The sequence below is a fragment of the Amphibalanus amphitrite genome, unplaced genomic scaffold (genome assembly GCF_019059575.1).
Source record: "Amphibalanus amphitrite isolate SeventyFive unplaced genomic scaffold, NRLGWU_Aamphi_draft 000184F_arrow, whole genome shotgun sequence".
In the NCBI taxonomy this organism is placed as follows: Eukaryota; Metazoa; Arthropoda; class Thecostraca; order Balanomorpha; family Balanidae; genus Amphibalanus; species Amphibalanus amphitrite.
In genome coordinates this window covers 743674-804649 of record NW_024881679.1, presented here as the reverse complement: position 1 = coordinate 804649, position 60976 = coordinate 743674, and the positions used below count along the sequence as shown (strand labels likewise).

The window sequence follows — 60976 nt, the reverse complement described above, 5'->3', positions numbered from 1 at the left end:
GAGAGAGAGGAGAGAGAGAGAGAGAGAGAGAGAATCAGCTACGTCGTGACGACGGCACCGACAGCAGTGATGTCGACAGCGACGACTGCCATAGCAGCAGTGACTGTTCAGCAGCAGTGACAGCAGTGACTGGCAGAGTCGAACCAGCGCGGCGTGTCGTGAGAGTGTTCAAAGTGTATGTATGTAACATGTGATGCAATACATATGTATCGTGTGTTTATGCTTTTTCGATTATCGAATATATCGAAAGCATCAGGGATGACCCAAAATGCCTAAATATACCCATTCAAACCATTTGAAAAACATATTGAGAAATATTAACAACGCTACGAATAAATTCGCCCTAAACTGGTCAACGGCCCCACTGTGCATTGGTAACGCGCAGGGCTGTGTCAGGTGCATGGCCGCCACATGGCGCCAGTCACCTCTGGGATCAGTTAAAGGGACCCTCCCACCTTAACATTAGTTTTGAGTTGAGATAGCCAAATTGGTGGCCATGGCCTGAAAATACCGGTTTGGGCATTCACAACATCGAAAAATGCTTTAATTCGGAGATATGGAATTTCAAACTTGCAGTTTTCGGATTCTAAGGGGCTAATGCATTGGTATGCCCCCTTAGAATTTGTGACGTCAGCGGAGATCTAACGATTTTTAAATCTTTTACTAAAACGTTTGGCAGCACGCGGTGGTATATGCTGCTTTGCGCGCAACAAATGCCGGACTTTCAAATAAAGTCGCTAGGAACAGCGGAGATCCCAAAAAGTAAACAAAAGTAAAAGTCTAATATCTTGAAAACCGGTGAATATTTTTCGATGAAATTTGGTAGATATTCATTTTTGCTCTTTCTGAACCGAGCGACATCACTTTCATGCCAATTCATTAACTTTTTTGAAGGTGGGAGGGTCCCTTTAACATCCATCACAGTGAGGTGATTCAGAGTCTCGCCGGTACCCCCTTCTCCACTGGCCACCCCACCGACATGGACACTGGACTTTTTTCCCTATCTTCTTTCCACTACCGAGACATATATGCGGCCCTTTCCTATTCCAGTAACCATCGCCCGTAAAGGGGGAAGGGGTTGAACGATCCTTCCCTCGTTTTTTTTTTGCGAATAAGTAGCGTAAAAAGCGGCCGATCGTTACACAACTTTCAGAATCCTCGAGTCATTCTATTTTACCCCTACCCTGAAAATTTCATGACCCTGACCCAAATGACCTTTGACCTCTGACCTATTTCTCGAGACCATGTTTGGCCGGAATTGGAATAGCGATTCGGCGTATGTCGGCTCGCATTAGCCGCGCGTTTGCAGTCTTTTTGTGGTTTCAAACGTTCAAACATGTGATATGATGTTGGTCCCATGCATTATGGTAGGTGTGAAGGTCACCTGAAGGTCAGGTCAGGTCACTGACTTTTTTGGAGCAGATTTTGGAGCAGATTTCGAATTTGGCAACCATTTGAACATTTACGAAACGGTTTTGATGTACTCATAACATGTTACGAAGCTGTCAGGGACGGCTGACACCTACTAGAATACCCGACAGGTCGCCTACTGGTTGACCTGACCTGACCTGACCCGACCTGGTCTAAATGCATGAAGACATTATCTGTGATCAAAACTGACATAAAGTTCGTGATCAGCACCCACCAAAAAAAAAAAAAAAAAAAAAAACATGGCAAGTAGCAACCTTACTTTACGATGTTCTAACAGGTCCCGATTTTCCCCGACTTTTGGGTCATTGACCTGGCCTGGAAGGCCAACCAATGACCTAGGACCTTAACATTGGGTATCATCGGCTTCCTTTCGTCAGGGGCAACACGCTCATTTTTTCGCGAAGCTCTAGCTCGATCAGGGGCCAAACGGCAGGGGGGCGACGGACCCCCCCCCCTTATACGTTCGCGGCTGGCAAAACACGAATACGGGCGAGGGTTAAATCGCCACTCCCGTGTCCACTTTTCACTACAGACGCGGACAGGCAACCCTGTCTTCTGTTCATCCTTCCATTTCACTGATCTGGACGGAGACGTAATCAATGACCCATGTCCACCACACCGATCGGCCCTGTCATGCTTGTCACAGTCCTTCCAGTGAACCTACCAACTGTACAGTGAGTTTGCAAACCTTAGAGTGAGCTCACGAACTAATACGTTAGCCCAAAAACAAATTCAGCGAGCGCTCATAAATTAACTCCGATAAGCTGACACAGACGATCACGCAAGCTCACCCGGTGATCCAGAGTTTACGATGTTCCCTCAGGGAGAAGGCAGCGATGCCGGTGGACAAGGTTGGCATGCTGTCGTTCACTACCTTCTCGTGGATGACGAGCATCATGTGGAAGGCCTACAGGAAGGGCCTCAAGGTGGACGACCTGCCGCGCATCTCGCCACTCGAGAGCTGCGAGTATAACGCCAGACGGTGAGCGCTGAGCGGTGACGGCGGTTTCGTGTCTCGGGGCGCTGATGCGGTGTTCCCATTATACTAGTGGCCTACTGGGTGTGTTGAGTGTTAAAGGTGATTGACTGTTGTTATTACCGGGGATTTTTGACGGTGTTAATTATTTGTCGAAGCTATAGTTGGATTGAAAAGAGTTGCTATGCTGACCAGCACATATCTAGCTCGTTCGGTTGGCATAGTGTGCTTTGGAGTAAGGCGAGTGAGCGCTCCGCTCCTCCCCCTTCACAATCACCCGTGTCTGACCACGCTGTCCCCGGCCAGGCTGGAGTTTATGTGGACCGACGAGGTGAAGCGGCACGGCCTGAAGCACGCCTCGTTCCGCCGTGCCGTCTGGAGGTTCATCCGGACACGCATCTTTGTCGGCATGTCGGTGTTCGTCATGTGTCTCATCATGGGTCTGCTAGGACCGGTGAGTGATGGGGATGACACTGCAGTGGCGGGTGAGGTGCTTTAGTGTCATCTCTGGTGTTTATACTTTTTCGGGAGAGGTTCCAGAATAAGTTGTTTGATAAGAATATCGGATTTTTTTTTTTTTTTTTTAGAAGGCAATCATTTGAAATGTTTTGTCAGTTTATTCAGACACTTCATAGTTGAGTGAAATGTTGAATCTGTTGAGTGTTGGATGTGTTTAAATCTGTTGTATCAGTGATATTGCTGACAGCCACTCGGACCGCACTCGGTAGTGTTATATTGACCATCCCGTACAGTTAGACTTTCTGGTCGCGTTCAGTAGACGGTGTTTTATCAGCTGACCGGCGCTCTGACTGTATTCCTGGTTCGTTCGACAGACGGTGTTTATGCGCCGTCTACTGGAGTTTGCCCAGGACGAGGACGCCCCGCTCGAGGAGGGTATCTGGTGGACGGTGGGCCTGATCGCCTGCGAGGTGTTACGCGTCCTCTTCTTCACGGCGCTGTGGGGCATCAACTACCGCACGGGCATCCGCCTGCGGTCCGCCTGCCTCACGGTGCTCTACAGGAAGCTGATGAAGCTGCCCAGTCTGGGCGACAAGTCGGTGGGCCAGGTGGGTCACCCCGCTGTCTGCCTTCACTGCGTGCCCATTTCCCAACTTAGATAAATAATGGAGAGCAAGCTCTTCGCCCGATGCATAGACCTCTGTATACAGAGGTCCCAGAGGACGTGTACAGAGGTGACGAGGTGTATGCCCGGTGATATGGATAGAGTAAAGCTCGGCTGGTATGAGTAGTAAGCCACCTCTTTCATGCCGCACGCATTCACCCGTCGGTGTGGCACCCCTTATAGCGGTTTCGCTGCTGTGACCGCGCGGTTGGTAGGTAGGCCGCCCGCCTGATAACGTCAGTGACGCGGTGCCACGGTGTATTGTTTGCACGAGCCGACCGGTCGGCGAGACAATGAGCTCATTTTTGGCCGTTCCACTGATACGGTGCATACAGTTGTAGAATACGCTGTTAATTTATACGGCGTTGAAACCAACACCGTTATAGTAGGCGGTTAGTGTGCGTTTTATCGTATCGGTGGCAGTTAACTTCGATTTGAAATGGTGCTTTTTCGGCGCTACCTTCACCCCACATGACACAAACTAGGATAACATCCCGAAAAAAACTGTGGAGTTTGACCGAACCGAGATCGCTCCACCGTACCAGATACACTTCTGCAATACATGTGCAGTCGTGCACCCCAGCTGTATGTGTGACCCCTCCGATGGCTGTTGGTGGCGGGTGCTCTGCCCTGCCTGCGGGCCTCCACCCCACCCTGTGACCCTGACCTGAACGTCCCTTCCCCTCCATTTCAGGTGGTGAATCTGTTCGCCAACGACGCGCAGCGCATATTCGACCTGTGCGTGTTCGGTCCGCTCATCATTGGCGGGCCGGTGATCGCGCTCGGCGGCGTCATCTACATCGGCCTGGTGCTCGGACCGTACGCCCTGTTTGGAATGATCGCCTTCATACTGTTCTACCCCCTGCAGGTCAGTCAGGTCGCGTACTACCCTATCAGGAGGTCACAGAGGTAGTTCTACCCCCTGCAGGTCAGTCGGGGGGCGTGCTACCCCCCTCAGGCATTCTCCGATGTGCCAACCGAGGTAGTTCTATCCGCTGCAGGTCAGATTGCCCCCTCAGTGGTAGCCAGGTTGGGCTGGTCGGTCGGTTAGCTTCCCTCTGACTCCTCTGCGGTCGTCACGGGTGACGTGATTGCTAGACTTCCTCTGTATTTATTTGACCTACCTCTTTGCAAATGACCTGCCAGTTAACGCCCCCATCAAACAGCCTAACATGCATCCAAGGCTGTATTAGGGTGAGAGATTATTGATGGGCTGGAGGGCACTGTTTGCTGGAGACAATGTCATCGGCGTGTCTTACACCGGTTACTGAGAGTGCATGGGCGGGATTTCCCCTTATGAAGTCATAACTCACTGTATTTATTTGCGCTGTCGCAACTGCACTGTGACATATAAGAGGGGAGGGTTGAAGACAGTCTGCAGCGTGGGCGCGCCGCTCTGTGCCCGACTGTGATCAAGGCCGCCGTGCAGGGCCGTGTTCGCGGCACGCTGCAGGCTATCTGTGCACGTGTGTGCTCATGTGCTGATAGTGGTACGACGGCAGGCAGGTGGCATGGGGTGAACACGTGGTCTGGAGTTACCGCGTGACTGAATACTGGAGAGGAGCATTGTGCATGGGTAGACACAAAATGGCTGTCAGTTGTGGGGGTAGGTGGGTACTGGGTACTCCTTTTCAAGAGCGTGGGTCAGTTATCTGGGAGACAGGGCTGCTCGTCGTGTGAGGGCGGTGGTCCTTGCTGAGGGGCGTTGTAGCTGTCCTTACTACAGTGCGGTGTTCGGTTGGCGGGGGGGGGGGAGGGGAGAGCAGGCTTGTACTACTGTCTGTGATATGAGGACGTTGGTCCATGTTTAACTGTTGATGGGACTACAGCTGTCCTCACGGGCGGTATACGATCTCCGACTCTATGTGCAGAACGTCACCATCCGTCTGGCCGTCTGATGCTGACGATCTAATATCCATGGCTAGCCAGCGCCCCCCCCCCCCTCACCCCCATCTGTCGGGTCGAAGTGTGTACCGTGTCAACACTGACAACCACCTACCCGGGCCCGGGTGAGGGGGTGTGTCAGTGGCGCCGGTCGTTCCGCCGTCGGCGCGCGCTCACGTGCCCACGTCCCGACACTACTGACATCTAGGGACGAGTCGAGGAAGCCTTAGTTGACGCGTCATCCTCACGATGCATTATCCTGTTTCAGACTACTTGCTGATCCAGCATTAAAGGGACTATCCCACCTTCTAAAATGTTGTTAAAACCAGTTAAATTGTGCCCGACTTTATAGATTGGATGATCAGGAACACGGTTCTGGCATTTATTTTTCATTTAACATCTTAGGCTTCCCATATTCCAAACACAAACTTTCAAATATGTGACGTCACAGCCCAAAATTACCTCCTTCCCCAGGCCACATTACTGTCATAAAGCTGATTCTTTTTACTCTGTAGGCACCACAACAAAGTTCAGACCAAGTTTTAAGCGATTTTTCAACGAACAAACCCATTTAAATCAGAATGACTAAACGAGGTGACGTCACACTAACGGTCGCTCCATGTTGAAGATAGGGCCTTGTACAAGGCCCATTTTCAAATGAAGGGAACGAATTTCTTCAACACCAAGAGGCCGCGGGGGTTGCAACCTAGATAGATAGTGGTTTCTGAACCTTGCCGCAAACTTGGCTATCTCAACTCAAACCCCATGTTAAAGGTGGGATAGTCCCTTTAACCGCTAGCTGATGTTATACGGCTGACAATGACCACTGAAAATCACTTGACCACCATCACTTACCATCACAATTGCCCATCATTATTGACCGCCATCATTTACCGTCACCATTGACAGTCACCATTAGCCATCAGCACTGTCACCACTGGCACCACTGACTCGTCACCACTGACCGCTGCCGTTTATGTATCCGGCAGTTTATGTTGTCGCGGATCACCGGTTACCTGCGCCGACGTACCATCGTGGTGACGGACCGTCGTGTGCAGCTGATGCACGAGATTCTGGCCGCCATCAAACTCATCAAGCAGTACGCCTGGGAGGCGACATTCGTTAAACGCATCACCGGTGAGTGTGGCTTTGCGACGGCTCGTGGAAAGCGAGACTGTTGCAGTTGCAGTCATTCGGCTGTGCTTCTGTCTCATTGTTGTGCTGTTCACGGCTGCGCAGGTGCCTATTATGTGGCGAGGTTGACTATGATAGTCAACCTCGCGCTCTGTGAGTAAGGCTTATTGGTGCCTGCTTATTAGTATTGAAGAAAGTGGCCCGAACTGGCAAGTTTTGTATTTTTGTCAGGGTGGAGAATGGACACTAGACAGTTCGATTCGTAAATTGTTTCGTTAACATCCGGAGTGCTGGATGAATTGCCGGAAAATGTTTCTGATTCTGTTACGACCTTTGTCGCGCTGGTACCAGTTGACTAAAAATTAGATTGAGGTCTTACGTTGAACCATCCCCACCCAAAAACAGTGGGAGCACAACCAATTTTATTTGCAGTCTTAGCGGTCGTATGTGTGTCAATTTACATTGTTACCCTTCCCGCAGCGGCTCGGTCGTCGGAGCGTTCGCTGCTGCAGCGCGCCGCCTACGTGCAGAGCGTCAGTATCGCCCTGGCGCCCACTGTACCCGTCATTTCTGCCATCATCACATTCCTGTGTCACGTCGGAGCTGGCTACAACCTGACTGCTGCGCAGGTCAGCGCATCGGGGGTGTCACGGGGGGGGGGGCGTGCAGCTACACAGGTCAGGGAAGGGTGTCACAGTGTGTGTGTGTGTGGGGGGGGGGGGATACAACTTGACTGCCGCGCAGGTCAGCGCATCGGGGGTGTCACGGGGGGGGGGGGGGTACGGCCGCGCAGCTTAGGGAAGGGTGTCACAGTGTGTGTGTGGGAGAGGGGGATAGGGCACGACCCTGTCAATACAGGGGGCTGGCTACAACCTGACCGTCGCACAGGTCAGGGAAGAGTCACAGTGTGTGTGTGGGGGGGGGGAGGGGGCGTATAACTTGCCCGATAGTCAAGCTGCACCAGCCTGGGGCGACGGGCCAGACCATCATCAGATTAGATAACTGAGGGACAGATATCTTGTTGGAAGTGTATGTGTATAACCAGTAAAACGCCTTTTGGGCGACCAACGGAGCGAGCGAGAGGACGGGCCTTGCACGTGCGAAATTGCGAGGGGGTACCTCCAAATAACTTGTGCACTGCACCCTACTAGCCGGTCTTTAGCGATGTGCCAAATTTCAGCGCAATCGGCCTAGCCGTTCTCGAGATCTGGAAGCGGCACACTGCACGTGCGCACGTGCAAGCGGGGTCCAAACTGACTTTTGCACGGCACCCTACTAACTGGTCCCCAACCGTGTACCAAATTTGAGCGCAATCGGCCCAGCCGTTCTCGAGATCTGGGAGCGCCCCCTGCACGTGCGCACGTGCTGTAGCACCCCAACCTGAACACATGCAGATGAATTATCTGATGGAGACCTAACTGTGTACTGAGTTTCAATTGAATCGGCCCAACCGTTGTGCCGTTATTGAGGTTGCAATTTTGGGGGTTCTTAAAAAATGTCCAACTTTACCACGCGCCACGTGCGGTGGTTGGCAAGAACGCATGGTGGCCATCACACCACAGAACTTTTACGTCCAAGTGACATTCAGTAAAGAAGACCGCTTGTCAATCGGATGTCCCGTTCCTAAGATATTAGCTTTTGAAGAGCGTCCCCACGGCCGGCCGGCCGGCCGGCCGCTCATACTCAGGATTTTCCCTTAATTCAGTATGAGACTCCGCTCGCTTCGCTCGCTCCGTAATAATGTGTTTGTAAACTGTTTTTAGGTCGCCACTCGCCATGTTGCAGTTCTACGTCGGGATTGGGACGACGGACTCAGGGAAGGGTGGGCAGATACAGCAATGCACAAACAATCCCCAGGATATCCCCAGTCCCACTATGGTGCCTCAAGAGAAGAGGACAGGTCGAGAAAGGAGGCGTTATAGAGTTTTGTTACGTTAAGAGTTCTACGCCCACCTCAGTTCACGAATCACGATGCACAGGATCTGTCACATGCGCAGGACCATGGTGATAGCGAGAACTGAGTGACTAGGCTGACACTGCGCAGTAGCCAGCTCACAGACGCTCCGGCCCAACTCAGCCGTGCCCGTGTGTTTTAGGCGTTCGCCTACCTGGCTCTGATGCCTATAATTGAGATCAGCCAGCACTGTATAGCGTATGGCGCGCCGGTGCTAGCCGAGGGACTGGTCGTCCTCTCCCCTATGAAGGTACACCGGGCCGGTGTCGGCTCACTGGCGCTGCTGGTGTCGGGACTGGTGGCGGGGCTGTGGGTAGCTCACGGAGGGAGGCGCAGAGATGGTAGCAGCGGCTGCGACTGCATTGCCTTCACCCGCCCTGCATGGCAGCTGCTGCTACTGCCGCCCCTGGCCCGGCTGACGGAGCGACTCAGCTCGCACCGCGTGCTGCTGTACTCGGTTGCGCATTGCCACCTTCCTCTCTACCTCTTCGACTTGGTTAATTTGTTCACTCATCTTTTACTATTTTTCATTTTTTAATTTTGATTTGATCTAATAGCCTTCTATTTTCATATCTAGACCATAAACGCATGGATTCTTTTTAAGTGGCAGTCAAGCAATAGTGTGAAACAGCACGCGATGACTTAACTGCTGAAGCGTTCGTCTGTTTTAGGTGTTTGTTTACGTGGCTCTGATGCCATGGTTTAACATCGCCCAGTTCTATATAGCGGATTGCACATTGGAAGTAGCTCAGGTGGCGGGCTCTTGCCGCCGTATACAGGTAGCTATATCCCGGTCGGGTTACAGAGTATGACATCTGGGTGCAGAGACTGGCGAGTGTAGGTGGGTGCAGAGACTGGTGGGGTGTTGGTGGGTGCAGAGACTGTAGACGCTGCTGACACCTGCGCTGTGATAATGGATCGCCGGCCCTGCACGGCTGTCACTACATACTACTACTCACAGGACTGACTCGCGCTCTGGACTGTAGGCATCGCACAGCATTCCTTTTCGCTCCCTTCCTTCTTACTAACTGCTTATTTAATTATTTTTCAAGTCTCTGTTGCGGCGCGCCCCTAACCCCCAACAAACAAACAAACAAGTCTCTGTTGATTATTGTAGAAATAAAAACAGAACGAGCAGAAAACCGAAGAGGGTTGTATTTTAGCCTTTATTTCGACATTGGCATCGTCTTCAGAATGAAGAGACGCCAACTTCTGTAAAACTACTGCTGGACTGAACCGCTTATCGAACGGTATAGAAGTGGTGCATTGTTCTAAATTGTTCTAAACATTATTCTATATACATACAGATAACATGAACTAGGTATATAATATGATGGTAGTAGCTACTTCCACTGTGTTTTATTATTTAGATAACCAGCTTTGTAAATAACTACAAACAAGTCCTACTCCTATCCGCATAATCCTGTGTTTGTGCGACTCTACCCACGGTGTCTGTATATATGTGCTGTGCTGGTATTTTGTGCACCATCAGCCCCGCAGTCCAGTCCTAGTAACCCCGCGACCTGGCGATTGTGCGGTGTCTGTGCTAATCTGTAGTATTTCACCACCAGCCCCGCTCCTGTCCTTATAACCCCGTGTTTGTCAGACTATTCGGCGTCTCTATTTGTACTGTGTTGTTATTTTGTGCACCATTATCCCTATCCTCATGACCCCATGTTTGCAGGCCTTCTCCGTAATTGCCTTCATGGACAAGTTGTTTCGCTCCACGCTTGGTATTCTGCGTGAGGCCACGCGGATATTCTTGGAGGTGGCAGTGGCCTTCGACCGGGCGCAGGTTGGCCGCGGCGATATATCGTCCTCTTCCCAACCTTCCCGACCCTTTTCTGTAGCGCTCGGTATTTGATGCGTGGCTCACTGTATTTTGGAGTGGCTCAGCCGGGCCAGAGGTTCGATAGCTAGCAGCGAGGCACGCGAGCACCATTATGCTAGCTGTTTTGTTTAGTTGTTTGAGAATTGGAAACTCTTGAATCAAAGCTAACCCCTGACAACATTATCCGCGACCGTTTGAAGGTGGCCGCATCTCTGCCGCTGTCCCTGGCTATTGGGCCCTGATCTGATTGGCCTCTGATCTGATTCTCTTTGTTTGGGTGGCATGACCAGAAGGTATAACTGGTATCAGTCTTCAACCTCTGGCGTGCATGATTTGTATGTTTGCAGTGAAAGTGTCTTCAACTAACTGAAATTGGATCCAGTAGGGTTCCCTGAAGGTTATTAACTATGCCGTGAATCATAGGCATCTCCTCGAGTGCGTTAGGGACCGTAAACTAAGCGCAGGGCCAGGTCAGGTTTCTTGTATCGCGTAGGCTGCTGCGTAAAGCTAGTTAGATTGAGTCGACGCACATGTCCAGAGAGTGAGGAAGATGGTGGTGACACTAGTACCGTCCAGACCTTTGTCGGTATGTGATGGTGTGAGCTGTAACACAAATACCAAGGTGGAAACTGGAGGGCATATGATCTTACGCATACACGGGCGTAAGCTCACCAGCGCGCGGAAAACAGAATGCACGTAAAGCGTCCATAGCAGCACACTTCAACCGAAGGACGATAGCGACTGTTCCCCATGTGTGGCAGTCTGACCCACTGACAATTGTCATTTGGGGCGTTCCACGACAAATCGACAAGTGCCCTGCACCCTCATATTTTATTTTTTGCTTAAAATTGGTCTAATGGGTTGTGATGGGCGGGGAAGCCAGCTGTGGCAAGGATTTTTTTCTTCGAACAACGGTTTCCGAGATATAGCCTCGGGCAATTCTTGGAGTTCGCGCTGCTGCCCTATGTTTGGCGGCCTATAACTCAGAAACTATTAGTTTTTTTAGGATAAAACTTCATATGGTTCAACTCACAATCCACCAACAAACATTTTGGCCATCTCGGATTTTCAATTTTTGAAAATTTTTATCACGTGACCTTTTGTCCTATTTTTCGAAGAGTGACCTTGATATTTTCCCCACTGAAAGTTGCAATTTTGTCTGATGACCTTAGATCACGTGACCTAAGGTCAACTTTTGACCTTTCGACCTTTCGAGGTCAACATACATATGTTTCGATGCGGATCGACGAGAGGATCACGATGGTGCTATTAGTTTGTTCCTAGCTGGGATACCTTGAAGGTTATTCGAGAAAAACTTCATATATATGTATAGTGCCGCTATTTTGACTTCCTTTTAGCTCCTGTGACGTCATCTTTGACCTGACCTGAAAATGACCTCAGTAAAAATTATAGACCTTATCCGTGTGTACCCTTTACCGTTTACCGCTTGTCGCTATCTTGCTTTATTCTCGAGATCTCGCTGTCGCTCCCGCTCGTAATAATGGACAGGTCATAAAAATGACCTGACCTGAGGTCAACGCAGGGCGATAACCACTTTTTTATTATCGCATATGAATGACAATCGATAAGGCTTTAATCGTCATCAGAAAAAATTGCAACTTTCAGTGGGGAAAATATCAAGGTCACTCTTCGAAAAATAGGACAAAAGGTCACGTGATCAAAATTTTCAAAAATTGAAAATCCGAGATAGCCAAAATGTTTGTTGGTTGATTGTGAGTTGAACCATATAAAGTTTTATCGTAAAAAACCAATAGTTTCTGAGTTATAGGCCGCCATACATAGGGCTGCAGCGCGAACTCCAGGAATTGCCCGAGGCTATATCTCGGAAACCGTTGTTTGAAGAAAAAAATCCTTGCCACAGCTGGCTTCCCCGCCCATCACAACCCCTTACACCAGTTTTCAACGAAGAATAGAATATGAGGGTGCAAATTTAATTTTTTATTTGTCGATTTGTCGTGGAACGCCCCATTTGGTAGCTTCCAGCACTGTATAGCGTATGGCGCGCCGGTGCTAGCTGAGGGACTGGTCGTCCTCTCCCGTATGAAGGTACACTGTATCAGTGCCTGCGTCTGACTCGCTGACCCGGGCCCTATGGCCGCAGGCGTTTCCAGTTCTGCTGAACCTGGCCGTTACCAAGCCCATGCTCTCCACTATATCTTTGGCTGTTCGGGTCTATTACGAGATGGAGGCGTCCGTTGATCGTCTTCAGGCATGTGAAGAGTCGAGCCGAATTCCCTGCCGCTACGCACCCCGTCCGTTCAGCTGGTTTTCGTGACGCTTACTGAGGCACTCCGCGCTGTCGCGAGAGCCAACAGCTCGTCCAGTTTGCTCTGAAGTCGGTTAGTTTCGCGCTAAGTGATATTGTACAGTCGGGCTTTTTCTCACCTGTTTTTGTCTGTCTTTAATCGTCCTACCGAATTAATTCCATCTATCCTAACCCTTCCTGTTCCAAGCCAAGCCTCTTATCCCTCGTCGTTCCAACGCTGTCCTTTTTCGTTCATCTTCGTTCTTTCTGTATTCTTTTTCTCATTCTCTCCGTCCCAATTCAGCAGCCTTCTGGCCCTTGTTCCAACTCTGTTATTCCCCGTCCCCTTCGTCCCAAACCTGTCCATTCCCGTTCTTTTCCGCCACTAACCAGCTCCCATCACTCTTAATTGACCAATTTATCCTTTTCCTTCCCCTACCTGACCCCAACCCGATACTTGCTACCGATCTTTGCCTTTTCCCTCAGCAGTTCTGACTCACCCCGCAAAACAAACTCAGTGCTGCCTTCCGAAACGAAGACACCGAGATTTCCTCCATGTGGTATTCTGGGCTTTCCACGGGATAACCATGTGATAGCAATGTAAATAACCCCGGATCTCTTTTATATGTGGCCTCGCACGGGGACGCTGTGTCACGCTTTATCATCGCTTGCTTCTGAATAAATGATACGAGGGTGTGATTGATCCAGGGAAACGATTAGGAAAAAAAAATATCGTTTTGACAGACTATAAGCGGACTGAAGCGGACTGATTGTTGAGAACGGAACACGGCAAGACGGTGTATGGACTATAGCTCTATCTCTACGGTGTTTCGAGGAAGTTATGTGGATTGTCAGCCGATTCTTAGAGGACGGTCCCGCGCCCCTGTTTCGCCCAGTCCTCTGCCGGCCTACATGAGGCGTTCGTGCGCTCTATCTGCGTGAAGCGAGGGTACGGCTGCGGTGACCGGCCTGGCAGCTCACTCGAGTCCAGAAAACTGACTGCAAACGAAGACGTGAAACCAGCCGGCGCTCTCTTCTCTCTCCCTCTCTCTCCTCTCTCTCTCTCTCTCTCTCTCTCTCTCTCTCTCTCTCTCTCTTTCTTTCTTTCTTTCTTTCTTTCTTTCTTTCTTTCTTTTTTTCTTTCTTTCTTTCTTTCTTTCTTTCTCTCTTACTTTCTTTCTTTTTTTCTTTTTTTCCCTTTTTATCTTTTGCTCTTTTTCTCTTTTCCTCCTTTTCTCTTATTATCTTTTTTCTCTTTTTCTCTTTTTCACTTTTTTTCTTTTTCTTTCTTTCTCTTTTTCTATTTCCTTTTTCCTATTTTCTCTTTCTCTCGTTCTCTTTTTTCTTTTTCCTTTCTTTCATCTTCTATTTGTGTGGTTGTAGGCGTGTGTGACTGTGTGTCACTGTCATGTCTGTATGTATCATTATTTGTCTGTCAGTTTGCGTGCCTATCTGTGTGAATGTGTGTGTTCTCTTGGTCTCTCTCTCTCTCTCTCTCTCTCTCTCTCTCTCTCTCTCTCTCTCTCTCTCTCTCTCTCTCTCTCTCTCTCTCCCTCCCTCTCTCCCTCTCTCTCTCTCTCTCTCTCTCTTTATCTCGCTCTCTCCTCATTCTTTCTTTTGTTTCTTCTTTCCTCTTTCCTCCTGCTACTTTTCCACCGCTACTACTTTGGGTTTCGGCGTCATTGACTGCCGCTTATGGTAAAATCGGACGTTATCCCGCCCACTTTTCTAAAAGGCCACTGTAGAGAACCTTTGATCGAATCCAGCCAAGGCAAATACTTTTAGCGTGACTCGAGACTCCTTCGGCAGGTGTTCTCAGTGATGGCCATATCGGGTCTCATGAACAACACTGTGCGCTGGTCGGCCTACCTAAAGGAGTGTGTCGAGGCCGTACAGGGCCTGCTCCGGGTCCAGGTTAGATCCGACCCCCTCTGCCGCTCAGGGCGGCGCCCGCCACCGCTGCCCCTCGTGGGCGTCTTAGTTCAGTGTTTGGTGTTTGGGCCAGTCGGCACCCCACGCGGCTCAGAAATGTGTGCGGTAGCTCGATTCGGCACGCATGGCCGTGTGATTCGGTGGCGGACTTCGGTGCTCCTGGACCCCGTCCTTTGTTTTGTCCTCGGTTACGGGTGCCGTGTATAATTTTTAATGTAACGCGTGGCTCGGTACGGGTGGACTGGTGTGGAGCGAGGGTTTTATTCTACTCCAGCGCGGCTTTACATGCGTAACCATTAGGTACATACATACCAACCAGTAAAACGCCTTTTGGGCGAAGAACGAGCGAGCGAGATAGTGAGCCCTGCACGTGCGGAAGGGCGAGAGGGTGCTTCCAACGGGCTTGCGCAAAGCACCCTTCTAACCGATCGCTAGCGGTGTGCCAAATTTGAACGCAATCGGCCCAGCCGTTCCTGAGATCTGGAAGCGGCATTCTGCACGTGTGCACGTGCAAACGGGGTCCAAAATGACTTTTGCACGGCACCCTACTAACTGGTCCCCAACCGTGTACCAAATTTGAGCGCAATCGGCCCAGCCGTTCTCGAGATCTGGAAACGCCCCCTGCACGTGCGCACGTGCAGTAGCACCCTAACCGCAACACATGGAAATGCATTGCCTGGTGGGTGCCTACCTGTATGCCAAGTTTCAGCGAAATCGCCCCAGTAATTACCGAGTTACTGAAATGGGAACAAATTTGGCACCTCTTATTGTTGTATTTTGCACGTGCACTGGGGGTGACCCACATGCATCGAGAGTATCCTATTTTGGGTAGAAGGGATGCGGCTACCCTACAAAAATTACCGCAAGTCAATCGCCCAAGCGGCTGCTGAGATATGAGCCTCTCAAAATCACTACTTTTGCAAAACAGCTTGAACATCCTTGACTTTTCACGTGGCACGTGCCACGACGGTCACTGAGATGTATCAAAAGTAGTCAATTACGGGGTAGAAGGGATGGGGCTACCCAGCAAAAAAAGACCGCAGGCCAATCGGTCCAGCGGTTGCTGAGATATAAGCCTCTCAAAAGCGTTACAGGTCGGGCTGGGCCGGACCGGGCCGCTCATACTGAGATTTTTCCGTTATAGAAAAGACTCACTTCGCTCGCTGCGCTCGCTCGCTCGTAATAACCAGCGCCGTCCGGGTGCCCCTAAAACCAATTCATCATCATTAGCATCCTCAGCATCATTGGTTCATTCTTGATCTGTCGTTGAAGAAGGAAAGTTGACCTATGACTACTGACTATATTGCACCTCCGTAACTGTTCGACTCCATACTGTCGGTGTTCTGGTCAGTTGAGCCTGCTGTCGAGCAACTGCAGGCAATGTTTGCACCATATTTCTGGTCAAGGTGTTTTTCAAACCACCGATGGGTTAGCACAATGCTCTTTTTACTTCCCCGTGGCGTCGGCTTTATTATTTTCAAGGGTCATAGTTTCACTGAGCCCACTGTTTTAACAAAGTTGCTGTTCGGACTCGTTAAAAGTTTACAATATTATGATACAAGTATCGCTATTGATAAATGCGAACCATCAAGCAATCAGACAGACTACACGCATTTGATAGAACAAGCGAAATGATAGTCAATTTGCTTTTGAAAATCGCTGCCGATGTAGAATGCATGCTTTGCTTGCCTGCTAGTTTAACAGTTTCACTGTGCATGACATCCCAGCTTACTTTGGCTGCGCACGTTCTGGGGTTCAAACTTTATTATCTTTGTGCTCGCTTGTCGTTCAGCTGACTGCATGCTTACCAACGTATGCTTGGGCATTTGCTGTGCTTTGCTGAATGTTTCTCTCAGTGTCTGAAGTTCGAATGTTCAGTTTGGTTTCTCAGATACTTTTGTATCGTTATGATGTTTTTGGTAAATCATCATTTTGTGTGGTTGATTAATTTTTCAGCTCAAACGTAAACATAACTCATCTTTGCTTAAGCTAGTTTTCTACGTAAGTGCCCTCGTTTCGTGTTTGCCGTCACGCGTATCACGGCTTCAGTAAGATCCCCCGCTCTCTTGCGGAGGGCGGGGCGGGAGGCCTCAGACTATTTAACCGGTGTGAGCGGCGTTGCCCCGATGCCCGGCCCGTGTACCCCGTCTAACCCGTGCTCCGTCCCACCCGGCGCGGCAGTCGATCCTGCTCATGGAGGAGCAGCAGCCGTACGTGGAGGTGCCCAGTGACGTGAACCAGGCGGTGGTTCTGCAGAGCGCCACACTCGCCTGGGACGCCGTCGGCGGCGACAACGACTCGGCCGGCGCGGCGGCAAAGAACAAGTGAGACCGCGACAGACAGGCTACGGGAGTGACGCGGATACAGACCATGTGCGGCGACCACAATGGGGCGGCACATTGCCTAGACAGAATATTATGAAGACAATAGGCGTGAACACTGCGTATTGCGTAGACCTCGCCCACAAATAACTCAAACAGCCTAAGTGTGGACCCATCCTGTCAGTACTTGACATACCAGCAAATGAATTGGCTAATGAACGTGGATTTAGTGACTGTTGGACCAATGTCATCATTGGTTATAAGTCATTTTATCTATATTTATTTATGCTGGAGACTAATTAAAATATTGTGTTTGAAATAACTCCATAGTGTTCCTTATTCTTATGTGGTGTCCTATCTCACCAGGGACGCCAACGGCGACGGCCGGGGAGCGGAGACGGAGGCGCTGCGGCCGGCCCTGGCCATCCCCTCCCGTGACGCCCTCATAGACATCGACCTGGTGGTGCCCAAGGTAGGTGCTGCGGCCCCTAGCCATCCCCCCGTGACGCCCTCATAGACATTGACCTGGTGGTGCCCAAGGTAGGTGCTGCGGCCACCCTTTCCCCTGGCCATCCCTTCCCGTGACGCCTTCATAGACATCGATCCGGTGGTACCCAAGGTAGAATTGTGGTGGTACCGGCCTGCCCTGGCCATCCTGGTGCTCTGGCGTGTCCTCTGATGCCACCCATAACCCCGGTTGCCCTGCGCGTGCCCCTGTCTGTGCCCGCTGATGCTCCCTGTTTGCGGTCCATTGGTGACCCCCCCCCCCCCCCGATGGTATCTAATGGTGTTGCTCGGCCACTTATAGCGTTTCCTTGCAGTGTCCCGCTCCAGCTGGTCATACCACGCTGAGACCACCTCGTACCGACAGGGCACTCTGGTCGGTATCTGCGGCCCGGTCGGAGCCGGAAAGTCGTCCCTGCTCTCGGCAGTACTGGGTCTGATGCGACTCCGGTCCGGACAGGTTAGTAAAATGGGACCAGGTCTGGTCAGTAGTCGTCCCTGCTCTCGGCAGTACTGGGTCTGATGCGACTCCTTTCGGGACAGGTTAGTGTGAGGGGGCCAGGTCATATCAGTGAGGGGTCAGGCTAGGTCATCGGTGGGTCAGGTGAGCTGGGGAGCGGCAGGTCATCTGTGAGTGTCAGAGCGGCTAGGTCAGGTCGGCTAAAGGAGCTCAGTCAGGGCCTGGTATGTCAACTTGTTCATGCTGTAATCAATAATCATGCAGGCTAGAGGATCAGGTTAACTGGATGGAGATTGGAGGGGTACGTTCAAGCTCAACAGACATTGACTGTCGACCATGTAATCAGATTAATCAACAGGGAGTGTTTTTTTACGTTTTCACAAACATCATCAAGCAGTTTGCTCTGCCATCCCCGTTGTTCCGCGCAGTCGCCTGCGTGTCGGCCATCTCCCTCCAACAGTGGCGGTGCTGTAATCGCCGTGTGTTTCCCCGCCCGTCCGCCAGGTGGCTCTGGACGGCTCGTGCGCCTATGTCGGCCAGCAGCCGTGGATCCTCAACGCCACCCTCAAGGAGAACATCCGCTTTGGACACAGCTTCGACGCCAAAAGGTGACGACAGTGCGGACGGGCGCCTTTACAAGAATATATAACCGTGCTTTATATGTTTTCAATAAATTTGGAGAGCGCTTACTTTTTATGCTCTTAGTGATGTGTCCGTCCGTCACGAGCAATGCGATTCCCAACTTGCCTATGTAGTGCGTTTCACAGTATAAAATTCACCTGCCGGTTGACAGGGAGCTACTTCGTCACATGCTACCCATCCGCTCAGGGCCCTGTGCAATGGCCTGAGCTATTCGGACCGACACTGTATCCTGTTAATGCTTACCCCGCGCACCCTTAGCTCCACGACTAATCAACTCTATCCTGGCGCCACCGCAGGTACTTCACGGCGCTACGGGCGTGTTCCCTGCACAAGGACGTCACCACGCTACCGGGAGGCGACGAGACGGAGATTGGCGAGCGGGGCATCAACCTCAGTGGCGGACAGAAGCAGCGGGTGGCCCTGGCCCGCGCTCTGTACGCCGACAGGTCAGTGGGCTCGGGGATGAGAGGGTGGGCGCCCTGTACGCCGACAGGTCAGTGGGGCTCGGGGATGAGAGGGTGGGCGCCCTGTACGCTGACAGGTCAGTGGGGCTCGGGAATGAGAGGGTGGGCGCTCTGTTCGCCGACAGGTCAGTGCCAGTGGGTTCTGGTAAATATTGGGGCGTGGCGTGGCTCTGGCGCGCGCACTCTGCGCAGATAGGTCAGTGGGATTCGGGAAGAGATCAGATGTATATGGTGCCGACAGGCGTCGAAATAGGTGAGGTCGGCCGCTGAAAGGGGAAAGGATGATCGGCTCGTGGTTTTGGATTGTAATTATCTATATTGCTATGGGACTATCAGTACTTATAATGAGCTGGCAGATGCACTAGCTCAGTCTGGCTTTCGACTGATTAGGAATTGGACTATCGGTGCTCAATTTTTTTTTAAAGAAATAATTTCTGCCGTTTATATGACCAGTATAACGCCTTTTGGGGCGACTAACGGAGCGAGCGAGAGGGAGGGCCTTGCACGTGCGAAATTTCGAGGGTTACCTCCAACTGACTTGTGCACGGCACCTTACTAACCGGTCTCTACCGATGTGCCAAATTTGAGCACAATCGGCCCAGTCGTTCTCGAGATCTGGAAGCGGCACTCTGCACGTGCGCACGTGCAAAATGGGTCCCAACTGACTTGTGCACGGCACCCTACTGACTGGTCCCTAACCGTGTACCAAATTCGAGCGCCATCGGTCCAGCCGTTCTCGAGATCTGGAAACGACCCCTGCACGTGCGCACGTGCAGCAGCACCCCAACTCTGGCACATGGATATGCAGTGCCTAGTGGGTGCCTACCTACATGCCAACTTTCAGCGCAATCGGCCAAGTAGTTACCGAGATATTGCAACAATTACAAAACTGACACCTCTTCGTTTTGCACGTGGCACGTGCAAAAGGGGTCACCCACATGCATCGGGAATAGTCCAATACTTGGTAGAAGGATTGAAGCTACCCTACAAAATTTACCGCGTGTAAATCGGTCAAGTGGTTGCTGAGATATAAGCCTCGCAAAAGCGTCCGCACGGCCGGCCGGCCGGCCGGCCGCTCATACTCAGAAATTTCCGTTAATCTAAGGAAAGACTACGCTCGCTTCGCTCGCTCCGTAATAATTTTCTTTCATTTGTGATGTTGCGAGTGTTCACGCATTATGAGCTCTTTGCAAACATATTTGCTGCGATATGTTTCTCAGCAACCACTCGTCGAGTCGATACGGCATCTCTGCCTCGTGCACTACCCCATCCCTATACCTACCCCGGCCTGTGCCGGTCATTGGGTACGGGCCTCTCCTACCTGAGATCGAGAAGACACCTCCATCCGTCTCCTGTCCGTTCACTATCCAGCCGACCTTGCCAGCACGCGCCGATCTCCTTCGAACCCCTCGACTCGGGTCGTACGCCGGGCGTGCCGCACTCGACTCTCGGTCGGGATCTATGCACGGTTTGCAGATGAGCTGTCTGTGTGAGCGGGGCGGAGTGGCGCCCGTCCGTCTCTGGCGGCTCCGATACGCCGCCGGGCCCGGCACGTGGTCGGTGGAGTCGGCGGGAGGCACGAGTGCACCTGTGGTCGAGCAGACAGCCGAGCTAGGCTGCTCTTTTGATTGTGATCGATTTCATAATGAGGCAATTATTCGGCAACAGTTATAGCAATATAACAGCGCAGTGAAGTGGATGGGAAGTGATTACACAACTAACGAAGCAGGCCACCGTCAGTTTCTAAATCGATGAACTAATAATCACCACAAATATCACCATATTAAAGGTTCTTCTTACCCTTTTTATTTATCGATTTAAGGGTCAATTTTAGGCAGCTGACGCCGTGGCTCTGTCGCTTATTACGGAGCGAGCGAAGCGAGCGTAGTCTTTCCTTAGATTAACGGAAATTTCTGAGTATGAGCGGCCGGCCGGCCGGCCGGCCGGCCGTGGTCACGCTTTTGCGAGGCTTATATCTCAGCAACCACTTGACCGATTTACACGCGGTAATTTTTGTAGGGTAGCTTCATTCCTTCTACCAAGTATTGGACTATTGCCGATGCATGTGGGTGACCCCTTATGCACGTGCCACGTGCAAAACGAAGAGGTGTCACTTTTGTAATTGTTGCAATTTCTCAGTAACTACTTGGCCGATTGCGCTGAAAGTTGGCATGTAGGTAGGCACCTACTAGGCAATGCATATCCATGTGCCAGAATTGGGGTGCTGCTGCACGTGCGCACGTGCAGGGGTCGATTCCAGATCTCGAGAACGGCTGGACCGATGGCGCTCAAATTTGGCACATGGTTAGGGACCGGTTAGTAGGGTGCCGTGCAAAACTCAGTTGGGACCCATTTTGCACGTGCGCACGTGCAGGGTGCCACTTCCAGATCTCGAGAACGGCTGGGCCGATTGTGCTCAAATTTGGCACATCGCTAGAGACCGGTTAGTAGGGTGCCGTGCACAAGTCAGCTGGAGGTACCTCGTCGAAATTTCGCACGTGCAAGGCTCACCCTCTCGCTCGCTCCGTTAGTCGCCCCAAAAGGCGTTATACTGGTTCATTTATCGATCAGTCCCTGATCTCTATTGGGGAAGTGACAGCCTAACATCAGTTTTCCCGAGTCCTTACGATGTTGTGGGGCCGTGCCATCACGACTTATCTTGACGTTAGGATGAATTGCACATGCAGATTGTAGCGAGAACTGCCGAATATGGATGTCCATTCATTATAATGCGAAAGGTATGCATGCATTGCATAGGCATGAAATGAACATCAACGACTTGGGTTGTTAATTCTAAAAAGGTAATGATGCATCTCAAGATATAATGAGCTATGCCATGTTTGTTTTTATTTTGGGGCTATGTTTTTAGCCGTTCCTTGCTGAGAAGCCCTCCCTGCATTCGCCGCTGTTAAGCTGACGTACAGCCCTCTGCAAACTGCGTGGTAGGTATTCTTTTTTCGACAACACCGAGAATAACGCGGATACTATGCTATCGGTCACTCGGAAATCGCAACAGCAAGACGCATGAGACTCCGCACCTTAGATTGAGATTATCATCGTATTTATTTTCCATCCAGTTTGGCAACAAAACCCAAAAGTTTATATTTGCCCCCAAAACAAACTTTTGCATTTTGTTGCCACACAAGGTATATACTTTATTTAATGATAAACCAAATCGAAGGAGTGGAGCATGGCGCATCTATGTGCAATGAGTTCCGATCGACTGATAACATAGTCTTTGAGTTATTACCGGTTTTGTCGAAAAAAAGAATACCTACCACGCAGTCTGCTGAGGGCTGTACGTCATGGTCTGCGTTTCAGAGAGATCTACCTGCTGGATGACCCGCTGGCTGCCGTCGACTCGCACGTAGGAAAGCACATCTTCCAAGAGTACATCAAGACGGCGCTCAAAGACAAGACGGTGCTCTTCGTCACTCATCAGTTGCAGGTGGGACTCGGGATAGACAGGGCCAGTTCATTTACTTGAGCCAGTTCGGTGCAGTTTTACATTCTAGCACCATTGCGGGTTATTTTGCAATGTGATATGTGTGGATACGGATGTGTAATATCTCGATAAATCTTTGAGTTTTTTGCGACGTATCATAGATAACATGAATCATGTTATCTATGTTATCTATGTTATCTATGGATTCATGTTATCTATGGACGTATTTTTCTAAAATGTGAATGGTGTGCTTGTGTGCGTTCTGTAGCTGCGTGTTTTAGCTCCTAAATGCCGCGTATTGCACTACCTGTGATTTCAGCACATCAGTATACACCGCTTATTTCAGTTCCTGTTTGCGTCACGATATTGTTTCTGTGTACCACATGTTTAAGTCCCTGAATGCCCTGTGTTTCAGTCTCTGAATACGGCGTGTTTCAATCCCTGAATACAGCGTGTTTCAGTCCCTGAATACGGTCTGTTTCAGTACCTGAGCCAGTGTGACACGGTGTGTCTGCTGAAGGAGGGCCGGGTGGTGGAGAGCGGCACCCACGCCAAGCTGATGTCGGACGCCGCCGAGTACGCCGCTCTGATCAGCACCTACGTGGAGGAGGAGGAGCAGGACGAGGCGCAGGACGGTCAGACGGACACAGAAGTCCTGCTGGAGGTCGCCCAGTCACGGTCAGTGGCCAGGGGGCGAGGGGTCGGCGCTCAGAGACGGGTATTGATACGGGGCCAGCGGTTAACGACTACTAGGTGCAGCTAGCTGCGTCATAAAACCTTACTTCGATCCACCACGCTTAACGCGACTAACCCGCATTGCGTGTTGTAAAACTACTGTCCGAGGTAGTACTTTATCTAGCTGTGGTCGCTGACTGTGGTAAATGTCAGATCAAAGTCGCATGAAAGCATTTGTTGAAATATATTTACGTCAATATGTTGACCAGAAACATATCACATTAGATGACTTCTTATTCATTTACATGTTGGATAATGTGATCACTTTTTTACATTTAATAAATGCGTTTCCCCCAAAGCCCTTTTGACATATACCTAATCCCTAAATATGCTTCTGCGCGTGATCACTGATCATGGACACATATGAAAATGAAATATTTGAGCACCTGGGCACATGTCGATCGAGTCAGCAGTGGAAGTCGGAGGAGCTTAGCTCTGGCGCGTGCCGAATGTCCAGGCGGCCTTTGTTAACTGTATCGACATCTGCGATGGCACAGATCTGCTGGCAGACTTCACAGATACCTCGGTACAACTTGCAGCTTTTCGGTAGATTCGACATCCGTCTAGTAGGCTTGGGAACCCATCGGCAGAACCGGCATCTCACCAGTGTCTCCGTCCACCTTGACTTGACACCTTTCCCTGCCGGAGCGTGCGCCGTACGAATTTAACTTCCATGCCATCCTATCCCGATCGGCGGCCCATGGAGTCTGCCAGGGCCTGTCTGACATCCGGTGGGTCCCACTAGGCGTCCTGAATGTTGACCTGCTCGGTGATCTGGGGGATCACGGCTCCCAGCGGCCGGAATCCGTTCTCGTCGGCGATGAACTGGATGCTGGTGACGGTGCCGTCGGGATGGACGAACTCGTAGCTGCCCGTCTGCACATACCGGCCCGTCTCCGGCTCGTTTCCCGGGTAGGAGAGACCCGACTCCTCGCGGAGGATGTTGTTGGACGTCTCGAACCTGGGAGAGTTATGGGTAGAGTCACCAGGAGGGAGTGGCTGAAGAGGGTTGCAGTGGAACAATAAGACTGTCTGGAACACATTTCTGTGTATTCTATCAGCGAGAGCCTACCAATTTAGCTTTTCATGCATGTCATATGCTGTTGATCTAAAATGTGGCATTCCCACATGAGGCACATGCATTTCTCTCCTCTTCTTACCTGTTAGGGTAAGACAATGGGCCGAGTCTGGGTAATTCTAGCTTGACCCACAAACTTTTTAACGACCGTTCTTCTAGCGGACAATGTATGACTGTTTTGGCTGGTAATTTACTCACTGGAAATCGTATGAGTTGTCTTCTCTAAGCTCGTTGAAGTTGGAGACGACCTGGGCATTCCTTTCTGGCCTGGCAAGGGCGACCGCCAGAAGACAGAGAACAATCAGCTGGGGACCGAGAGAATCGTCACCGTCACATTAACTGTCTCTCTACCCGTCACACACTGTCACTGACACCGTGTTACGTCTAGCCGGGCGGCGTGCTAGGGTGGAAATACTCATGACACTTTGTTAAACTCTCAATTAATACAGTGGGGTGGCGCAACTAGCGAGCAAACATGTCTAGTTGGGGGGGGGGGGGGGACAGGCCGTGGATAAGTCGATCCAAGACTCACGAGCTTCATGGCTGCTGTGTGACTGGCTATCTGCGCGGTCCGCTGCACCGTGGTCTGTCTGCCGCCGCTGCCATCCGTAGCCGTGTTATATACCGACCCTCCTGATGGCATCTGTAGGGCGTATCGCCGCTGTATGCATGTTGGCCGTCCTCGGGGCCTGCCGTGGCAGTCGCCGGTCCGGCCGACGGCGGAGTTATTTAGTGCTCCGACAGCCGCCTGAGCGGGGCGCCCCTCTCGGGCCGGCCGCCGGTGACGCCACCCCCGGCCGCCCGCCCTCGGCGTGTCTGATAGGCGATCGGTGACGGCACCGGTCCTCGCTCTGCCAGCAGCCCGCCGCCCGCTGTCCGCCGCCCAAAGCTCACCGCCGACCGCAGCCCTCCGCCTGCTGCTGGTTACCCTCCGCCCGCCGCCCTCCGGTTGGGGGTGCCTCTTACAGGGGTGCACGCTCTCCCGGATAGCTGAGGGTACATTTGCCTAAAGTGCGCACCGCGCGGGTGACGAGGAAGGGTGTGACTGAGTTCACTGTGACTGATACATCATCAAAGCATGTTGAGTGCAGGGGTGGAGAGGCACCTCTGACCCAAGGCCAGGGTCGAAGGACGGCTATGAGGGCTAGCTCCCTTTACCGAGCTGCGTGCATGACGAATGCACCTGATGGTGTCAGAATCCAAGCTCTCGTATCGTGCCGACAGGCAGTCATCGGCCTGTTTGAGCGCTCAGCTGCTCAATGGTGCAGTGTTGTAATGTGCGTGCCAGGGACTGGAATGGAGATTGACTGAAGCAGCATTGTGAAACGATGACACTGTGACCATGCGCCTTTATGTATGGGGTGTGATCAGTGATCACACCCCATACCGATCGCCAAATAACCTAGAGATCCCATTAGGTTCGTGGAGGTGTTCTTTTTGACAAGTGTTTGTACCAGTTTGTCTCTGTGTTCCTGTCTTTATCTGCTGTTTTTGTCTGGCTGTCTGACTGTCTGTCCGTATCCGCTGTTTGTCTGTTTGTCCGAGTTGTCGAGCCTGCCCGTTTGTGTTCTGTCTAGGCGTTGTCTGCCTGTCTGCTGTCTTTCGTCACACTGGGCGCAGCCTGCCTTCTGGACCCATCTCCTTTCACTGATTTTCATTAGCTAACTAATGAAGGTGATCTTCTATGCAGCGCCAGCAACATAATTAGACTGGGACTTGGTAATGGCACCATCGGCAGCATTGCTTATTCCCGGAGTTAGTAAATGAACACCATTTTCTAGCTACGTGTTGTATTTCACCATACGATTCTGTCATTCCTTGATTCCTGGAATGGTTCTTCATTCGTTCTGTTCTACTTGAGTTGGCTACCTGATGTAATTGAGCAAGAAGTTTTCAACCTGTGTTTTGGTCGTGATCACTGTAGGTATCTGCGGAATGGTTTGTTGTGCTATGGACTATGGAGTCTTCTGGGGCACCTGGGATCATGAACAACAATGAACAGGTTCGACAAAATGCTTTAGGAAGGGACCAATGGAGATGTGTAGCAAGAAAACCTGAACTATTTGAATCGTGCCACAGTAGATCAGGCAGCCTTTGTAGGGCATACACTAGCATCAGCCGCTTGCACTCGTCCCTGTACTGAGCTGCCTCGCTGCCAAAAGATCTCACATGTCACAAGGCTGATCGGCGTTTTGTCATCAGTGAGCCACAGTAAGTGGGCTGCCCATCTTAGATGATTTCTATCCGATACCTTGACGTGTCGTTACCATATCGCCCCTTGGTCCACTGCGGGGTGATCTCGAATCGTGCTGATGTCGAGCGCTGGTCCGGATCGAGCCCCCCGCCCTGAGTCGCTCTCAGCGTCCTTGGCACAGGGATGTGATCAACTTGTGCGCCTTGGTCGCTCGATATATGGGCTGGTGATGGATTTGATCCAGAGTATGTTAAACGCTTACTAGGCCACCCACTTATGATATGTGTCTGTTTGGTTTGTATTCACCTATCAGCTGAATATTTCTATCGAAATGGCCACGTCTTTACTGGTGTTCCTTATATTTCGTTAAAAAACTTATTTGCCATTCTTCACTCAACATCGATCCGTTGAACAAGATGCATAGCTATTTTAAAATGCTATTTTTTAATTGCTATTAAACTGCTATTTTTACTCGTTTCTATCCTCTAAAAAAAATATTGCTGTTTTCACATTCTTGACATATGAGCGCAGATTCGATTTTCTGCAAATCAAATATATTGGGGTGCATATCGTTTGACTTTCCTTGCCGGTCAATCACTTCACAAGGCATAAAACAATCCCGATTTTTCCATAAGTACAGTAGGTACGCATCATGCTCAATCGTTGCATTCCTTTCGGCAGTGTGGTCTCGACACATGAAAATGTTGACATCACAGAGGTATTATAGCTCAGCAGACAGGCTTGCTCACTTCCCTGTCGATCGCGATGGTGCCGCCTCTCTAAGCCAGTTTTCCCTTCGGTCCACCTTGGCCCTGCTTAGAGCCTGTTTACGCGTCCTGAATGTCCACCCGTCCGTTGAAGGTGGGGAGGGCGTCACTCTCGGGCTGGTAGCCGTTCTCGTCAGAGAGGAAGGACAGATAGGTGACGGTGCCGTCAGGGTGGGGGATCTCGAAGCTGCCCGACTGGACGTAGTTGCCCGTCTCCGGTTCGGCGCCCGGGTAGGAGATGCCAGACTCCTCGCGGATGATGCCGTTGGACGTCTCGAACCTGTCGAGAGAGACAGAGTCAGTGGGAGATCAGATAACGTTTAGGTGGTGTGCTCACTTGGTCACAGACACGAATTTTCTCGAACGAGTATAGGTATGGACTCGTTTGAATTTTTGTCATTGATCACTGAATACATTTGGCGACAATGCGTTTCCTCAATTAATCGGTTTGTCCAGGGCATATGCTAAAGACCTCCAACAACTGCAGGTGTCTGAAACTTAACGTGACAATACCCTACTCAAACGTGGATAAACTATTGGTAGCCAAGACTGATTGTGGAGCTTTGAACAAAATGAAAGCGACCTTCACTGGCAACCTCCACCCGCACTGTGGACCGCCACCGACCCGAGCCTCCGCTGGAACTCACGCGAAGTCGTAGGATTGGTCCTCCCGCAGCTCGTTGTCCATGCTGACGGTCTGAGCGCTCCGCTCGTCGGCCTGTGGCCGTGCCGCCGCCAGTCCAGCGAGACAGAATAGAACCAACTGTGGATATACAGGGATCGGTGGTCACTGGTCGGCTCGGAACATTTCCAGCATGTCAACAGCCCAAACGCTCTGTGGGGCTCAGCGCTAGGCTTCGATAGTTCGGCTGGCTTATGACGCTTGTTGCTCCACGCTGGATTTGCGGAATCTATTTGGATTTTTGTACAAATTAAGATAGGGCGCTCCTCTATCATACTCAGATAAGCCGGGTATACTGGCATTAGTCAAGCATGTCTGTGAAAATTTGTGATGTTGAGGTTTACCACCCAATTGGCTATCACCGGCACTCAGAGGGTTGTCTCGGCTCCGGCACAGCACAATCCCGGCGGTCAGTTCAATCCGGCGTTCGCTCCTTACCAGCTTCATATTGACGGCGGGGAGGATGCACTGCCGATTCTCTGCGCACCGTGCCGTTTATATGTGGTCACGGGCACGTCGGCGTCCTTGCCGCGGTGTTTTCTCTATGTGCGCGCGTGCAGCGTGCGTCCGATGACGGAATGACGGGCCGGCTCGGTGCCGCCATCAAATGGTGACGGCCCGCGTAGAGCGCGTGGCACGCATCTCAAGCAGCGGCGCCGCTCGCGCAAAAAGGTCCGACCGCGGCGGCCGGTTCATTCGTCCAGCTAGCGAGGTCTGTCGGTCTCTCGGCGGACGGGAGCGGCGGTGACGTCTGCATGTATTGCCTGTCAGACTGCGCAGTAGTGGTGTTTGCATGTAGCAGCTGTCTGACTGTACAGCAGAGATGTATGCGTGTTACATCTGTCATACCTACCGTTCCGCCTGCGCTGCGATGTGCGGAGCGAACGACATGATTGCGATGCTTTCATATGACGTCTGTTGGTTTCGATGTCTGATTTCGGTGATCAGCTCAATATAGGCACGAATCTGTAGTTACGGAGCGAGCGAAGCGAGCGTAGTCTTTCCTTAGATTAACGGAAATTTCTGAGTATGACTGAGTATGAATCTGTATGAATCTGAGAGTATGACTGACTGAGTATGAATCTGTAGTGTTATGTGATCGACTATATAATAGAAAATTGGCTGATTGACCTACAGTCCTTCACTTTTGTCACTTGTGAGTGTGACGCGCTACATATAATTGTAGAAGGTGGATTAATTTTTGTGTTAAGTTGCGAGTCGACATTCGTAAAGCTAGGAGGTGAAATAATTAACAATTAATTGGTAACCGTCATTATCTGAACTCACTTCAGCATGGCTGGTGACTTGTGATTTGCTCTCGTATATTGGACGGTTCACACTAGATTTTCGCACTTTCAGACCCGAGCCAGACCGAACAACGATTATGAAGCTCCCCACTATTGAGGACAAAGTAGAAAGTCAACTTTTCATATATGTACATATGTATTATGTATTGAAGCAAAATATGCACATTTACTAAATGCGTTTAGATTACAAACGGCAGAGCCTATATTGTTGGCAGAGCCTCTGTACTTCGTAGCTCGTGCAGTGCATCTCTGCAGCGGAGAAACATTGTGGCGACCCTGCTCTCTACTCTCCCTCGCAGTGGGTATGAATTACAAAACACAGATATCACAAATCTAGTAAGCGCAGGTACAGAGGCGATCTGAGAGAGCTACTAGTGTGCTTGATATTCGTACACTAGCTGATCGCATACGGATTCTGAATGGTTCCTTATGTGAGAGCCATCCTGTGGGTGTCACTAAAGGCGAGTATGCTATTGCAGTTAGTTGGCGCTCTTCGGCCCGTGTACAGCCCCGCTGGGAGGTCAGGTTCTCCCTGCGGCGCCGCGAGGTTCCCAGAAGGCCCACTGCTGCGCCGCTGGGTCGTCAGATCCTCCCGCTGCTGCACCGCCGGGTCCTCCCGCTGTTGCGCCGCCGGGTCCTCCAGCTGCTGCTCCCCCGGGTCCTCCAGCTGCTGCACCGCCGGGCCCTCCCGCTGCTGCACCGCCGGCTACCCGGACGCCTCGGGCTGCTGAAACTGAAGGAACACGATGATATAGGTGACGGCCGCAGAGACGGCGGCCAGGACCGTGGAGCGACGCAGTCGGTACAGCCGCAGGTCAACCAGGCTCTCCAGGTCGCGGCGGGTCGCCTCCAGCTGCAGTAGCACCTCCTGACCGGCGGTCACATCAGCCACCGGCGGCCGGGCCAGCAGCGAGTCGCGGATCCGGCCCACCTGGTCCTGGACGGCCTGGCCGACCTCGCACGGCACGGCCACGGTGACTGCCGCCCGGTACAGGCCGGCGACGATCTCGGGACCGGCGCGCACCAGGTGGCCGGCCTGCGCGCTGCCGACGGTCAGCAGCAGAGTCGACACCTGCAGCACCACGCCGTACGCCATGGAAACCACCAGCTCGGGCGCCAGGCCGTCCGTCAGCCGCGACAAGGCCGCGCTCAGCGCCGCCTGCCGCCGCCCCAGTCGGACCAGCAGAGCGACATCCACACCGCCAGAGGCCATCATCGTCTTCAGCTCAGCGTTCACTGCTCGGAAACCCTCCCTGGCGAATTCAGCGGCAAGCAGCAGCTTGACTGGTGTGAGCAGCAGAAAGATATCAAAGATTGTGTAAAACAGGTATTTCATCACGTTCTTGGCGCAGCTTGCTGCGGACTCCTCACACTCCATGGCAGGAGCTCGCAGGAAAAGGTGGATGTGGATCGAAATCACCACAACAAACATCACCACCAGGCAGGATAGTATGATGGCTAGCCGTCGGTTCAGGCTCTTCAGAGGCTCAGCTGGTGGGTCGGTAGTCGAGCTCAGGGCATTCTTCAATGCTTGTCTGATCTCTGAGAACAGGCCTGCGTACCGTCGTCTTCCAATGAAGAAGGTGCAGCTCAGACATAACCAGCTCAGTACGTCCGGAATGCCAAAGAACGACGACTTGAACGCGGCGCTGAAATCACCCTGGTCCCGGGCGAGCGCCTTCATGCCGATGTTGCCCTTCCTGGACACGAGGAAGAACAGCGCGTTGGTCAGCACGGCGTACAGCATGGTGGCGTAGATGAGGGAGCCGCAGCCGGCGCCGCCCCAGTGGCCGGTGACCCGGAGTAGCGCGACCATCACCCGCGCCGACCGCGAGAGGTGCAGGTCTCCGTCCCCCGACTCCACATCTCCGGCCACTCCGGGGAGCTGGGTGACGTCTCTGCCCGGCGCAGTGACCTCCTCCGTCCGGGCCGGACGGACGGACATACGCTTCATGGTCGGAGATCGGCCTACAGCAGCATCGGCTACTGCGGAAACGGGCCAAACTGTTCCTCAGTGATGATATGAGTAGGCGACGGTGTCCGTTGCTCTCCTCGGACGAACGATAACAACTGACTGTGGCGGCGGTGGGAACCGAAAGTCATAAAGACGCTGGCTCAGTGTGGCGTGATCCCTCTGACGCGCCGACTAATCGTCTGTAGACAGTCCTGAATGAACCCCTCGGAACGCTAAAGAACTTCGTTGTCAACAGTCGGTGAATCCACCAGTCAGGCTGTGTTGGCACAGTCGGTGAACCGATGCCAGCGGGGGCCTTTTGGTGCGGTGAGGTCGGTCTATTGGCTGTCAGTTTTCGAGGCTCGGCAGGTGGCAGAACAGTGCCGCTGTGACCCGGCACTGGCCAACGCTGAGCACGTGTTTGTCGGGTGTGAGCCCTGACCGTGACGCTGTTGTCCAGTAACCATGGCAGCCTACCAGCGACGCAATTGCTCCTTCTATAAGTCATTTGGGCTCGGCGTCCAGACAGCTCAGTGTAAACGTTTTTTTTTTTTGCCGGCATTAACCTCCTTTTATGATAATGAGTTGCCTCTTAGCCGTTTGTAGAATAACTGAATTTATCACATTTATGCAACTTCATGCTTCTACATTTTCGCTCGGTGTAGCTTTGTAGAAGTTCTGGTTTTAGATTAGTTATCCTCCAACAGATGGCCTTAGTTCACTGAGTGCACTTGACCTACTGCCGCGAGTTGCTAAGCTAACCAGGAAGCTCCATCACCAGCTAATTTCAGGTACCAGTCGTTTTCCATATCCGATAGTTCTTTCACTCCGACGCATCGACATAGGAAGTTACTTAAGCCGTTGACAAGTGCATCACCGCATAACCTATGTGTGCGGATGGTGTTGTTTTTCAGAGATGGGCCTTTCACAATCGCAACAGTTAAATCGAAGGTCAGGCTTGCCTCGGTAACAGACAGCATAACCCACTAGCCAGTGACGAGCCTCGTCGTTTCAATACTTGTTCCGTGACTAGCGTGGTTCCCAGACTGGTAATAGGACTCGGAGTTTTAGTGCTGTGTCGCGACTGGCTGGAGGGAGGCTCGCTGACATGATTGTGCGTTTATAGATAGATGCCAGCTGGAGGGCTTATACATTATGCAAGGGCCAACCTTCACGCATGCTCTCAGAGTTTCATGTTCAATGGGGAACGAACGATGTCAACTTCGGTCGTCGCTGTTTTATGTGCATAATAACAAATTAAAATATGCACTCCATTCAATTTTCCGAATCCTCATTATTTTGAGACATTTTGCGTTGTGTATGTCTAGCCGCGGAACGATTTTCCTGTGTCCCCTGCATATCACGCCTGTGATCGTTTATGACCATTGTTTTATCTTGTGAATTCATCTTTGGCTGCCTGGCCGGTTTCGTATCTCCTCTATCATCACGTTGGCTGGTCTCTCCTGCCGCTGACAAGCGTGCCCTGCTTTATCTGTGCGACCTGTGTGAACTGCGTGATGTGTGCTCTGCTTGACCTGTGTGACACGTTTGAACTGTGTGCTGAGCGTGACCTATATGACCCTTCACCGTGTGACCCGAACGCGTGGCCCGTGTGACCTGTGTGACCTGTGTGACCAATGTGACCCATGTGACCCACGTATGACGTCCTGTCTCCCTTATATCCGACAGGAGCGGCCTGGGTCTGACTGAGGAGGCGGTCCGGCGCGCCTCGTCTGAGGTGGCCCGGCGCCGCTCGTCCCACTCGGCTGAGGGCGCGCACACAGTCAAAGGAGACGCCACCAGCGCCGGGGGTACGTGCCCATTGCGACCGAGGAGTGTGGGGCTGCTGTCCCAATCGGTTAGCTATCGTTAGTAGGTAGCAAGCTTAGCGTAGCTATCGTGCAAGCAGGCAAAGAGCCGAGTGGCAGCCATATTCGTCTCGATATGGAGTATTAGGTAGGAGAAAGGTGAACTCAGATGTACATTAATCGCTAGATAGTATTATTCCCTTCAGGTACCGAATGCTAGGCGAGGAGCTGTCTCCTGTTAGGCCCTGTTAGGCTGTCTCATGTTAGGCCCTAGTTCTCTATATTCTTCCGTATGCCGATGCAGAGGTCTATGGCTGTGCCTAGGAGTAGAGATATCTCGGCTAAGTAACAGAGGTGCCTGAGCGTGACGGCCTGACAGGTAGCGTTCTACCTCGATGGATGCCTCGACATTGTGAATGCATTTCAGGTATGTGTAATCCCCAATCCACCGCTGTTGCTAATCCGTTCATCCTGTTATTCTCCAAGGCCGTCACTGACTGACAGTCCAACCCAGCCGATGTAAACAGGCGCTTTGCTGACTGAGAAGCGCCGCTGTGTCTTTGAGCGCGTGTTTTGCCGCCGTGCAACTGACCGTCGGTATTCTGTGCTGGACAGCCCAGCTGACTAATGCTGAAACCCTGGAGAAGGGCGCCATCTCTGGACGGACGTACAAGGCGTACATTCAGGCCGGCGGCGGCTTCCTGATGGCGTCACTCGTCATGGTGGTGTTCATCGTCAACGTGGCGTCGGCGGCCTTCTCGTCCTGGTGGCTGTCACACTGGCTGGAGCAGGGCTCCGGGGTGAGTCCAACCCGTCTTTGGATGGGTGCGATAATGTGTTAGTGTGCTGGTTAGAACAGAGCTCCGGGATGATTCGCATAGACAGGTTGACTGAGCGGAGAGGAGCCTGGGCCGAGTCCTGGGCCGCCCTGAGTGGGGTGGGAGTGTACCGTGCTGGCAAGAGTAGCTGGGATCAGCGGTGGGTCGAGACGTGTTCAGAATATGTTTAAACTTCGAAACAGCCTGGAACCAGACCTGGGGTGGGAGGAGACGGTACAGTACCAGCCTTCTTGGGACTAAACAGTATCTGATTGAGACGTTTGCTACTGAAATTAGTTAGGGCAGGGCTAAGGAATTAGCTTGGTCTGTGCCCCTCTCGGGGGATCATGTAATGAGTAGTTTCCCACTGGATAAAAAATAGCTGGGCGTAACGTTCTTATTACCAGGGAGGTAGCGGTCGCTTTCCTTTTATGTAACCGGAGCGTCTGCCGGCAGACCTGTCCTAACCCATCCTCCTCCCACTCTTTCTCTCCCTCAGAACACAACCATCGAGGTCGGTAACCAGACGATGGTCAGCGACCGCATCACCGACCACCCGCGTCTCGACTTCTACCAGCTGGTGTACGGCCTGTCGGTGGTCACCATCCTGGCCACCAGCCTCATCCGCGGCTTCTTCTTCATGCGAGTCACCCTCGCAGCCTCGTCTCGGCTACACGATCGTCTGTTCCACCGGGTGCTGCGCGCTCCGATGGCGCTGTTCGACACCACGCCCGTCGGCAGACTGCTGAACCTCTTCTCCCGGGACCTGGACGAGATCGACGTGCGACTGCCGTTCACCACGGAGACCTTCCTGCAGAACTCGCTGATGATCCTGACGTCGCTGTTCTTTGTGGCCATGGTGTTCCCGTGGTTCCTGGTGCCGCTGGCGGTGATCGCTGCCGTGTTTCTGTTCGTGAGAGCTGTGTTCAGTGTGGGGGTGCGCGACCTGAAGCGGCTGGAGAATGTGACCCGTGCGCCCACCTACAGTCACGTCATCACTACGGTCAACGGGCTGGCCACCATTCACGCGTTCGGCAAGGAGCGAGAGTTCATCAACAGGTCAGTGGACGCCGGGGCTGGGAGGAGGGGGGGGGGGGGGCGGATCGGTGGTAGGTGCCATAGATCGAGTCTTATGGGCACTGTAGTCAGAGGCCGGATGGGTGGCACCCTGACATGCATGCCCTTGGGGGGGGGGGGGGGGGGGGGGCAATGCCTCGCTACACAGGGGATTTTGTTGCAGTCAGACTCATTGAAGCCATAATGACGCAAAGCTGAATCCTGTTGAAATTAAAGCATGCTTTCAATGGTATCTGAACACAATCTTTTGATAGATTAAAAAAGACGCCAACATCAGTGAGCAAAATTGCTGACGAAGTAAACTCGGTGTAGAAAGCTGTCGTAAAAAGGCTTTCGCTTTCGTCAGTAAGCAGTGATGTTAATCAACACTTGTCACTTGAGATTCGTATATTTTTCCTGTAGCAAATAGCGTAGCATGTATTAGTGTTTTCGAAAACATCCTGACATAAATTAGCGAGAAGTAAATTAACATAAACTCCATACACACATCATGAGCCTACAGCTTAGTGTCTGCCTTGTGACATGCATGTCGCAACAGATACAGTGATCGGTAAGCATTCTCTGGATTTTTGGCGTTCCCCAATCAGTTCAATAAACAGAGTAGTCCGGCCGCAGCGTCTGGCGTTGAGTCACTGTGTACTTCCCGCTGGCTGCGGCCGGTCACTCGTATATATCAGCGGGCCAGTGGCTCCTGCGCTCAGCAGAGGGCTGGCAGGGCTCTGTAAAGTTTACGACGCCATCCCCGGCGCCTAGCCTAGACTGTTGTACAGTGCTACGTAAATCTAACGGATAGAGACCTGTGGCTCGGCCAAGATTAGCTGTACAGATTCAACGGTGGCTTGGCCTGGAACTGCTGCATTGAGCCGCTGGTGACCAGACAAGGATAAGCTCAGCAGCTCGAGCTTTGGAAGGATCGGCTGCGCAAATCCAGCGAGACCAGGAGCATCGTATCCAGTAGCCGAGCTACAATGTCTCTGCGCCGTGTCGCCGCCGTCGTGCTGTGCCTGCTGGCGGCGCCGGCCGCGGCTCTGCCGTCACCGGACTCTGCCGCTGGTGAGATCCCGGACATCCAGCTACCGCAGCCGTCGGTGCAGGACCAGCTGAAGACGCTGCTGTCGCCGGTGCTGGAGGAGGTGGTGTCCCGCTCGCAGAGCAGCTGGCAGCTGTCGCAGCTGGCCGTCCAGCTGGCGCGTCTGGAGCTGCGGATGGACACGGTGGTCGGAGATGTGGCTGATCTGAAACTGTCTGCTCTGGCTGACCGCCGTAGTGACAGCGGCGGCGGTGGGGACGTAGTTTGTCCCACAGCGCGCGCCGAGACGTCTCCCCGGTCTCTGGAGCCAGAGTCGGAGCCGGTGACAGCGTGTGAGGCGACCCCGACACCACTGGCTCTGGACGCGGCGCCTCACCAGGAGCCGGCGATACGTGCCTGCGCCCGCTCCTGTCTACAACTGCGTAACCAGGGCGGTGACCCACAGGACGGCGTCTACTGGTTCACCGGGATGCCGGTGCCGGTGCTGTGCGACTTCAGCCACGACGGCGGCGGCTGGACGCTGCTGCTGACGGCGGTCTCTCACCCTGGGTGGGACCCGCTGAGTGCGCTCAGTCGCAATCCGCTCTCACCCTCGCTCTCGGCCGACTACTCGATTCTGGGCGAGGCCGACTCCATCCGAGACCTCGGCAAGGGCGCCAGGTTCGCCTACCGGATCGAGACGCAGGCCGAAAAGGGCCGCCAGCGCTGGGGCGGCATCTGGCTGGCGCCGAGGCTCTACAGCTTTATAGACGAGACTGGATCTCAGACGGAAGTCAGTCGGGTGCGGTTCTTCAACAAGTGGGACTACCAGAACCTCGGCATCAAGAAGCGGATGCCGTGGCTGAACACGGGCCTTCACGGACGTTCGCCGGTGCTGACCACGACGACTCCTGGCGGCGACAACTGGTGGGGGACTCTGGTGTCGCACGAGACGGACACTCACTACAGTCACAGCCCGTGGATCCACCCGGAACAGCCGGCGTCCGGAACAGTGCTCTACTGGATGCGAGAGGAGGCATTCTGAGGCAGGGCAGTGCCGTCATTGTCTTGATAAACTGTACCGCCATCATCGCCGATGATATCACGCGTATGTGATAGAAAGGGATCAGCAGCCCGTATCGTGGGTTTGGCCCTTTCGGCGCGCTCTGAAACTCCATGAAACATTCAACAAATATTTGCCTTGCGATTCTGAAGATGTGCCCTGTCGCACGTTGGAGGCGGATTGTGAACGCCTGCGGTTCTTGACTGTTTAGCTCGGAGTCTGCTTTTCAGGCATGTACCCATGTCGCAATATATGTTTCATTTTTATAAACATTTGTCATGTGTTCCCTGAACCAGAATGTTGAAATATATTGCGTAGAAGACTTCTTGTTTTGATTTGCTGTTTTCCTTTTTTAAATGAATGTGGCAAATCGAAGCTCTGGCTGAATTGCATGAAGAGATAAACAAACGCTGTCCCGTAATTGCTTGGTTAATTGAGCAAAGCACCGCCACGGTGTGGGCTTCTTTTTACCCATGTCCCATACCCAAGTCCATGTGGCATCCGGACCCGGTCGTCCAAAATAAGCTCGCGACGAATCGTTAGGGTTCAATCGTAGGTGCATTGGTCTCGCTTTCCTCCCTTCTCACAGTATATTTCTCAAAGTATTAATTTTATTGAGGTTTTTCAGGGGTCCTGTATCCAGTAACTTAGTGTAGATGATAGAGCCTTACGATAGAAGACGCTGCTCATGGCGGCTACCGTACGTTAGTCACTGACTGAGACGATCTCTGTTCGTCCGGCAGGTTCATGGGCCAGTTTGACGACAACTCGTCGGCGTTCTACCTGTTCAACTGCTCCATGCGCTGGGTGGCCATCCGGCTGGACAGTCTGACCGGTGAGGGTGACCTGCGCTCGGTGGGACTCGACTCGACAATCCTCACATAGTTGGTTCATGTTTGTTCTACTAATGGTGGAAAATAGCACATTTTGTAGCTTGAAAGACGTTGAAATGTCTTGAGGATAACAGCTAGGATGACAAGCCAATGTTTCTCATATTTATATTGAATTTATTATTTAGCCGCCTCGTTCTGAACTATTCGTGCTTCTATTGAAGCCTGGTCCCTGCATTTACCGCTATTTGACGGTTGACATCTGGTCCAGATCGATTCAGTGACTTTTGACCCGTGTGGCCGCGCTGAGGCTTCAGATTTATTTTAAACCAGCGACCTCTTATCCCTGTCATCACGATGACTCCTAGTCCTGACATCTGTCAGCTGGTGAACCTTGACACCCGACACCCGTCAGTTGTTAACTTTCCACTTCTATCATGGTGACCCATGACCCCTCAATTTATGACCTAACTCTGTGAATTTTGTAACCCCTGGCACGTCAGTCCGTTGACCTCTACTGTCGCTCTACTGTCACTAGCCCATGTCGCTATACTGACCCCCCCCCCCCCCCTCTACCTCCCAACAGTAACCATCACAGCGCTGACATCCGTGTTCGTGCTGGCCTCCCACGGCGTGGTACCGGCCGCGTTCGCCGGTCTGGCCATGGCCTACGCCGCCCAGCTCTCGGGTCTCTTCCAGTTCACCGTGAGGCTGAGCAGCGAGACAGAGGCGAGGTTCACATCGGTGGAGAGAATCGACGCCTACACTGCCGTGAGTAGCATCTGTAGGAATCTTGCGTAAAGGATGGAGTATATTGACACCAAGACGGCTGTGAGAAGACCTGGGTGGGGTATATTGACGCCTACACGGCTTGTTGTATCATAGAGGGGTGGATTGCTCTTTCACTGTCGTCATTAGATTTGGGTGGGGTGGGTTGTCGCCCACTCGGTCAACCGCGGAAAGAGTGACATAACAAGCCGCAAGGCTCGGATAGGAGGATTGATCGCTACATAGTCATGACGGAGTGGCGTGTAATTAAAATGAAAGGGGACGGGTCCAGCTCCGGCCCCAGGGTGTGGGAGCGATATTGTTGGCAAGTTTTCGCTTACGCTTAGAGAATAACCGGTAGCCTTTCTGATCCTGTTTCACAAATTGACAGTGGTTATGGCTCTTACATCCGAGCCTATGGTTATGTGTCAGTCTATTGAATGTATCTGGCTGTTAACCCAGCTGTGTGCCCTCGCAGTGTATGGCTCAGGAGGCGCCGGCCGTGGTGCCCTCCAACCGTCCGGCCGCCGACTGGCCTCAGGCGGGTCGGGTCTCCTTCAGCCGCGTCTGCCTCCGCTACCGACCCGAGCTGCCGCAGGTGCTCAAAAACGTCACATTCGACGTGCACGCACAGGAGAAAATCGGTCAGTACGCGGACAGAGGGCAGTGGCGTGAGGGGCGACTTCGTGACTAGGGAAGAAATAGCGAGCGTTATTTATGTGTCTAAAAAAAACTATGAGGCTTTGCAAAAGCGGACGGACCTGAGATTGCAACCGCAGTTCATTTCTAATGATAAGATGCCGGTGTCAGATGTGACGTCTGTCGTCTTCCTCGGTCCCTCCCCAGGTATCGTGGGCCGCACGGGCTCGGGTAAGTCGTCGATCGGCGTGGCCCTGTTCCGCCTGGTGGAGCCGGAGGCGGGCCGGGTGCTGGTGGACGGCGTGGACGTGTCCACTGTGGGCCTGGCCGACCTGCGCTCCAGGCTGTCCATCATACCGCAGGACCCCGTGCTCTTCCTAGGAACCGTCAGGTAAATATGGAGACAGGGACACGGAAAACGGCTCCCTCGGCCGCTTTTGGTAGTTGGTAGGTCTGCTGCGGTAGCATACAGCCAGATGCTATATAGTCCGTTAATTCGGTAAATTATTGTCTCCAAATGCAAAATGCGGACACGCGATACTGCTCTAATAGTTCGTATCCGATAGTGGCGCCCTCCCGTCTCCGTCTCCTGTTTGCTACGGTTGGTGTTGCCCCTTTTAGTGATGATAAGTGTCTTTCTGACCCCATCCCTCGCTGGTGACGGCCGCGCTGTCACGATCCTCGGGAACAGCCAACTGCTCAGGCGCCCAGGAGTGGTCTGCTGACCTCTGCTGACAACCTGCGCCGCTCCGTTCTCAGGTACAACCTGGACCCGTTCGACCACTACTCGGACGCCCAGGTGTGGCAGGCCCTGGAGCGCACCCACATGAAACAGAAGGTGGCCGCCCTGGAGCTCCAGCTTCAGGCGCCCGTCCTGGAGAACGGGGAGAACTTCAGCGTCGGAGAGCGGCAACTCATCTGTATGGCGCGTGCTCTGCTCAGGCACTCCAAGGTGAGCTTGGTGTGACATAACCTGCAATACTTCAAGGTCAGCCCATGTCCTATACCTACCCAATAGCGATACTACTACTTCAGTGTGTGTCCCCTAGCTGAGGCCTGAGACACTTCTAGGTCAGTGTGGGCCCTGCTGAAGCACTTAAAAGTCGGTACGCCCTGCAAAGACACTAAAAAAATATGATAGTGAAAGGACTTTGTAAAGTTCGTACATAGTCACTTGCCGTGTATTCGTATTTGTATTCGTGTTGCCGGCTACATCCTGTTGATGGACGAGGCCGCTGTGTGTGTCCCGGCCAGTGTCTCACTGTCCCGTCTCTGCCAGATCCTGCTGATGGACGAGGCCACGGCGTCGATCGACACGGAGACGGACTCGCTGATCCAGACTACTATCCGAGAAGCGTTCAGCAGCTGCACCGTGCTCACCATCGCGCACCGACTCAACACGGTGCTCGCCTCGTCCCGGGTACTCGTCCTGGACGCCGGACAGGTGAGAAACGAGGGGCGACACGCGCGCGCACACACACACACGTAACGTTTGCTGGTTGTAAGATTTCGCTCTACGATTGCTAGTCGCCTCACGGGTTTATCATTGAGTGACCCAGCTAAATCCTCAGGCTGGATCTCTCTGGTCCTTCTTTGACGATAAAAAAAACGAATTAATAACGTTTCTGCTTTGACGCCATCTTTCAGGTCGTGGAGTTCGGCAAGCCGTCCGTGCTGCTAGCGCATCCCAACTCCATGTTCGCTGCGATGGTGGCGGCCGCCAACGCTGCCACTGGCAATACGGGGAACTCGCAGTTACCGGCGCCGGCCACAGATGGCGCTGCCGCCGCGCCCGCCTCGAACGGCACTGCCGGAGATAAGTGATGTGTGCCGGTCGTGGAACCGGTTTTGATGCGCGCAGACCGGCGCCGGGACGCTGTAGTTTGTCGGTCAGATGTCACGCAATGTGTGCGCTGGCTAGGCGCGCCGCCTCAGCGTCGCTTGTGTTTGTTTGTCGTTGAATTGTTTGTTATGGCGTACTGCGCGGTCGATCTCAACCGCATAGTATTTAGTTAGACTTAGGTATTCCATCCATTTTAGCATAATAATTCAGCACAGGGATTCACCATTCGTCCGGTGTGTCAGGATTTTAGTTTGAGAGGAGATTTTTAGTTGATTTTATTTGTGATTAAGGGCAACACAATGGTGCAATCTAGAGTGATTTTTGTTGTACTTACGATACGTTTATATAAATTTATCGCAATGATATCCAACCAAAGCATTGTTGCGCTATTCGGTAGCTTGTGGCACAATCAGACACGCACAGAAGCTTGCTATTCCTGGCTTACCATTCACTCATGTGTGCGTATGATAAGAGGAACAACTTTTGTTTTTATTCCCGTCAAGCTACATGCCATAATCGCATCGTTCTCCATACGCATTTGTTATACGTTTCTTTCCATTAGCAAGGAACAATTGCCCTTACCGTTAGCATTTCTGATAAATGTTCGAATCAGTCCGGAAAGCGTGAAAGCATAATTGAGTAAAACTAAAGAGTCACAAATGGCATAATATGCTTGTTCAATGTTGGCAATAGGGTAACACAGAAAATGTGATTGTGTTGATAATATCGTGTGCTTCCGTTGTCTCGTGCTGTCGCCGGATCGATCAGGGTAAGTGTTCATTGGATAGGAGACGGGAACTACTGTCCCGTGTGTTCAGAGGAGTGGTGCAGTGGTGGCTGGGGCCGGTAAGGCCGGCTGGGTTAGGCGGTATGGCTGAGGGGGTGCCCTCGACGGTACAGTCCTATCCGCCGGGGAAGGATACAGCTAACTGCAGGCGATAAGTTTTCTGCCAACACCTGACCCCGCGACCACAGCTGGCACGCCGCGCCTGCCCGCCCGTTCGTACGTCTGCCTGTGTGTGTCTGTATGTGTGTAGGTGTTTCTGTTTGTTATTGTGTGCTCCCGCGTGTGTGGTGAGAAGTGCGCTGTGTCGAGAAGCTGTGAGGACTTGTATGACTTCCGTGCCTTGGCGAGTGGCTTACCTGGCGACGAGCACGTGTTCCGCTGTCCTGGCTTGTCTGAGTAATACAGCGCTTTGAACGGGAGTCATCGCCTGTCGTCAATGGTGGTGAGTCTGTGACCGGTCGGAGGGGCGGGTGTACTGAACGGGGAACGTGCCCAGTAACGTCCGACGCTCATTGAGGCGGCCTATTGGGGTGGAGGGTGCTACTGAAATCACTTGCCGACGTGAGCCTCAACTGGTATTTAGGTAATACTTTCATAGAACGTGTCAATGAATATGGCGCTGGAGCTCTCCGCAACTGATACCGGAATGTTCTCAGTACGGTAAATCACCCAGTACATAGTTAAACACTTGAGAAGTTAAATGACTGCGTCTATCAACTACACTCAAATATTCGGTCGTAAGTTATGCGACCGACGCGTCACACTCAGCACGGCAATGACCCAAGTTTTCAGACGTCTGCCAGAATGTAGGCTGAATGTCGCCTGTGCGTCGTCTAATATAAATTGCATGGAGACTGGCGTTGCACTTCACCCCCGGCTCAGCCCTATTGCATAGGCGAGCATATGTTAAATAGCGAGTGATTCCAGCCGGCTTAAAATAGACCTGGCCTTGGCCCCTCTTCTGCAATGCACATACATTGATCGAGTCTCCTGGCTATTGTGCAGGCAGGTGATGATATGATCATCCTGCTCAGTCAGCTCCTGTTGGCTCCTGATTGCTAGACACCTGTAGCTTGACGAAGTGTGCAAAGCGCTTAAGCTGACCGCAGGTCAGCGGTACAGGTATAACGACGATCAGCTCTAAACGCTGAAAAAGTGGACATCTCTGTACCGGTGCACTTGTCCGAGGCAGCGGGCCTGTTCCTGACTATCGTCTACATAGATTCATGTAAAAAAGGCTGTCTTGTGATTGGCGCTAGTGCTCGCTGGACCGTCCCGCCGTCGTTCAGAGACGCTGGCCTTGACAGACAACCCTCTCCCGTCCGAATTGAGCGGCTGCCGCCGGTCTACTGAAGTAGGTTAGCCAACTGCTGCAGGCGAGGACCCGAGTCCGACAGCCACAGCCGCACGAGGCTCGCCACGCTCGCTGACGGGCCCGTACGCGGCATATCATCGCTGCAACCGAACAAAAGTCAATCCCGAATACTGGACAACTTTTTGCCAGTGGACAACTTTTTTAGCCGTCAGGGCCTTACAGATGAAAGGTAGAGCCGGGACGGTTCTCGAACCAGATTCGAGCAACTGCGTTCACTGCCGTGAATCCGTGATCCCGACCATGTCTTTCAGTTAGCTTATCGAGCCAGGGCAGTGTCGCAACTGCGTGATCACCACTGTGTGAGATTGTTGATCGGCTTAGATTTCTTAGTTTTTGCATTACCTGAACGGAAATGTGCCGTTTTCAGTGACGCAGACTGCTGTCATATTGACTGTTTCTATGGAGGCCCACCTTTGGAACACCCCGCTTGGCGCTCATTTCTTGCAATGACTGTATGATCAATCCAATGCATTGCAAGCACCCCACGAAAACTGTTCACGCTGCTGATGAATAGGACGGGAATGCCCCGCGTTAGCGGCTTTTCCTGGTCTCCCGTTATCGCAGCACTGCAGACGTCGCCCCACGACTCAATTGTACCAATGCACTCTCCGACTCGGCCGGTACGGCACCATATGACGTCAGTGTGACGTCATTGGGAGGCCCGGACCAGTCCGATGAGGGGGCACCTCAGCCGCGACTGGAAAGTTGAAACTAATGCCGTCATCGGACGAACTGTTTACATAGAGGCATGATAGACATATAGATTGTGGTAAACGTGTACTCGTATGTATCATAATGATTGGGAACAGTAGGCATGGCCATTGGCCAGGGGATTTGTGGCTGATACTGCGCACATTGTACGATTGTAGATACAAAGCAAGGCCGCCACATTGGGTGTCGTTACTCTGTAACTTATTTTCCGAATGTCCAAGCCGATCGTTTGGAGTCGTTTAAACCCTCGTCCTTTCTAACAGGTATTTCTAACGATATGGTCAATAGCACACGACAGAATGGTCGTTTTTATATAGCACTTAGCTTATGGAGTGTGTCCATTATTAGTACGTCAAAAGGAGATAATTGAAAGGTGCCTGCTTTGAGCGAACGCCATTCTTGATTCTAGACACTACATCGGGATACAGGTAGGGTAAGGTGCCTAATTAGCGACCCCCTTAATTTGAACCGTCATTGCTCACGCTCTGTGGGTGCCACTGTATTACTGGCTTGATTTTCGGAGAGATCGTTCATTTTTCTATTAAAATATAGTCATTTTCTGCCCCAATATTCACTAACTTATTTGTAGTGAGCATTTTGGCAGACCATTGCAAAAAACGCTAATAGGGAACTCTTCCCGATTAGCGACCGGGGAGGGTCGCTAATAAGTCTATGGGTTTCCCCATATTAAAAATGGCAAAAAATGCGACGCCTGAAAAGATGAAATATGATCTCAAAAAGGTAACCTATACGCAAAGCACTCAATCACTCGAACATGCACGTTTATCCAACACATTTACGTAAGTAAAAACTGATCACGTGATGCACTGAAGGCGAAAAGAAGGCGGAAACCCAAATTTTGCGGGCTATATCGTATGATATTTGAGGTCCGCGCTGAATTCGGCACCCCTGCAGTCGGTGACGACATTTGGCATCCCCTGCCACACATTGCAAGCTTCAGCAACACCTCATTTTCATTTCTCCCTTTTCCCCTTTCTTTCCCTTCTTGAGCTATTTGCGACCATGTCAGGCGCAAATAGGAAATATGAGTTGCGACACATTTTTAACCGCCATGCTGTGCACAGTTGAGCGATTCACTATGGGAAAACGGCAATCAATTGAAAAAGGAATGTCGATTCAGAATAAAAAAGGTGCATCATCCTAATGTGCATCGCTTTTCATCAGAGAGGGCCCAAACACACACTTTTTGGATAAGAAACTCGTCATTTTTATTTAAACTCACCTGAAACGTCCCACCAGAAACATCGACGACCGGAAAATAATTTAATTTGTTAACCAAAGTATGGCTGACCTTTTGACGATGTTTTTACCCCGTTTTCTCCTGCCAGTTTTTCTGTAAGGAGGTAGGTCGCAAATCGGAAAGGGTCGCTAATTAGGCACCTTACCCTACAGATCTCGCGGGTTTTAGCGGTATAGGTCTTGCACCTAGAAAATTTAGTGTAGGTACTTGAGGCTATCTTCGTCGTCTTAACCCTCGCCGGACCTATTGGTTTTCCACATACGCGCCGGCCGAGGGGGGGCGGGTACGACCCCCCTCGCCGTTTCGTCCCTGGTGGAGCTAGCGCGTCGCGGAAAAAAAACGAGCGTGTGCGCCGTTACGAGACGCAGAGAACGGTACCCGATTTTAAGGTCCTAGGTCGACCGGTGACCTCTGAGGTCAGGTCAAGTGCCCCAAGGTACGGTTCAGCTTTTGGTGAATAGCCTCGCAAAAAAAAAAACGGCCGCAGAGCCGCCATTTTGGCAGCATCGTGTTCGCCTCGCTCAGGCGCGTCAAATGATATACTTTTTGTTTGGGTCAGGTCAACTTAGGGTGTTGACCTCAGGTCACGGTCAGGTCAGCGCCCCCAGGTCACGAAGTTGGTCGAAAGAGGTCATTTCGCATATCATTCGATTCGGCAGGTCTCCTGAGTCCATTGGTGGCTTTCCCAACTCGCTAGCTCAATTTGATCGGGAGTTAGGTATTGACGAAAAACTAATATTACCTTGATGATGTCATAAATGACGTCACGCAAGGTCACCATTGCAAAAGTGACGCATCTAACCTTGCAAGGAGTGCATTAAATCACGATTATGTGTGCTTGAGATGAGTTGAGATAGTTGGAGATCGTTCCCGGCGCCAGAATAGCAGTTTTCATTTTTCTCCATTGACTTATAATGGTGAGGTCACGAAAATGACCTGACCTCATATGACCTTCAGGAAAAATCCGAGATATACAAGTTGTGAGACTCGTAATGGATACTAGATACTGCAAGTTTCATTTCCCTGTGAAAGCTCCTTTGGCAGTGAGGGCGTTGCGAAGTTGCGACATATGAAGACCGTGCAGAGGTTCACTTATGACGTCATAGGTCGGTGACCTGACCTGACCTGAAAATGCGGTTGGTGTCAAAAGATTCGGCTTGAATCAAAGGTTAGGTATGCCAAGTTTCAGCTCTCTATCACCAGCGTGTTCGGAGCTATCGCAAAAAAAAACCTATGGGGGGGGGGGGGCGGCACCCGCTCCCCCCTCGGCCGGCGAGGGTTAAGGTTTCAAGTGTTGAAGATGCGATCGACTTGTTGGTTCACAAGCCGGCCATGATCGTGTAAAATGGCTTCATCGTAGATCGATTAGTTTCTGAGATATAACCGGAAAGGTAAAAGTGCAAAACATACCGCTTAATCTCGCTAGAGCCGAACCTACACTTGACACATTGAATAGGAAAATTGCACTTGTGACCCCTTCCTATATGTCCGCGAGGTCATCTCAGGCCATGAATGATCTCCAGCAATGTTTTGACAATAACTTTTTATAGAGACATGGTATAGCCATGGATGAGATAATAGCCGTTTTCACGACGGCCATCTGGTACACATTTGGTGCACATTTGGTGCAAATTAGGTTCAGTGTATCTCTTAGTAGCTATAAGCTAGGGTTGCACTAATTGCTTACGAGTATATGCCTGCTTTGTCATATTATCAGAGAGCATCATCGATTAAAACACTGTAATAAATTCATAAAATGAAGATATTTGCTGTAAATGGCGGTTTTGGGGGAGGCCGCAGGCTTTACCCCAAAACTCTTTTATCGCTCGGCTCGCTGACCTGCGCGCGCAGTGACGTCACGCACGCGACCTCGCGGGGTGGGGCGCGGCGGCGCGGCCTTTCGGTGACCGGTCACGAGAGCGACCGGGTGCGCGCGCACTGCTTTGACATACAACGCATCAAGGTAAAAGTCAGGCTAGCCGATTCCTGGCGGCTGTGCGTGGCAGGACTGCACACCGCCCAGTGCCCTTATAGCATGTGTTGCGCGTTAAATCGAGGTTGTCGTTCGTGGGGTCGCCTTAGTAGGCTAACGGTTATTTATTTTTACCGAGGATAGACTGTGGCGTAGAGCCGTTCATAGGGCCCGTGGCTATATCGCATGCTACCAGTTTTGGTACCTTTTTGCGAGGCGGGTGTCTGTCTATGCGACCGGCGGCGTACGCCGGCGGTCAATCGGCGGTGACGGTTAGCACCAAGGCGTTAGCCGAGTTAAGGGCCCACGGCAGTTTTCGTCCCGACGGTATTCACTAGAGATGTCAATCGGATACCGACTTTTTGGTATTCCGATACCAAACCGATACCAACTTGGTATTTGATATTTCAATCCTAATGTGCTTGGTATTTTGTTGGTATCATGAACCCCCACTAATGTATAAGAGGCTAAGAAATCGGTAAAAAGTTGGTATTTCCCTCATGTTCCCAAGTTGGTTTGGTTTCGGTATTTCTCCACGGTTTTGGTTGGTATTTGGTTTGGTATCGGTATTCCGATTTTCCGTAACTGACATCACTAGTATTCACCAATACAGAACATTGGTGTAGTCCGGGCAAGGCTGGTCACCGTAATTTGACCGGCGGCACCTGTCCCTGTTACCGTTTCGTCGGCATACACAGGTCTTAGTGCCTGCTCTAAGGGCGGTGGCTGAGTGGTAGGTCAAAGGGGTTTTTCGTCCAGGCGGCAATTCGCCATAACATGAAATTGGCGTTTGCCTGGGCAAGGCCAGTCGCCGTGCTTATGGCCTGCGGCACTTGCCCCATGGGTCAAATTAGGGGCATTCGGCGGATAGCCCGTCGTGAGAACGGCTAATATGCTAGTAATAAGCTAATTGTTTATATTTGTTTATAACAATACATGGTTGTACTATAAATTTGATGCTTTATAATCATAAGATGTTGTCTCATCCATACCTACTAAATATCGATGAAAACAACTTAGACGTGTTCAAATTGGTGATATGGATCGACTATGATATGTAACATGACCTTTTCCGGTCAGGTCTGACCTTGACCTTAGGTCAACTTTTGAAAATGACCTTTCAATGTCAAAAATGTAGTTCATTCGACGCTTCTCGACGAGAGGAACACGATGCTGGCAAATTAAATGCTGTGCCTATCTTGAGTCAAAAGTTACCTTTTACCTACAGAAAAAATCGTAACAACTGCTATTTTTCTAGTTATTGCCCTCTGGAGGCTAAATCGCTAGTCCCAGGTCAAATCTGAGAGCTTAATCGGATAGAGCGTTGAAAGGGCTATCGAATGCGTGATACTGCGGCGCTAAAAAATATTGTAAAAATAAAAAAATAATGGGCACTGATGACGATGAAAAAATAAATGCGGCCGCTCTTGATTCCCGAGTTATAGGTACGCCGCTTTTCGAAAAATGCTGAAATAGGCAGCATGTTACCTCTGGTGAACTGACCTGTGACCCGACCAAAAAATGTCACAGATGTATTTTCGTCATGCTTTGGACGTTCTTTCGAATGCCGCTTACCGCGTGTCGCTACGTGGCCCAGCATATATCTATACTATAGGTATATATGTATACCTACTCTGATTGAAACATCCCCCGTTCCGGCGCGGTTGGCGCCGAGCACCGGCCCGGCACGGGTTAAGTAGCCAATATCATGAAAAATCAGTCTGGAAAGATTTCATTTATCCGAAGCCTAGCAACGGAATACATACTATTTTACTAAGACGAAATTTTCGACTACAACTACAATGAGAAGCAACTGCATCAATGAAACATGAATGAGTTGCATCATACAGTCAGCGAGGAACCCAGCGTTTGAATATCTAGTTATGCTAATGTTCCAGTGTCCAGCAGTCCATCTTGCCAACATGTCGCGGTGTTGACCTCCCAACACCCTACGTACCGCACCGTACGACTTCACACTCCCATGGGAGTGTTTGCAGATTGCTGATCAATGGAACGGTTATCCGGGGCGCTGGTTTCGAAAATCGTCTTACGGTTGCGCTCTGTTATCTATCCAACGACTACAATTTTTTTTTCTGTCTTTTGAGCTTTTAAGCGTATAATTTCAAGCTTTTATAACAAGGCATCTTATTCAAGGTACGTTTTTTTCGGCTACTCGATAGTCATGATGTTTTCGTTTTTTTTCGACCTCTGCACAGCGAGGTCGTTGTCAAGAAACGGCAACAATTTGGATTGTTGCCATGTTTCTTGACAACGACCTCGATGCGACATGGTCGAAAATTCGAAAGGAAAACAATGAATAACTAGGAGCCAAAAAGTACCTTGAATGAACTTTTAAAGGAAATAGTTCACATTTTAACATGGGTTTTTAACTGGAATAGCAGTTCCGTAGCTTGGGCTGAGACGAGCATAAATCAGGAGCTTTTACAGCCCAACGATCACCCTAGGCAAAGATATTCTATTTCTCGTCCCGAAAAAGGTGCCTTGCGTTGAGGTTGTGTGCCTTGCATATATTTGCATCCAGTATGAAACGAGCATGGGTCCCGAAAATTCTTCAGAAACGCTCCAGTAACAAAAGAAAATTATTCAGAAAATTCTTCAGAGGCGCTCCAGTAACAAAGCATGAGCAGATCGCCCAAATGCCGGTGGCCGCGATAATTTCTCTAGCTTCTGAAGAATTTTCGGGACCCATGCTCTTTTCATACTGGATCGCGTGTGCCTTACAGAAACTGAAAAGTTCTTCCTATATCAAAAATATAGAAAATAATATTTTGTTATAAAAAGGTTTTATTTTCTTTGCTGATCATTTTGAACATAAAAAATCATAAATCCATTGCAAAAAATATAATTTCGTGAAAGTGAACTATTTCCTTTAAGTCCTAATTCCTATGCTGTATGCTCACTGCTCAGTATATGTAGGTCTGAAATGTGTCACGGAAATTTCGTTTCTTTGTGTGTTTACTGCTCATCACCACATAAAACCATAACTTAGCCAACACTTCCCTATAGGTAGGTACCTGTATCTGGTCTATTTAATAGAAATATCTTGGAAAGGCTGAGCTTTCGCATGTAACCGTAATTTTAAATTCATTACATGCCTTCAATAGCCGTTAAACTCATCGACAGTGCATCATTTCACGGAATAACCCCAAAGAGCAAAGTTGACAAGTGAAAACCATCCATAAGACGCTAGCTCGGAGAAAACAATGATGCTTCTTGGCTTTTGCATCTCTCCTCGGCACTATTCCACTCCTGACTTCGGCGCTCTTTCCTGTTCGGCAGCTTGCATCAGGCAGCAAAGCTCGACGGGGACGGTGGGGAGGGGTAGCCCCCTCTCCCCTGAGTGCAGCCAGCTGTGTTTACAATGGAATCGGACTCAGGTGGGCACGTACCGGTCGGAGCGCCCAGGTATCGGCTAGGACTTCCCGGCGGTTTATACCGCCACTGGTCAGTGGTCAGTGGTCAGTGGTCGGTGGTCAGTGGTCAATGGTCAGTCAACAGATCAGCGGCACCCTTGTACGGTGAAGGCGGGCGCAGGGCTGCGGAGTCAGAGTCAGAGTTGTAGTCGGAGACGGTCAGAGTCCATCAGAGTCGGCAGTTCTGAAGGGAGTCGGAATGGGAGTCGGAGTCACCTTTGGAAACCGGAGTTGGAGTCGGAATCGGAGTCACCGAAAATCTGTCGACTCCGCAGCACTGGGCTGGTTCACAACGTGTGCCATGGAACAGTCGCGTCGTGGCGGTCGGAAAGTCGAACACTCAGTTCGTTTGGTTGATCGGTTGGCTCGTTTGGGTAGTTGATCAGTCGATTCGTTTGGGTGGTTGATCGGTTGGTTCGTTTGAGCGGTCATTCGGTCAGTTGGGTGGTCGGCCGGTAGGCGATGGCCTCGTAAAGCTGAGCACAGTTAGTTGGCTTCCAGGACAAATGTGTGGCAAACAGCTACCCACAGAGAAATTACAACAGCTTTCTGACGGTTGCGGAAAGCCCTGCCTGCGCATCAAAAGGAGGCCTTTCGGGCTAGTTAGTTGGGTAAAATACCGCGAAGCTGGGGCACTTTTGTTTGACTCAGCAGGAAAGTCAGAAAGCACCAGTCATAGCCCGTGCAGGCGGATTATCACCGATCACTAATCAGGCTCGCCAAGACGTCTGTTGACCGGCTGTGTGCCGACAAATGGGTCGGCTGGCTCGAACTCGGATCTACACGGTATGCGTGTGGTCCCAGAGATGAGCGGAGTAAACACAGCGAACGCCCGATGACACGCACTTATCGGTCAGCATCATGATGAAGTCTTGAAGCAAGCCTTTCCTCCCAAAAAAAGAGAGGCAAAAAGAGAGTGCCGACCGCTGTGGAGCGTGGTTACGATCTGGTGACGAAGCCATCCTGTGGCCGAAACTTCTAGGGATTTATTGTCGTTATATTTGCTGGAATACATCTAAAGAGCTTAGATCACACACACCATAACGTAGGTATACAATAGCCGTTTTCACGACGGCCATCTGGTACACATTTGGTGCACATCTGGTGCAGATTAGATGCAGCTTTGGTCAAATTAGGTTCAGTGTGTCTCTTAGTAGCTATCAGCTAGGGTTGTACTAATTGCTTATATGCATGCTTCAAGCTTCAAGTGCAATAGTTCCTTTATCTCATGGCGATATTTTTCACGACTTCCGCCATCCACCGTAATAGGCCACATCTCCACACTCTGACGGTATAATCATGCCCCCCTCCCCTCCCCCCTCATTATGATGACTGAATCACGTAAGCTCGCTTTGATTGCAATAGACCTGTCTGCAGCAGCATAACCCTGCTGTTTTTCTGCCAATCATCGCCTCATTGAAGCAAGTATTGCGCTGTCTTCTCGACAAAGATAGCACAAAATACTTAGTTGTTTCAACAAAGGATTTTCTCACCTCCATTCACCAGGAGACGTTCAGAGCGCGCCACGAACAGTAATGATGACCCCCACACTGGTCCAACCCATATTCAGGGGTCCTCAATTCGTCCTTCTCGGCTTTAGTTGCAGCGAGAGGACTCAGGCTGCGGGCCGCCCGCTGCCTGCTGTTGTGGTGCGGCAGGTCAGCCGAGGGCGGGGCGTGCTGTGTTTTCACCTGGTGCGCGGCGCAGCGCGCGGGGCGCGGGGCGGGCCCGTCCGCGAGCCGCGCTGAAGGTCGTCCTGTACGGGCCGTCTGCACACTACGTCGGTGACCGCGCGGCGCGCAGGGACGGCTGTTCAGTGCTGTGTGGCGCCGCTGTCCAGTCGGCCACTTTCCCAGCCCGCGGCCAGTGCGCGAGCGGCCCGAGCACGAGCGGCTACTCGTGGACGGAGCGGAGCGGCCGGACCCAGGGCGAGAGGACTCTGCGGGCAGGTCAGTCAGGTGTACAGTCTGTCTTAAAAGTACCGCGCAAAGTGACGGTGGATCCATCGAGCCTGACTGAGCAAGGGCCTGCTAAATTTGGGTCACTGAAGCAACTGACATCCTTATCCATTCCCTAGGTCAATTGGTCGGTGACTTTTAAATTAAAACAGGCCCTTTCTCGGTCAGGCTTGATGGATCCACCGCCACTTTGCGCGGTACTTTTAAGACAGACTGTACAGCATCTACCTCCATTTCACTGAGCCGCAGACATGTCCCTCTCGAGTGTCAATTTCAACCTAAATTCTCCGCGGCATGCGCTAAACGAAAAACAACTTTTATGATGCCTTCAAAGCGAGTCTTAGGTTTGGTAAGTGTTTCCAAATTGCCACACTTTAGCAAAACCCATGTCCACAAACAGTTTTTAAATATTTGAAGCGTATAAAAACTGGCAGCATGTGTGGTAACGCTCAGTGTCACGTCTTTGTTTATTCTTTCATATAATATTTATGATGCAAACATATGCGCAAACTGATTTTGTTTACAACAGCAAACCGTCCTTTCTACCGAATCTAGTATTAGGAGATATTTCTTTGATGGCAAGTAGCAAACCTGCACGTAATACCTCATAACCGGTCATACACCATAAGAAAACGTTTTCAAAGAACTATGGTTGTGACGACTGCATTTTTGTACACAGGTTACGCGTTGCGTGGCGATCGCATCCCTATATGCCACGAACTAATTCTATAGGCAAAGTCCTGTTCGATATTTGTTTGTTTTGTAGGATCATACCTACTGTGTCCTCTGTGCGGCCGTTTCTGGCGAATGCCGTCTTGCTGAGAAGTGACTGCAACGCTCTGCGAAAGATAAACTTTTCTTGTTGTCCACCGTGCCGGGCGCCGCCTTATCCCTGTATTAACATTTCACGCCTCCAGAAGGCCACTTTTTTGTACCCGTGTTTATACAAAAGGGCATGACCTCGAAGCAAGTTAGTTTTGAGCTTTGACTTCCGTATTTTTAGACAAAAATTTTCAAACTTACAGGTACAATTGCCTTTTTTTCGTTAAAGAGGACTTCTCGAATACCAGCGGCACGGCGCACCTTGACTCCATCAGCACTCGAATTTAGTACACGGTCTTACAAAACAAACTCTCATCTGGCGCTGTTAATTATGACTTTCAAATTCGTTATACATTTCTTATCAAAATAAATGTACGCATTACCTATATAGGTGTTTCAGTGTTTTGCCACAGTACCTGCATGCACTGCACCCTGTATATAGGTAAATTCTACTTGTCATATAAAGAAAGAAATCCTAAAATAGGAAAGTTTTGAATTGTATTCGTTATGACTAACGGGCATACGTCTGTGTCAATTAGAAGACGCGAGGCGTGCTCAAGGGATTATAGCCTATGGGATTACGGGATTTACCATGACTTGGTGGTTTCAGTGGATGCAGACTGTTAGAAGTCGATTCTTATCATCAATGGAACGTTCATATAGGTGTACCTGTACCTATAACCTAATGTAGGAAAGGAAAACCATTTGGGAGGCGCTTTCCATGTCTTGCCAGTAAAATAACCTTTGTACGTGCTTTGAGACCAATTCATGGCCGGGCACCGTGACAACACAGCAGCCAGCACTGTTTAAGAGTGAAGTCATAAACAATCCCATAAACATATGCCCAACATTGTGGGACCTGCTCCAAATCCCATTGACTCTGAGCGCTACTCATGGTCTCTCCACTCTAAAGCGGTCCGGACTGTGCCGGACTGTACAAACTGTGCCGGACGGTCCGCAACCCGGACAGTCCGGAGTCCGGATCGTATCGAACTGTACAGTATACGGGCAGTCCAGAATTTGCGGACTGTCATCAGGGGTATCCATAGATTTCATGTGGTTGTCTCGAGAACTGTGTGCTGTCGCACGGCGCTCACGTCGCTTCAGAATGCACTGCATCATATGCAGGCTCACGTGCGCTGATCGTGACAGGGAGGACCTGCTGCCAGCGGCGCCGCCACGTGCCACGTTGTGATGCCAGCTGGAGGTGTGCTGGCCTCAGTTCTCACCTCGCCGAACAGGGAAAAGGTGTATCGCAATGAGATCCCGTCCAGTCCTGTTCCTTCTTCCTGAACGTCATATATGGATCGATATATGTGTGGGGACTGGGGAGGGAAGGGGGTGCAGACTGCAGGGGAAGGGAAGGGGCCTTCGATTGTTTCAAGGCTGTGGAGAGAGGATAGGGGAGACATGAGAAGAGCTGACTCAACCGGCCCCAGCCAGCAGCGGCTGCAGCTCGGCTAGATGAAACGGACATGTTGGGAGAGGCTGCATTGATAAACGCCGAAAAATCACATCACCGAATAAAAATGGCGGGTTCCCGTTTGCGTTATCCCGCGGTAAATTAATTTTTTGTTGGGATAATCGTCTTACTAACTACGTTACCCGTAAACTTAGATACTATTTAGATACACTTTAAGTGTATCGAAGTAGTATCCACCACACTGCCTGCTATACCGTCGCCCCATACTCCCTCTTGGCCAAACACACCTCCTCATCTGACGAACCGCAGATCACATCACCAGGCAGCTGGCTTGTTCCAGCCTCATGTGTGCATACACGATACATTATACAGTTCACACACATGTATGAGCATTGAGCACTGGCGATGACCTTCGGAGAGCGCCCCTAAAAACGTGCCGTGATGGGCACCAACCAGGGCTACACGGAACAGTCGCATTCAGAGGGAGAGGCAGCCGAGCGACGCCGAGCAGCCGCGGGCGGGGCACGTTTTCAAGGTCCCCTCCAAACCGCTACCGGGGCGGGGCCCGTTCCCAGAGCAGGTATCGTAACTGTGCTAGTGGCCTACCACCGGCTACGCTCGGAGCGACAGTGCCTTCACACGCTGGACATGTTTTCCGACATGTTCAGAACAATGAGAGTGAGATACATAAGTTGCATAGTTGCACAATGCACACTCCCGCACCTCCAGTTTTGGTTTAACTGAAGTTTATTAAAGCATGCGTCTTTGCATTTTTTGTTTTTGTTTTTGGCGCGGGAGAGCCAAGTAAAGATGAAAGCGATCGTGATGCAAGAGCCGCCGACGACAGCCAGGTACGTACGGCGACGAATATTGACTGCTGAGTTGGCCTGCAACAACCAGCAGTCACGCCCGGTGCACACAGAGATGGCCTCAGGGCATTGTCGTGACGTCAAAGGAGGCGCAGAGTGGCCGGTTACCGGGCCTTGTCGAGCACAGAATGAGAAGCCCGCTGGTGCCGAGCCGAGGCCCCCACAGAGTGGTTGTCCAAGGCTAGCCCTAGAACGCCTAGGGGGGGGGGGGGTTGTATCAACCCCCCTGAGGTTTTTTCGAAGTGCACGCTAAACGGCTCGTCGTAGCGGGCTGAAATTTTCAATACCCTCTGGGGCAACCTTTGCGCATCTTTTGCCGAAAAAAAATTGATCGGGTCATGTCAGGTCATGGAGTTATGACGTCATAAGAGGTACAGCCTCCGGCCGACAGTTACCAAACGTGTGCGCCGAATCCCTAGGTTTTCTGCCGGTGATACCCACATTGTTTGATGGATCATGATGAAACTTCCCATGCATGCTGGGGCAAGCATTGGCTATCGTGTGGTGCAAGAAAATTGACCGGGTCAGGTCAGGTCACGGAGCTATGACGTCACAAGAGGAACAGCGTCCGGTACTATTTTTGAAAAGCGCCCGAACCACTATTTTGCTAATTCTTGTCACCTCAATGGGAATATGCAGCAATATTAGCTTCTATAGGGAGCAAATGGACCTCCCAAATCCAAAAATACAATCAGATTTCAAAAATTTAAATTTTGATTTTTCGAATTTCTGCCGCCGACTGTGACCTTGCCGACTTCCGGCGCTCCCAACGCGCCATTTTTAGAGCTAGGGAAACGAAATACATACCAAACGATAGAGAATTGATCAAGGAACACGATAGTGAAGGTTTCAAGTCGATATCTCCCACCGTTTTGCCGCAATCGCCGCGGAAAGTTGAAAAAGTTTGATTTTTTCGGAAAATTTGACCTTTGACCGGTCATAAGTAGGTCAAATGTTGACCTAGGACCAAAAAATATACCACCAATCGCGAGATCTCGTTGAGAGCAATCCGTTGGTTTTTTCCGCTAAGCTCTACGACCTTCTGTTTCGAAACGCCAGGGGGGGGTCGTAACAACCCCCCCCCCCTGGTCGTTCGTGTTATGAGAAATGGCCTGGTCGTGCGAGGGCTAGAGAATGGGTGCGGTCACGAAAACTAACATTCTGAGTTCTAATACAAAAAGCTTACTATTTACTCCACCGTTGTGAATCCAAGATTACTGTGTGAAACGTCATGATTTTTTTGCAATTTCTGCACAGTTCTCAAAATCAAAATCTGCATTTTAAGGTTAGTTTTATAATTGTCTGTTTATACAAAACGCTACACACTTTAAACAGGCAACACAGTCATTATGCATGACAGGACCAAGATACCTATTACCTATCTGCAAACATTTTGCGTCTATTGTTTTATGCGATAGTTAATTCAACACAGAGCAGTGTTTTCCAGGCATCTCAGGGAAAAATTTATCTATCCGCGGCGAGACCCACGCCGCATGCGTCCTCCCCCAGCAAGGTCACTACTACAAGGTCACGACTGTACATAGAGTACGACCACACCACCCTGGAAACTCGTTGATACAGACTACGCAGATGTACCGGCTGGGGAGTCCGTGAGGGACGTGACAAGACTTTAACTCCATGACACCTGACCGAGATCCTGTGATACGAAAGACCGGTCGCCATAGAGGAAACGTAGAAGGCGATAACATGGAACGATGGAAGGAGATGCTTGCCTTTATTTCTGCTAGCCATATTCTGAGCAGTGCGTCTATTCGTTCTACCACCGGCCGGATAGCAATGTTATAACTTATAATCACCGTCCTTTGCTCATGAAGTGATTTACGAATTTACTGTGGGTGACTATGAAACATTACCGGGGCGGAAAACATATGAAATATTATGTGAAGGTATGGGAAACTGAGCGAAGTCAAACGTGATCTCGATCTGCAGACCACAGCATGCGTATTCCAGAACAGGTGGCACACGTTCAATTAGATAGATGGGATAGGCGTAAAAAGTTATGCTGCTCTGAATGTTGTGTTCCTATCAGCACGCTTTCACTTGGTAGCAGGCAGCAGCTGTTTTGCCGTCTCCCCGAGGCCGGGACCGGGTCTGTTTTTACCAACGCCGCCGCCGCCGCCGCTGCCGTTATCGCATGCCCGGAGGGTAGGTGCCGAGCGGCTGGGGTTGCGCAGATGCAACTGCTTGGTCCGGGTGACCTTGCTGCGTATGCCTGTTATTCGCGGCGCATCCAACTGCCTCGTCTGACCCGGTCAGGTGCAACAATTGTAACGGTAGCAAGGTGGGCATACCTAAATATGTGCATTAGTATGTGGCTATTGTAAGAGAAAAACGCTTTTATAATGCCCCTATAAAATGATGTCCTTCAAAAACGTTACGGGTCCTTTAGCAAACATCAGCTGCATTTCGCGTGGTGATGCTTTTACCCTTTCATGTTCGGAGAACACCGGTCATTGACATAGCAGGGCAAGACGCCTCTTCCCGTTTTCTGGCTCCTCTTCTAAGGTTCCCGTAAATACCTATGCGTTCATTTGAGCCAGAATCAAAGTTCGAATATGCTTACTTTGCTGAAAAGACGGCGCTAAAAGATTACCACTACCCCATATGATCACTGATGTGCGAGGTGAACACGAGGACAAAGATGTAACGAGGAAGATTGTCACAATCACAAGAGTATTTACCATTTCATTACCTCAGTTAGAGTTCAATCGGATAGCTAGAAAAGTTGTATCGAAAGAAAAAAATTACCGAGCATAAAACGCTTAACCGTCCGGTGTCTACATTTAGTCACAGCTATCAAATATGCAACGTAGCTGGGAAGCTCAAATTTAGGGTGCGACTTGGCGCACACTTTTCAAGCCAAACTGCATGAGGAATCCAAACTCGTCAGATGCAACTCACCATCTGACGTGACTTCTCTCTCTTCTTCAGGGGTCGGTGAGCGCCACCAGCACAGTCACGTTCAGCCGAGGGACAGACTGACCTGACCTGACCTGACCTGACCTGACCTGACCTGACCTGACCTGACCTGGCCTGACCTGGTCCGTCCGGTCGACGCCATGGCCACGGACGCGGTAACTGCCGTCGCCGAGACCGTTCAGAAGGTCGGCATCAACGTGGATGAACTGGTGACGCGCTTCTCAGCGGTGGACTATGTGGTGTTTGCGCTCCTGCTGGCCATCTCTCTGGGCATTGGCCTCTACTACGGCCTCTGTCACAGTAAGGAGATGGCAGACACGGAAGGGTACCTGCTCGGAGGCCGTCAGATGGGCACCTTCCCGGCGGCCATGTCGCTCATAGCCAGGTGAGGGGGACGGAGCGGGTGAAGGGATGGACGGGGCGGAGGGGGATAAAGTGGGAAGGGGAGGGATGGACGGGACGGAGGGACGGATAAAGTGGGAAGGACGAAGGTGGAGTGATGGACGGGGCGGAGGGGGATAAAGTGGGAAGGGGGAGAGATGGTGGAGTGGAGGGACGGATGTGCGTAGGCATTTTTAATCCTTTTTTAGTGCAACGAGTGCCAGCGAGATATACCAAACTACCCTACCAAAATAAAAAATAAGATGAAAAGCAGAAATAGCACGAAAAGAAAGCTCTATGGAACATGGTTTGCTTCACGGTTGGAGAGGGGAGTCGAGAGAGACTGACCTGCGATGACTCGACTGTCGATGTCACCGATGTCAACACTGTGTCCCTATTTCAGTTTTATGTCGGCTATCACTCTACTAGGGACTCCTGCAGAAGTGTATCAGAACGGCACACAGTACTGGCTCATAGGCTTCTCGTACTTTCTTGTCACGCCGGCCGCAGCGTATCTCTACATGCCGATCTTCTTTGACCTCAGGGTCATCTCAGCGTACGAGGTACGGTCTTAACTCTTTGTTGCATGCATGGGGTTCCTTGTATTGACAATGAGATTAAGTGTTGGTTTGCTTGCAATAACATTTGATACAACTTTCTGCTTATTTGAATTATATAAGTAAGGTTTTAAAAGCCTAGATTTTGTTTGATCATTTTCAAACATTCGGGCTGCAGTTATTTTTCTAAAAATTGACGTCTCTTCCCGAACACATTTTGACTCCTCCGTTGGCTTCCCTTTCATCCACAGTATTTGGAGCTGCGGTTCTCAAAGACCATCCGTGTGTTGGGAGGAGCGATTTTCTGTATTCAAATGGTGAGTTGAGTTAGGCTGCCGTATTAATGATTGCAATAACTTGGAGTGCCCGTGAATGTGTGGTTATTCTTTTATTTCATTGCTACTTGATTGAATGCCATTTATGTTTTTACATGGCTGATCAGTACCGAAATATTCAGCGTATTTATTAAGATTTCTGCTTTGTTATTTGCGATTTTATTAACTCCAAGACCCGTGATTCGTATTTGCTTTCAATTACAATTTCTATAGGAACTTGCTTTGTGGTTCTTTGAAAAATGATTTTTGATCGACCATCATTGAAAAGGATTATTTATGTGCTTTTATCATGTTTCAGGCCATTTACATGGCAATCGTGGTGTATGCCCCTTCACTGGCTCTGTCACAAGGTAAGCAAATCAGACCCCTACCGACACACATATCCATAACAGAAACTGGCACACACATGCAATTGCACACATGACATACGCATTTAAACATTAAACATGGGAGCTAACGTAGGGACGGATATGCCCAACGTCCAATCAATCACTCGGTTAGCGAATATCCAACAATATACACTGTCTCCACCGCGTCGCTTATGCACATTCTTTTTTATTCGACTATTTTTTTGCTATTTCTAACTAAGCTATGTGTGTCGTCAGTAACTGGAATCAACGTCTACCTCTCGGTCTGCGTCATCTTCTTCGTCTGCATCATCTACACCACACTGGTGAGTCGGTATCAATTCCTCTCTGTGGCCAATATCGGGGAAAGCGCGTCGTTAATGTAGGTACCTCTTAAACATTTTACAGTAGATGTAGACTTTGATATTTTCTCATAAATACGGCCTTTTGACATTCACGTTCCGCAACTTGTACCAACATCGGTATCGTTTGTAAATACAATAAGTGCATCCGTTTCACATCACATCAAGTGCATCCGCTTCATATAACATGAGTGGCGGCTATCCAGTTTTGTAGCTTATAGTTACGAGTATAATTCTTCACTATGACAGCGCCGTTTCGATTCCTCTCGTTGAGTAAGGTCTGTGCGCTGACTAGAGATGTCAAACCAACTTTTTGGTATACCGATACCGAACCGATACCAACTTAGTATTTTGTATTTCAAGGCTAATGCATTTGGTATTTTGTTGGTATTAGCCGTTTTCACGACGGCCATCTGGTACACATTTGGTGCACATCTGGTGCAGATCAGGTGCAGATTTGGTCCGATCAGGTTCAGTGTGTCTCTTAGTAGCTGCCAACTAGG

The 60976-nt window shown here is 51.0% G+C and overlaps 4 protein-coding genes across 7 annotated transcripts in view; 2 read left to right on the top strand and 2 right to left on the bottom strand.

Moving 5' to 3' along the window:
* Positions 1 to 2260: 2260 nt before the first annotated feature.
* LOC122384261 (multidrug resistance-associated protein 5-like) lies at positions 2261 to 42145 on the top strand. 3 transcript variants are annotated; one of them, XM_043371460.1, is made up of 24 exons: positions 2261 to 2413; positions 2714 to 2861; positions 3241 to 3474; positions 4225 to 4398; positions 6404 to 6551; positions 7029 to 7177; positions 14409 to 14513; positions 16713 to 16855; positions 17219 to 17324; positions 17724 to 17816; positions 18321 to 18424; positions 18755 to 18904; positions 22244 to 22370; positions 22852 to 23045; positions 32774 to 32895; positions 33508 to 33692; positions 34210 to 34769; positions 37603 to 37694; positions 38276 to 38460; positions 38936 to 39101; positions 39304 to 39487; positions 39856 to 40048; positions 40376 to 40540; positions 40744 to 42145. In XM_043371460.1, the coding sequence occupies exons 1-24, from the start codon at positions 2268 to 2270 to the stop codon at positions 40918 to 40920; spliced, it is 4050 nt and encodes a 1349-aa protein (XP_043227395.1). In that variant the 5' UTR covers positions 2261 to 2267; the 3' UTR covers positions 40921 to 42145. The 3 variants fall into 3 exon arrangements, with proteins under 3 accessions (XP_043227395.1, XP_043227393.1, XP_043227394.1); XM_043371458.1 differs by lacking the exon at positions 14409 to 14513 and adding an exon at positions 10187 to 10297; XM_043371459.1 differs by lacking the exon at positions 14409 to 14513 and adding an exon at positions 8645 to 8752.
* LOC122384263 (cuticle protein CP14.6-like) lies at positions 23268 to 24880 on the bottom strand. Its single transcript, XM_043371461.1, has 3 exons — positions 24713 to 24880; positions 24379 to 24485; positions 23268 to 24063 (listed from the first exon to the last, which is right to left on the bottom strand). The coding sequence occupies exons 1-3, from the start codon at positions 24821 to 24823 to the stop codon at positions 23844 to 23846; spliced, it is 438 nt and encodes a 145-aa protein (XP_043227396.1). The 5' UTR covers positions 24824 to 24880; the 3' UTR covers positions 23268 to 23843.
* Positions 26912 to 28301, bottom strand: LOC122384264 (cuticle protein AMP4-like). Its single transcript, XM_043371462.1, has 3 exons — positions 28262 to 28301; positions 27789 to 27904; positions 26912 to 27421 (listed from the first exon to the last, which is right to left on the bottom strand). Exons 1-3 carry the CDS (start codon positions 28268 to 28270, stop codon positions 27202 to 27204), a joined length of 345 nt encoding a protein of 114 aa, XP_043227397.1. The 5' UTR covers positions 28271 to 28301; the 3' UTR covers positions 26912 to 27201.
* Positions 42146 to 46967: 4822 nt separating the features above from the next.
* Positions 46968 to 60976, top strand: part of LOC122384260 (sodium-coupled monocarboxylate transporter 1-like) — a 40465-nt gene continuing 26456 nt past the window's right edge. Inside the window, exons 1-6 of one of the 2 annotated variants that reach the window (XM_043371457.1) lie at positions 46968 to 47036; positions 58504 to 58876; positions 59276 to 59435; positions 59681 to 59746; positions 60063 to 60114; positions 60370 to 60437. In XM_043371457.1, coding sequence (XP_043227392.1) covers positions 58632 to 58876; positions 59276 to 59435; positions 59681 to 59746; positions 60063 to 60114; positions 60370 to 60437 — 591 coding nt within the window. In that variant the 5' untranslated portion in view covers positions 46968 to 47036; positions 58504 to 58631. Of the gene's footprint in view, positions 47037 to 52081; positions 52429 to 58503; positions 58877 to 59275; positions 59436 to 59680; positions 59747 to 60062; positions 60115 to 60369; positions 60438 to 60976 lie in introns of those variants that run through there. The other variant, XM_043371456.1, reaches the window with a different exon arrangement.

What these genes read in the sequence shown, in the direction of transcription:
- LOC122384263 (XM_043371461.1), bottom strand. Translation starts at nt 24,823, where the DNA reads ATGCCATCAGGAGGGTCGGTATATAACACGGCTACGGATGGCAGCGGC. An exon ending in ACACAGCAGCCATGAAGCTC is followed by an intron (nt 24,486 to 24,712) that starts GTGAGTCTTGGA and finishes CTCGGTCCCCAG; the next exon opens with CTGATTGTTCTCTGTCTTCT. An exon ending in GACAACTCATACGATTTCCA is followed by an intron (nt 24,064 to 24,378) that starts GTGAGTAAATTA and finishes TAACTCTCCCAG; the next exon opens with GTTCGAGACGTCCAACAACA.
- LOC122384261 (XM_043371458.1), top strand. Translation starts at nt 2,268, where the DNA reads ATGCCGGTGGACAAGGTTGGCATGCTGTCGTTCACTACCTTCTCGTGG. An exon ending in TGCGACTCCGGTCCGGACAG is followed by an intron (nt 17,817 to 18,320) that starts GTTAGTAAAATG and finishes CCCGTCCGCCAG; the next exon opens with GTGGCTCTGGACGGCTCGTG. An exon ending in TCGTCCTGGACGCCGGACAG is followed by an intron (nt 40,541 to 40,743) that starts GTGAGAAACGAG and finishes GCCATCTTTCAG; the next exon opens with GTCGTGGAGTTCGGCAAGCC.
- LOC122384264 (XM_043371462.1), bottom strand. An exon ending in GACCAATCCTACGACTTCGC is followed by an intron (nt 27,422 to 27,788) that starts GTGAGTTCCAGC and finishes CTCTCTCGACAG; the next exon opens with GTTCGAGACGTCCAACGGCA.